Here is a 72,089-nt window from a genome sequence, read left to right as displayed (position 1 = left end):
TTTCCATCCATGCTAGTCTTTGGCTCTTTTTCCCTCAGTCCCAATCTTCCAGAACATCTTCTCTTGGTGACTGTTAAGCACAGCTCCATTTACCCTTTCAGATTTCACTCTGATATGATTGTTTTCTTTTTTCTCATTGAAAAAAAAAAAAAAAACCAACACCCAAGTTAGAGAAAGTTATGCTCAATTTCTCTTGTGGGGCTAGACAAAAGAATACAATAGGAGTCTTATATCCTGGAGGAATGCAAGGAATCCCGAAGATGGGCACAGTCTGCCTGAGCTAAGAGTGCTTTTTATAACAGAAAACACAAGAGCAATGAGAGAGTGGATTGTGTCTACTTGGTGCAAACAGGATAAATAGATCCTGAGACCTAGGAGGCCCCTGAAGTCATGAAGTTTCTGTAAAAAAAGAACAGATGAAAATATTTTAATTCCACTAACATGTCAACTTTGTAAACTTATAAAAATAACAAAAATATGAAAAATGTGAAACATACAAACAGTAAAATGATTAATATAATGAACACCCATAGCATTTTGCCACATTTACTTTCTTATATTTTCATATGTATTTAATATTTGCTCTAATATATATTTATGTAGCTTTGTATGTGTATATATATGTATGTATGTATTGCTGAGGCATTTTAAAGAAAATTACAGACACCTGGACACTTTATTTCTAAATACTTGAGCTCTTATTTTCAAAAAATAAGGACATTTTGTGACAACAGCAATAACATTATTACATTTAAAATTAACAATAATTTCATAATATCATGTAGCACCCTGGTGTCTAGTTAATTGCCCCAGTCATACTAAAAATGTGTTTTATAGTTGGTTTCTTCAAAATAAGATTCACTCACAGCAAGCCGATTGTCTGGCTGACGACAACATTTTGCATCTATCTCATTATGTCCTCTTGGTGTCATTGAACCTCCCTCTCCCCTGTTTTTCTTTATCTTGATGGCTAGAACTAAAGGCTTTATTAGATTCAGGCTCAAGATTTTTTGTAAGAGCTGTTCATAGGTGATGCTATATAGTTCTTATTGCAACATGTTAGGAGGATCGTAACATCTGTTTACACTATGAGAGATGCTAAATTTGATCCCCTGGTAAAGCACAGTCAGTTCTGCTGTATGTAATGCCATGTATACATTCTTAAAAATCACTGTTCTAAGAATTATATTAAGTGAAACGAGTCAGGCACAGAAAGAGAAATACCACATATTCTCACTTATTGGTGGGAGCTAAAAATTAATATATAAATTCACACACACACACACAAAAAAAAAAAAAACGGGGGGGGAAGAAAATATAACAACCACAATTCCTTGAAGTTGATACGACAAGCAAACAGAAAGGACATTGTTGGGGGGGAGGGAGGAGAGGGAGGAAGGAGGGAGGTTTTGGTAAGGAGCAACAATAATCAACCACAATGTATATCAACAAAATAAAATAAAAATAAAAATAAAAATAAAAAAATCACTGTTCTATGCAAAATTGCATGGTAAAAACCATAAAGCTTATGGGGAAAATGGGGTTGGATGTACAACATTCAAAAACTTTGTCAGTGACATGTAAAAAAAAGATAGGTACCTATTAAAAAACAGCACAGTTTTACATATGTGAAATGATTAAGAAATACATAAATACTACAACAAATACAGACCTAAAGTTTGCTTGTGGAAGTGGACAGCAGAAGGGTTGCAGCTTGTGAGTTGTTGTGAAGTGATGGATGGAGGGTCACCTGAAATTGGATGCGAAGTTCCAGCACCAGATGTGGATGGGTGTGGCTCATCACACACCTGGTGAAATGGGGCGGCTGGTACATGTGTGCACTTAGCATATTCCTACGTGGCTTGGTTCAGCTGTGCACAAAATCATTTGCAAAAGCGCATTATGCTCACAGCGTTCCCTAGTATATCAACTGCATCAGAAAGAATTTACATTTCAAAACAAATATCAGAACTGACTGATTTGGTAATTTACATCTTCTCTCTTTTTTTCTTGATCAGTCTAGCTTGAATATATATCAATTTTGTTGATCTTGTCAACAAGAACAGGCTGTTAATTCCAATGAATTTTTCTATTATTTTGTTTTCTGGTTCATTTATTGTACTCTTTATTTTCTTCTTTCTAATTACTTTGAGTTTAATATGCTCTTCTTTTTCTATCTTTATAAGGTAGAGATTTAGATTACCAACTACAGATCACTTTTTCATTTTGAAGTTTATATATATGTATATTAATATATATAAATATATATACATATATTTATAATTTTATAAATATACACACATATATGTATATTTCTAAGTACTGCATTAGCTGTGTCTCACAAATCCTGATAGGTTATGTTTTCACCAGCATTGAGCTCTGGACTAGTCCATTTTCTGTTACTTATAACAGGATACCTGAAACTGGGTAATTTATAAAGAAATGAAATTTATTTCTTATGGTTTTGGAGGCCAGGAAGTCCAAGGTCCATGGGGTGCATCTGGTGAGGGCCTTCTTGGTGGAGACTGTACAGAGTCCTGTGGCAATGCAGGGTATCACATTATGAGGATAAGGAGGAGCACTTGTTAATGTGCTCATTTGCTCTTCTAAAGCTACAAGTCCACACCCATGATAACCCATTATGCCATGAACAAATTAATCCATTCACAAGAGCATAGTCCTCACAATCCAATCTCCTCTTAAAGTCCCTACCTTTCAACACTGCCACACTGGGGATCAATCTTCCACATGTGCTTTGGAGAGAACAAACATTCAACCCATATCATGTTCAAAATATTTTCTAATATTTCCACACCTGCAAAGATTCAGTAAACATATTTTTTTCTATTCTTTCTGTTAAACACAGCTAAAATTTCTGGACATTATATTTAAAAGAAATGCAAGAAGACGATGGGGGTGAAAGTTTTGAGGGGAAGAATGATGTGCTCAAACCTGTGATTTAAGACAGATCAATGTGGGGGTTTAAAAAAAGGAAGGACTGGTTAGGAGAAAGGTAAGGGACAAGGACTGCAATTAGGAGGCTCTTGTAGAAATGGGGCAGATATGATGAGGAGGGAACCCACAACAGGCAGTGAGCAGCAGAGATAAGAGACTCAGGAAACATTGAAAGGCAGGTGTTTTCATTACAAATCACTACAAATAACTTCTTTCCAAGTTATTGAGTATAATTCTTAATAGGGTTAATTCCTATAAACTGCAAGTTCTTTTTTAACAAAGGAAGCGACTGGATTTTGCGCTCCATTCCTACTAGCTTGGTTACCCATGCCTGGGAGGCGAGCCTGCTAAGCTTTCCAGGGGCCACTTGGTGGCAGTTTGCAGAATTACAGGCACAGATTCAAGTATTATAATCAGCCCTTGAAGTAATGACAAATGCCACACTGAGGTTTCATTACACTTTTTCAGAGGGGATAGAAAATGTTCTTTCTTGGGATATAGGGATGAATATTTAAAAGGTGGCTTGCTTCAGTTAGCAAAACGAGATGCTGCCATTCTAGGTATAGGAGCAGAAGGGGTGGGAGAGGAAGAGAGGACGCTAAGGGTATGGGCAGGTCCCTTGCCACTTGTGTTACATCCTGCAGTTCATCCAAACCTGATAAACAGACTGTGCCAAGCACAGAGCAGGAAGAAAACCTCCACTCTACAGTACTGTTATTTGAAATCAGAGATCTTCACGGTTAAAGACAGCACAAACCACAGCTGTCTGGCACCAGGCTTCATGTCAGCAGTACAAAAGAGTGTGAAATAGATGAATAGTTAGGACTCCGTCTAGGAACCAAATGAGACTCCAGATTTGGCAACTTTTTCTCTCACATCGTTCATATAATCCATTCGTTGAAAATCCTGGCAACTCTACCTTTAAAATCTTTCAAATACAGCCTCATTTGACCACTATGTGCCACCTCACTACTGCCACCATGGTCCAACCATCGTACCTCTTATCTGATTCTGCAGTAGCCTCTGGCTGGTCAATTTTCTTCCATGTTGACCACCCCTAACAGTAAGTCATAGTCAGCGGGATTTTCTTTTCATAGAGTAAATTAGATCAAGTCGCTCCCCGGCTCAGTGTTCCAATGGCTTCCCATTACACTGAGAAGAAGATCCCACTCCTCACCAGACCTACCAGGCCCTCCCTTATCCACCCCTGCTACTTCTTCCACCTCATCTCCCACCACTCCCTCACTCCCCTGCTCCAACCCGTTTGGCTTCTTTGCAATCCCTGGAACATGCCAGGCACTCTCCTGCTTTGCGGTCCGTGCACTTGCTGAACCCTCTGTCTAGAAAGCTCTGTGGCACATACCTAAAATTGCACCCTCACGCCCACCCCCTTACTATGCTTTATTTTTTAATAGGATTTTCCCTATTTCATGATACATTTGTTTATTTAATTGTCTTCCTCTCTGAAATGTAAGCTCCACGAAGTCAAGAAATTAACGTTTTGTTTAACTGCTGTGTCCCAGGACCTAGAATAATGCCAGGCACATAGTAGTTCTCAATTATTTATTAAACGCATGAAAGACTGAACAAATGAGTGAATGAAACATTATCCTCATTTCCTATCTCAGACTCATCTCCCTCCAGTCCTGAAATAACACTCACCTTTGCCCTTACAACATCCTAGGCCACCCTGACTAAGTGATTTCCCACAAAGTGAGGGAATGGAATGGGGTTTGGAGCAGGTGTAAAGTTAGTGCATTTTCAAAACAGCGGATTATGTTCTTCAGATCACTTCAGCTACTCTTAAGAACTGAACAGCTGCACCCACTCTGCCTAAGGAGGGGAATTTAAAGTGTGCATCATTTTAGCAATAAACTTCAGAAGATTAGGTGAAGGTATGCCATAACTCTGAATGACCTCAATATATTCCATGGATGCATTTATACAAACAAAATCTAACTTTAAATAAATAATGCATATAAAGTAGTCAAAATCATAGAAATGGGAAGGAGAAAGGTGGTTATCAAGGGCTGGGGGAGGGGGAATTAGCATCTAATGAGTATAGAGCTTCAGTGTTGCAAGATGAAAAAGTTTCAGAGACCCACAAATCTACATTAACAGTGTGAACATACTCAGCATGATTGAACTATACACTTAAAATGATTAAGATGTTAAATTTAATTTTATGTTTTTTACCATAATAAAAATAATTTATAAATAAATAAATAAATAAATAAATAATGCATGATTCTGCTTTTTGATTAAGAAACTTAAAACCAGTGCTTCTTTAGGGGAAAATAAAAATACAGGCAGGCTTCATGCTACAGTAATCAAACTACCTTCAAAGGGTATCCTAGCCAAAGGTCAGAGTGCCCTCTACTGGCGATTAGTATAGCTAAGAAAACCACAGAGAAAACATCACAAAGAGGAAGTAGCTTTATATTCAAATCCATTAATGGAATTATTAAAAAATATTTCAGTCCCTTCAAAGAAAATGAGCTGTGGCTATAATAGGGAAAAAGACTCAGCCCTAGTTTTTAAGGGGGTTGAAGATTAGCATAAGGAACAGAAATTTGGAATTACACTAGAGTAGATAAATGATGCAATCTAGGACACAGAGTGTGGGGTGATGCCTGAGCTGAGGTTTGAAAAAGGGGTGTACATGTGGAGTGACATTCCAGATGATGGATCCACAGACACAGGCATGGAGGTGACAGAAAACATGACGGTTACTTTTGGTTGCCTATTCTCCAACCATTCCCTGACCTGTGTTTTCTTTTTGGTCTGCTTCTAACTTGGTGGCTGAAAGCACCAGGTACTAAATTTCCCAGATGTTTTATGGCTAGAGATGGCTGTGTGACCCAAACCTGGTCAATGAGATGTATGGGGACATTTGCTAGTGATGGCTGAGATATAATTTCTTTGATGATAAAAGAGGATACACCCATGAAGAGAGCCCAACACTTTCAACCTACTTGTCAAAGTTGTCATGTAAAGATGTGATCTTTGTTGCTGTTGCAGCCATCTGGCGACTATGAATGGAGACATCACCAACACGGTGAGGACAGCAGACCTCGACGACACTGCAGAGCTGATGAACCATCCCAGGACCACCTGCCTCTAGAGTTCTTGTTATGTTATGAGACAAAAAAAAAAATAACTTTATGGCTTAAGTCACTCTTGGTCACGTATTCTGTTATTTGTGGCCAAAGCATACTCATTGGTATGCTCCCATTCTATGACATGAGAACAAGTGGAAGGTTTTAAGAAAGCTGTAACACAATGAAATCTGTATTACAGAAAGATCAGGCTGAAAACAAGCAGAGAATGAATCGAAAGAGAGCAAGACAAGAGGCAAGAAGACCAAGTTGTAATGGTAAAAGTGGGGCTGGGGGATGGAGGTAGAGGTTAGAGTCTGACCTATGAGCTGCTAAGAATGAAACAGAACGGAGAGATATAAAAAAATTTACAAAGTAAAATGGACAGGATTTGGTCATTGATGGGGGAGATGGAAGATGAGATGAAGCAAGGAGTCAAGAATGAATGCCAAGTTTGAGGCTTGGATAATAAGGTAGGTGGATGGGTCACTTCTTGATATACAAAATTTAGGAGAAAGAGCAGATCAAGGATGGGATGGGAAAGATTAATTCTGTTTCCATAACGGGGTTTGGGCAGCCAACTGGAAATGTCCAGTGGGCCGTCAAATTTTATATATAGATCTCAGAAAATATGGACTTAAGATAAAGATTTTCCATTAACATGTACTTGGTAATTGAAGTTATAGAAGTGGATCTGGTCCCTCTTTTGGGGACATATAGAGAGAGACTAAAGAGAAGAGGGTCAGGGGAGAGCCCTCACAATGACTGACACTCACAGACAGGAAGAAAAGCCACGGGGAGACTGAAATAGCAAAGGGAGAAAGCGAAGGGAATGAAGTGTCCCCAATGGAAAAGAAACGTCGTTTCCAGAAGGCAACTTCCTACTTCAGAGGAGAAAAGTGAAATAGGGTCAGAAAAGGATACCTTAGTGACCTTCACCAGGCCGGTTCTGTGGAGCGCTGAGTATAGAAGGCAGAGTCAGTTAAGTTAAAGAGATGAAATGGATATGACCAAAGTAGACTCTTCTTTTAAGATGCCTAAGAAAAGAAGTAAGACTGAAGGTTAGAAAATGCAAGGGGCCCAAGGAAGGGTATCTCTCCAAGATGTGGGAGGTCTGAATGTATTTACATATTGAGAGACAGAACAAGCAGAGGAGGTGGGTCTGAGAGAGGGAACAGGTGATGACAGTTAGGGTGAGACCCCTGAACTTTCAGGGGGAGTTGTAGGCATGGACCTTGCAAACAAATTCAGATCCGAGTTCCTTCTAAAGCGACTTAAATCCAACTCTTTGGTGAAATACACAATCCCAGTCAATATTGGGGCTCTTCCACCTCCCAAGGATCATGTAAGGGTCCTAGCAAAACATCAACACATCTGGATGGACAATCCAGTTGTTAACCATAGTGGTTACCACAGAGATGCTCACTCTTCAAGCCTGCATGGTCAGATCTGCCATGGGGGAGACTGGGAACTCCTAGGCCTGGGGGCTCAGCACGTTAGATTTATCATATAGACAACGCAGCATTCCGCAGGAATTCCCCCTCCTCTCCAGCTCCAGTCTCCTCCTAACGCACGGAAATCATTCCACTCCTATCATTTTCTGACCCAAATAAGCTCCCTCTCCTCCATAAAAGGGGAAAGGTAAAAGAAGAAGGTGAGGAGAAAGTGAAAGAAAGCTCTGTGCTCCCCAGAAATAAAATCATGGAGCCATTCTCCTCAATAAAAATATCACAGGGATATGCTTTCTCATGCTTGTGCTAGCTTGAAGACTAAAACATGGCATTGGCACCACTTAAGATTTGCAGTGCTTTAATGTTAGCTGAAAAATTATAAAATGTCACATTATCTCAGGGTCTGACCGTCAAGTGGATTTAGTGACTCCACATCCTTAGTCTTATCTGGCCATAGCCCCCAACATTCAACTGTAATTTGATGTTCTCACCCAGAAGCCAATCAGCTCTGAGTCAGACATTCCTTCTGAAGAGTCCACTGCCCATCTTCAGGTCGGAAGAATGAAGTGAATCAGTTCTGGAAAGCAAAGTCGACAACCCTCTTCAGATGTGTGGACAGGGGCCACTCACAGTCTTCATGCACTTAAGCAAACGCTCAGTGCAAAGCCTAGAATTCCCCCAGCCAAAGATTCCAGGACCTTCTAGTCGACCCACATCATAAAGTGCATTTAATACTATATTTTTAAAGAGAAAATGAGAGGTGGTGGCATTAAGTCATTTATATAGAGGAGTCTTGATCTTCATACAACGTGAACGTCTCTAGCAATGTGGAGGCAAGGGGGAGCTCGACTAGCGGAAAGGTGCATTTCAGACCTCCTGGTGGGAATGCCCCCACGGTGGAAATAATCACATCAGGCTATCAGAACACCATGGAGCTGAACATTGCAATTAACAACTAGTAGAACACAGATTAAACACATTGAGATTAAAATGTAGCTCTGCACAGAGGACCTCCACAAACAGGATGCAGACTGGATATGGCCTTTTCAGTCTAGGTGATAGTTTTCCCACCAGCTGGCATCCCACATTGCTCGGGTGAATGTTTAACTATCCTTAAGTAAATAAATCCCTGCTGCTAGTCCTCCTGAGGCCTATTACACAGGGATGCCCATGTGAGAAACAGCTTGTTCACACTCATCAGTGCCTGAAATGTGAAGCATCTGTCCCAGTGACTTCAATTTTAGGCTTATATTTGAAAGCACCGCTTGACTTCTCTGTTCATTTAGCATATTTCACATGACCAGCAGTCCCAAAGGCCTCTCATCAGACCTCAGCTCCAGCTCCTCGGGAGGATAACAGCCTATATCTTTGAGAAGCTCCCAAGGTCCTTCCAAAGACAATTGGGGAGCATTCCACAAAACTATTTAAACATACCGATATTGTCAAACATACTTTGCAAATTTTCTGAAAGTTTATAGAGTCTTTTTATGGAATTAATAACAGAACTTAAATATTACTTATATATACTGTGAACTTAATAATTTAGCATTTTTGTTAATTTAGAAAATAAAATAACCCCTTAGCACTTAAGCTGTGGTCTTAAGATTCTATCTCCTACTCAAAGGAACCACGACTCCTTGAAGAAATAGCCAATCCCAGTTCAGGGACAAGAAATGTACCAGAGGAGCCTGGTACCTCTCACCTCACCAGCAAGCAAAGAAACTAGGAGAGACACCTAGGGTTGTATCCAAAGGACCAGAATTCAACTTGAACAGATTCACACTGGCCAAAATAGAGGCAATTTGAGTATCAATAAGACTAACTCTCAAACATATTAAGTATGTTTAGATCCATGAGTTCATAATGATAATTCTAAAAAAACCGTATTGGTCACCATTGAAGATGCTGGTGAATTAACTCATTATTTTGAAAACAGGAAAATAGAAGAAAAAAATCAAGATTTTATCATGTCTTTCCTATATAGACTCTACTACTGAGAAAGAAATTGCTGGGAAAATATAGGAAAATGGTCTGGGCCCCTCATATGTTCAGAGTCTTGCCAAGCATTTGATGTAAACATGCACATGCGCCCAGGTGTTCCTTCGTTATTGTCTAATGTAATTGTGCATGTGCACCCAGGTGTTCCTGGGTTATGGACTTAAGTATAAAGGACAAGTGGCTCTGATCCACAGTGCCCCCCATCCCCGGGATGTCCCAGGGAGGCCCACGGGGAGGCTGCTACTGCTTCTTGAGGCTGCTGCCAGGGCCCCCTAGGACCCTCCAGGAGGCCACCACTACTGCTGCTGGAGGCTGCTGTAAGCTGTTATTGCTGCTGCTGCTGCTGTTTCTGCTGCTGAGGACTGAGCTCATGTCATCTGCTAACGGCTACCAGAATCTCCCAATTACCTAGCTTGTGGACCTGTATGTGAGGGGTATGTGACCCAGTTTGTACAACAGGTTTGAAGGGTCTGTGGGCCTTAATCCCTAGCCCAGACAATACAAATGCTTTAGTTATGAATTGCCTAGCCATACAATTGGTGTAGCTATTGCTGTAACCCTACAATTGGTGTAGTCACTTAGCAATATAATAGTCGTGTAACTTTACAACCCTAAATTACGCTACAACCCTGATGTCACACGTAATCTCTGGTTCTAAAAAGCTCAAGGAATTGGAAAGGTGAAACTGGTACTAGAAATAATCTGGGTCTTTAGGACTGGCCAAAGAAGTTAATCTTACTCAAGGTGGTTGTTCAAAGCAGAAAGTGGTAGGGCACATTTGAGCCACAACCCTTGAGGTGCAGCAAAGAGTCAAGAATCAAATCAAATATAAACATTAAATCTAAGGGCATAAGATAATAAAAGATAAATAAAACCAAGAGCCAGAAACCAGTTGGGACTTAGACTGAAGGGGAAAGAGGAAGACAACAATTGAGACGGTCTGCGATTGGATGCAAAGGGCAGGGTGGATATCAATTGATTTTTTGTTTGTCCAGCATTCCCCTTTCAATTTGGGAGCTGCTCCTTCTCCAACCCAAAGCCTTGACCCTGCTATTCCACAAGGGAGGGCAATGACCAAGGCTGGGACTATCATGGGGCCTTATCCAGCCAACCACAGTGATTGAACCATAGTGACTGATCCAAGGATGGGGTAAAGCTAGGCAATTGTAGGCTTACAGTAATCCATAACTAAAGCCAAAATGTTTTTCATTATTTTAGCTAAGTTTTCCATTTGTATTGTCCAGGATAAGGGTTAGAGCCCACAGACCATGCACACTGATTATACAGATTGGGTAACCAGACCCCTCACGTGCTAGGCTGGGTCACCAGCCCTCTCACATGCAGGTCCACGCTAGATAATTGGGAAAGATCCCGTGAGCCATGGGCAGACAACATGAGCTCAGTCTTCAGCAGTAGCAGTAGCAGCAGCAGCTTAAAGTAGCCTCCAGTAGCAGTGGCAATGGCCTCCTGGAGGGTCCCGGGGGCCCTGGCAGCAACAGTTTGCAGCAACAGCCTCCAACAGAAGTCGTGGCCTCTGTGTGCCCCTCCCCAGGGCATCCTGGGGGTGGAAGGCACTGTGGATCAGAGCCACACATCCTTTATACTTAAGTCCATAACCCAGGACACTTGGGTGCACATGCACAACTACATTAGACTATAACTAAGGAACACTTGGGTGCACATGCATATTTACATCAAATGCTGGGCAAGATTCTGAACACCTGTGGGGTCTTGACCATTTTCCTTTACTTTCCCTACAGAGGACACAGATCTAAGCAGGGCCAATTGGAGTTCTTTATGAGATTTTTCTATTTGGATATTGAAGAGAAAGGACCCCTCTTCCTGTAAGGATGAAGACTTGCATCTGTCAGCAATCATGTTTCCCATCACATGCAGAAGTCTGTGTTAGGAGGGAATTAAGCCAACACATTAAGAAGACTGGAAACAAGCACAGCTGAGAAATTTTAAAAAGAGAGCAATCAGCTCCAGTTACATTGCTTGAGCCCCTAGATCGAGTCTTTCCTGAAGTCAGTTCCATCCTTGAGCTCACCAATTACATGTACCAACTCATTCCTTTTTTGTTTTTGTGTCCGTTAAGTTACTGTCACTTGCAACCCAGATTTTCACTATAATGCATAGGACAGAGGAGTTATTTCCATTCCAAAGCCTCAGAGGGGATGGCTGGTCCTGCTTGCTCAGCCTCCATTTATTTGGTCTCCCCAACTGGACACTTCCATTCGTTAGAGCTCCATTGGCTCCAACCTTGTGAGCTCCTGCTCTCTTCCTGGCATGAAGAATAAATGGTCTCTTAGTGAATGAATTTCAATTATTATACTGGATGCAGTCCTCAGATAACCAAGGCCACAAACTGCCACTGCTCAATGTTATGTTTTCTGAAAAGAGGTGCCTAAAGAGTATTTTGGGGAATGCAACTCATTTTCCCATTGACTTAAATTACTATTTGAGAAATGTTTCATAGAGGAAGTTTTTGGAGCAAGAGTCAGAAGAACTGATTCCAGAATCTGTAAACCTTGGTTTTATTAAACAAGATGGCATGCCTATTCTGTGTCTTACACTATTTTAAACACTTCACATATATTAACTTATTTAATCCTCAACAACATACCATAACAATTAAGTATCACTACATCTCCATTTTATAATTAAAGAAACTGAGGCACAGAGAGTTTAAATAATCTACCCAACATAACAGAGCTAGTAAATAGTGGGGAGGAGGAGATGGTCACATGTTTTGGATTTGGGGGACTTGTGTTCCTCATCCACAAAACAAAGTTATTTGAAATGCTGTGTGCTATGGTCCCTCCTCCTGTGAAGCAAATGGGATTAAAAGATGGACTACTCACAGAGGCTTGGCTCTGTGTGCAAACAAACCTCTGTGTCCACAGTCATCACCAATGCAGCCACGCTGGCTTTGGGGTCAGGATTGTGAAGACAGTTGAAACATCCTGCCTTCAGCAGGGGGCTACAATCAACAAAGTTAGTATCTGAATAGTGTTTGGCCTTGTGTGGGTAGGAACACAGGAGAAGGCGTCTCTCACTCATGGACCCAACACTTTCATCTTCTTGTGATGAAAACAATCAGGGTAGCAAACCACGGCAGTGTGAGACAGAAATTTCCCAGTTCTCCTCCAGGATGTCATACAAAACAAGATTCACAGAAACAAAATCAGTAGGGGTAATGCCATTTCGAGCAAAGCTAGGAGAGAGATTTAATCCTCAGACTCACAAAACATCTAAAGGCTGTCCAAAGTAGCCAAATCAGGAGCAGATGCTAAATAGGAAGCTGTGCAGAGGGAATGCTGAGTGAGCTGGCTCAGGGGCTCAGAAGGTGCCAGCAGGAATACACTTTCTTTAGGCAAGGGGCATCCCCTAATGTGACAGATAAATATCCTTGAATATAACAAGAGTTGCAAAACCTGGGGAGAAAAGGTCAGAAATGGACTGAGCAGAAACTGCATGGCTGGGGGGTGGGGTGTAAAGCATGCATCACTTCAAAATCCCCTTGGCCCTACTTCTTACTCCTGCCAAAGCTGCAGCATCCACTTCCGTGTAAGCTCTGATGGGCTTGCACAGTGGCAGGTAGACAGTGCCTTGCCTTGGGTTGGGACTAACTACCTCACTTCCTGGGAATCCACTCTTGTGTCAGCTATGAGAAACCCAAAAGTGTGGGGGATATGAGCCTTTCATTCCCCAAGTGAATATTTCTCCTCAGTAGATTCCAGTGGGATCAAGCACTAAGTTGTCAAAGCAGGAGGACACCTTAATAATGTACCTTTGTATGAGTTGTTTCTGCTTCTCTATGCCAATCATTTGCTTCCTGGGATCACAGTCTCAAAAAAATCTACTCACATGTACGCCTTTGTCTCAGGATCTGCCTGTGGGGGTACCAGGTAGGGAAATTAGTACCAGCAATGGCACTAGAAAGCAAACTCTCAGAATGGAATTTTGGAGCTAATGATCTACCAGTCAGACACAGAACACCATTTATGGTGGTCACTGAGGAACACATCATCACAATTACTAACTTTTACCAGTGGGGTTAGGAGTACATACAGGTGGAAGGTGAAGAGTTAGACATGGGACTTGAACACTATAGGACAATGGTAATTGTAAGGATTGTGGCATTGAGTGGCTTTGGTAATTGTTTTGAACATCTTTAAAAAAGAAAATAATAGCTATAGGTCAGCCAACCATAAATTGTGAAAACCAGAGGGCCTCTAGGGAAGCATTAGGAGGCCCTTATTTCCAGCAGTGGCAGGGTGGACTATACCAGAAATCAAGCTCAGAATCTGTCAAGGAAGCAAATCTATTTTTTTAAAAAAAGGAATATACAGTCTTGGCATTTCTCAAGTCAAAGTCAGAAAGAGTGGGCCCCCAAAAACTGTGATGGAGCTATCTAGGAGGACAAGGCTCACAGTATTCAACTCTTGGATTTTCCTGAGTCATCCCATCTGACAGAAGCAAATCCTCCCTCCACTTTGCTAAAGGTTAGCAGCCTCCCCTTGCTGGAGACCCTGCAAAGCCTTCACCTGAGGCTGGTGCTTTGCAAGCTCCACCCCTGCTGCCTCTTTTGGCCTCTTGGCTGGTGAAGTGTCATAGCTTAGTACACCCAGAACAGAGAATAGTCTCTGCTCTGGGAGAAAGAGTCGAAGGGAAAGTAGGCTAATTTGTACTGGCAGGAACTAGGGGAAGATGCGTGGGAGTAGATTTCAAGTGTTGAACTGGAGATGGGTGTGAGAAATATAAGGCGGAATTGGGGAAGATTTATTGATATGGGAGTGACTCACCATTCAATACCAGGAATCAGTCCTAATGTGTTGCTGAGACAACTCCTTGGAGCTCGGATACGGTAAACACGGCAGGGACACTGGAGCTACTTTGCATAGTGTTAAGGAAGTGAGAAGATTCACAAGGTGAACATGTTAGATGGAATATTTTTCTAGATGAATAGTGTATACCAATTATGCCAGTACTATTTATCAACTAAACCTTTATATTTTCCACGTAAGTAAAATGTCTCAATATTTATACTTTAAAACAACATTTCTCGCAGATTAGTGGTTGCCCTGAAAATGAAGGTAAAACAAGGAACTGCAAATGGACACAAATGATTTTTTGGTGTGACGGAAATGTTCTAAAACTGAATTTCAGTGATGGTCATACAATTCTATAAATTCACTGAAAATCATTAAACTGTACATTTCAAATAGGTGAACTTTATGGTATGTAAATTGTAATGAGGCTGCTTTAAAAATTCTTCCTTCCAACAATACTGGTAATACTTTGTAACTTTTATTCTTGTCTCTGGACATGGCATTTCTTGAAGGCTGCTGTACCATGATCCAGAAGCTCTTTTCAGCTTAGTTTTAGAAAGCTGAGGTGAGACCGTAGTGATATAAAGCATCAGGCAGTTCAGAGTTTGGGTAATTCCTACACTACAAACATGCAGCCATTGTAAATTGCCAGTCTCTTGTGTCTTAAATGGATAACTATGCCAACTGATCCACAATCACGCTTTTTTATTGGAAGAGCAGAAACTTGGTTCTCTTCCTGACCACATATTATTTCACTGGATATCAATTTGACACCCAGATCCACTAAAAATGACTGATTAAAGGAGCAACAGCTTAAGCAGCATGCCATGGGGAAAAGGAAGATCTTAACCTTGTTTACATACGATAAAATCTGTTTATACAAATAAAAATTTGTCAGATTTTTATCTGATTAAAACATATTGTTTTGGGCCAGCAGAGGGCAATCTAAGTCCCATGAAACTACTTCAGGGAAATAGAATAAAAAGGGGGAAAAGAACATAGAAGACAATACATAAGAAGATGGCACCAAAATTTTGGTGACTGGGTATGTTAAGTCAGTCGGTCCCGGTTCTCTTGGACTCATGAACCACTTTCTTCCTTTCCATTCTCCACCTTCCTCCTTCCATCCTTATTTCCTACATAATAAATTCAGGTCTTTTCAAGAAAAATCAAGAGAAAAGACTGTTATTGGTAATGTCAGGGATGAACCTGGGCATTCAGCAACACTTTTAGCTGCCTGTTTTCATGGGAAGCATGTGCATTGCAAGGTGAGAGAAAGCGGGTTCCTCCTTTCCCATCTTTGGTTGCCAACCCACATCTATTAATTGATCCTCTACCATGGTACTCACAATTCAAAGAATTCCCAAGATTAAAGCAGAATTCCTCAAAGTATGGCCTTGGAGAATGCCTGCATAAGAATTATGGGGTGGGAAGGATGCTTGCTAAACATGCAGATCCCAGCCCTTCCCTAGACAACTGAATCAGAATCTCTGGTGTCAGGACCCAATCTGCATTTTAGCATGTGCCTCTCATGATTCTGATATGAAATAAAGTGTGTGACACATTGATCTAAAGAAGAAAAGCAAGAGCTCTGACAGTAGCCCCTTTGTAGGAGCGTGGATCTAACGGTAGGCACACACCTCTCTCTGCTTCCCTCAAGACATGAGGTGAGCAGCAAAGCATGCAGGAATGACCGGGAAGAAGGTAGACACTCCAAGTCAGTACAGACTCAGATCTGGAATGTCTTTTCTGTCATCAGCAAAGCTGGGAAAAACCCCAGATGTCCTTGATTTGCAAGATCATTCTGAGCAAGGGTGGAAATTCACCCATTAGATGTTTGTTACTGAATCAATCAATAAATGTGAATGTCTTAAACAATCAAAGCAAAAAAGAGTAAACAAGAAAAAGTTAGTGAACAGTTGACTGCTTATTTAAAACATTTTTATACAGACTAGTGGTTCCCAAACTTGCCTGAATTGTGAGTTGCTTGGGAAGCATGCTAAAAATAGTGACTCAGATTTGCCAGTGCTTATTTAAGCAGGCACCAGAGCACAAATGATGCGGGACTTCTCAGGTATGCAAAAAAATGCCTGAATTTCCCCAAGCCATCATTCTCCATAGAAAGTTCTGCTCAGTGTGTGAGCATACAAAGAACAATTTAGTAGGGGAAAATAACTGAATAATACGTCCATGTTTTCTCATTCTCAACACCAAAGGCAAGGCCACAATATCAGAAATCAGCTGGCTCTTCCTGAGAAGTTCATCCAGTAGAGCATGTGTGGTCTGGGAATTAGCAACATCACTATGGAGACTGTTAGAAATGCCAGTTCTTAGGCCCTACCATAGACCTACTGAATGAGAATATCTGGGGGTGGGACACAGGCATTTGTTTTAGCAAGACCCGGGTGATTCTAATGCATGTCAGAGCTTTAGATGCACTGTAGTCGATTGTTTCCTAAACCTTTCTGATGGTAAATACAACTTCCTAGGCCCTTCTATGGGCAATTCTGATGGAATAGCTGAAATGAGAACTTGTAAATTCAACTTGTATAATAATCTTCAGGAGACTCTTATCATCGGATAAGTTTAGGAGACTCTAGGTGACTTCCTTATTTCTTATTTGCATGAGTCTTGATGGAGATAGACGCTTTGATAAGAGACACACGTTAAGAATCACATAAGAATCATGGGTGAAGCTTTTAAAAAATGGATTCTCTGGCCTTTCCCAAACTCCAGTGAGTCACGGTATTTCCCTTCCTTTTTGAAAAAATGGTATTGAGATACTGTTCTCCATTCTTTTGCTTCTAAAGCTGACAACCACCTCCACTCCTATCAAGAGTCAGTTCTCTCCTGCCATAGTGGAATGCCGCCATCACTGAGGCATGCGGGATAACTGATAGACATTCAGTGCCTGACCTGTCAGTGGTGAGCATTCACCGGGCCTTTAAAAAAAATCTTTGTTCTTTTCCTTGACAGCTCCTTTAACCTAAGGGCTCATAACAAGACCCAAATGCTAGGCCTACAAATGGCTGTATGGCCTTTAGCACTGTAGGTCTTCACCACCCACCACCCAGAGTTCCTATCGGAGGCTTGCTGTATCTCCTCACCAGCCCCATGGGATGAAAGGCAGTCTGTATGTTAAGCATTAGTTCCTAATCTCGCTAATGAAGCATGGGTATTAAAAGTGCCCTCGTGGTTCCATCCAGAACACTACAAGCCGTCTTGAAAATGCAGCCTTGGAATAGTCCTGATTTCCTAAGCAATGTATGCAGAATAGGACTCGGCACATTCTGGGATATATGTTTTAGAGCATACACAGTCCAGTGAAATTTCTATTCTTGATCACTTCATTCTTATTGCGTATTTATTTATAGCAAAGAGAAACTAAGAGAAAATAACGATTTTCCCAGAGTTTTCTCTTTAAGACCTATCAAACCTATCAGAGAAATAAAGACAAACAATTGCCCCACTAAATTTACTACTTCAGTTCAGTTTTATTTAGTTCTGCTTCTGTTTCTTCTTCAGTTTGATGTGCGGTCACATTTAGAAGAAAAAGTGTTTTGGGTAAGTTCAAACTTCAGTAGTGGTCCACACAGTTGCTCCTTCTTTTCTATATTTAAGGTTTTGTAAAAAAGGTATTTACTATACTTTAATAAAAATAAAGACATTAAACAGTTCTGAATCTGGTAAGTGTATTAGCAATGGTCTCCAAAAGATTCCTTAAACAAAGATTAAGTTCTTCTTGGAATGTGTGGTCATGGCACTTTTATTTTACATTGACTCATAATGGGATTGCTCTATTTGGTGCAGAGTCTTGCTGTTAGTTTGCCTTTGGGGTTATAAAACTAATATTAAACAGCTAGAGTTGATATAAATGTATCACATTAATGATAATGGAAAGCTTTATTGGTTCAAATATGATTGAATGTATATATGTCATTCTCCAGACTATTCTGTACACATCATCTATTCTCCTATTGTTGCCTCAATACTATACTATCTTAATTACTATAACTTTGTAATGTTTTATATCCAGCAAGAGTAAGTCCTCTTTGCTTCTGCTCTTTGAAAAAATATCCCTTTGATTTTCCATATAAATTTATACTAGCCTTGAAAATTGAACTTGTCAATTTTCAAACACACAGAAACAAAATTCCTGAGATTTTGGGTGAAATGGCACTGAATCTATAGGTAAAGTTCGGGAGAAATGATGCGTTCACAAGACTGAATTTTCCTATCCATAAACATAGAATATCTCTTCACTTACTAAGATCTTTATATTTTCTCAGACATATTTCATAATTTTCTATGTGCAGATATTGTACAATCTTGCTGGATTAATACCTGTGGGTTTCATTTTTTGATACCTTTGTAAGTAATTTGTTTTAATTTTATTTTTCTAATTGTTATTGGTATATCAAAATGAAATTGATTTTTGTATATTTACCTTATATCCAGTAACCCTATTAAATTCACTTATTGTTCCTAATAGTTTATCTTTAGATTCTTCTGAATTTTCTACATTAACAATAATGTCATTAATAATTTTAATTTTTTTAAAGAATTGATCTGTAATATTACAGAACTCATGAAATAAAAATATTGTTAAACTAGTTCACATATAGAACTTAGTATATTAGATTAAAACTATCTGTGTTAGATTAGAAAATCTGGAATACTGGCTTTAGCATAAAAGAATACAAAGGACAGCAAATATGAGGAGTCTTCAAAAAGTTCATGGAAGGATTTGTATTACCTTTTAATTCCATTTTTCCATGAACTTTTTGAAGTACCCTTGTACATAAAGAACATGTTTTTTCTTTTGGGAGCTCAGGAAATAGATATTCTGTGTGCACTGCTCCCCTATTCCCACCCACCTAGCCCTGCTCCACACATATACACCAAAAGAAAAAAATGCTGGCTTTTGACCAAACTATATTTCCATGTCTATTTCTTTCTCTTCAGGCATGCAAGAAAATAAGAGGCTAGTTGAAATGATATATTTTATTTGCTCCTGCTAACATATTCTTCTGATGATATCACTGTTGATGACATATCACTTAACTTCTAGAAGACCTCCTCTCCCCACTTTCTTATCCTCTCCCCCAAATTCTCCTCCTTACTGGGGTTACAAAGAAGTTACCAGTGTCTGAGCTAGCTCACTCCTTGCTACTGGAATCCTCCCTACTTACAGGGAGGTAGATATGAGGTTGGAACCAGGTCTGGTTTGGTTGCATCAGAAGGCAATGTAGACAGAAATGAACCCTAATCCACCCATTGTTGGACCCAAAAAACTGACACAAAATGAAGGAGCAGAGACTTTGGTTCTGTCTTTAGCAATATTTATTGGAAACAGCAATGTTTCCCATGGTGAGAGTTTACACATTAAGCAGTAAGATTTGCCTTTCACTCCACATGATCCACTACTGCAGGTGGCACATCGGAAGCAGCACATTAAACCTCTGAAAGAGTCTGTACAGCTAGATAAATAGAACTCTGGATACCTCACAGGACTTTCAGGACTGACACACACACAAACACCCCCCTCCCCCCAAAAAAGAAGAAGAAAAAGCAGCACTGGTAAGCTTACACACAGCACTGTACACACAAAATGAAGATGGGACAGAAGGGGCAATAATAAAAGTAAATGAATTGGAAAAGAGTTTTGCATATGCAGCCACATACCTTAAACTGCTAAGCACAAAAATCATCATTATTTGGTCCTCATTGAGGGCAGAATATGCACAATGATGTTCAAAGAACACAAGGTAAAAGTGGAAAGGAAAGATATTTACTGTTCCTTGGTCGATGAACTAATGGGAAAATGGTTACTAGTGTTTTTCTCCTTGTGTCTCTGTGCCAAATAGATTCATGAAACATGGAATTCATAAATAAAACTGAAGTAAAGATATTTGTTCCCCCTACCCTATACCATTCAGAAGCGGCCTAAATATACACATGGTTTTTTGTACAGCAAGAAATTTAAACTTGGAAACCAGATCTTTTCCCAATTCTTCTTAATGGAGCAGTTCCTCTTTTTAGCCCCTCCCACACAATATGCTGATTGCCAACTATGTTACTTAGACATAAATGGGAATCCCCGCTCTGGTTTTAATAGCAGTGAGGAAAGAAAACCGATTGCACCTCAGAAATATGCATATGTGGGGGGAACAAAGGTGACTGTTTCAGAGAATGCTTTGAACCCACAACTGACACTTTTCTACTGATAGCATCAAGAGACTAACTCATTCAGACCATAAGACAATTTGCTGGTGAGGGGGGCTTTCACAGTTCTGTGACTCACATATTTGGGAAGGGACAATGGGAAAGCAAAGACTTTCTCCTCTTTAAATGAGGAACCCGAGACCTTGAGATGGCCCTTGGGTGATAAGACGATATCTTCGGTAGGATTGTTTTTCTGTGATGTGGCTCGTGGTCATAGCCTAAGAAACGAGAGCCTCCTGCGAACTGTGTAAACAGCAGTTCTGTGACTACTGGCTGATCTCAGATGGTGTTTAAAAAGCACATGCCATGCCCAGAAGGCTAAGAAGATACCATTCATCACCATGACTTCTGTAGGAGCACACAAGTCAGCCAAAGACACTTGGTGGGGCTTGATGACTTGGACCACTGCAGCCTGCACTCGGGATGTGTTGTAAGCAGCATTACCAAAGCAGTGGTTAAACTGAACTATCTGGGGCTGGCCAGAATAACATCCTAATGGGGCAGGGCAACCAGAATTTCCACATAATTGATGGGGAAGAAGCCTGACTGGCCGTGAAGCATCCCCTCATACCAGTTCTCATCAATCTGGTTAGTGAGTGTGATGATATCGCCCTCTTTAAAACCCAACTCCCCTTCATTTTCAGGTTCAAAGTCATACAGAGCTCGGCAGCAGGGCTGGTCCATTGCAACACCTGGGGGTAAGAGCAGGAGAGAAGAACACAGAAGGACAAGGGGTATTTAACTCATGGTATCTACCACCTGCTGCACCCACCCACCTGGCTTGCTGTTCCCCTTCTTTCCTCCCTCATTCCTCTTCCTGTGGAAGCTTCCTCTTGCTACTAGATCCCAGTATCCGCTGCCTGGGCATCTTGCCCTCTACCAGTCTTTAGCTTTCTCACATCTTTGGAAGCTGCTGGGTACTCCTGTTTCTGTTTCCAGGGTGAAAAATGGTCACATCTGCTCTTGCAATATGTACAGCAGAGTTCACTGAGGTTTGACTTCCTGATAATGCCCAGAGATGGAAGACCCATAACTTAAGGAGTTTATAATGAGATTTAGGTTAATAACAGGATGGCCAGAATTCTCTCATGTTAGCACTTTAAAATCTCAGCACATTTGAAATAGTACAATTAATTACAGGACAATGATTTGCAACCTCAGAATAATAGTTCAGCTTTCATTCTTAAAATAATAATTTCAGCCTCTGGAAAACTGCTGTAATGTGGTGAAAACAAAATAATATAAAATACCGGGTTCAAGTTCTTCCTCTGTGTAACCTTACACAAGGCATTTCACTCTTAGTTTTTCTGTTTAAAACCGGATATAACAGTAGAACTTACTTCACATCACTATTGTGGCTATTCAATGAAATTATGTAAAATATATATATATAATTTATACTTGGTAAACTGTTGCATTTATAAGTATGAGCAGTGCATTGAAGCTATGGCATATAAAAAATAATGTGCTCTACCTTGAGTAAAATAACGAAGGATGGAATCATCCTTAAAATTTATCTTAAAAGGGACATGTTTTAAATGACCTAATATATTAATGTAGCATACATACACCCGTGTATTGACTCAGACAAGTGCACATAGCTCCCATACCATTTAGGTGGCTTGGAAGGGAAATAATGTATTTTTTGATTTGGATAAAGCAGCAAATTAATGAGTCTCCAAAGGATGAAAAGTGAAATATACGGTTATTTCTGGTCAGGGAGAAGCACAGTTCAAAATAATTTAAATGACTAGTACTGGTAACCAGCTAACTTCAGGGAGTCACTGCTGTTTACACCACACACTGGGGGCTCTGAACAGTGGAGGTGAGAACAAAGGACAGAGAGCTCCACCTACTGGCTCACTTTTTTCATTCATAGTCTCCTGATGGTATCTTTTTAAAAGAATTCTACTGTTGACCATCAAGCACTAGGCATACAAGGAAAATAGGAGAGAGCTGCATATCTTTAAAATCCATACCCAGTATAATACAGTTCCCACATCTTCAACCAAGCAAATATTAAAGTTGAAAATGTCTCAAGCACAGGCTTTTGTCTAATTTGTGTGTAGGGGGTGGAAAGCGATAGTAACAACAAGAAGAAAGCATTATTGGGCATGCATCAATATTCCTGAGAGAAAATAAAATTTAGCTTGTATTATACCAACTTTAGTACCACATCACGATGAATTGGTCAGGGGTTGGGGGGTAGGAAAGGAAATCTAGCAGATCAGATTCAAAATACATTCTTCTGCAAATATATTCAAACACATGCCCCTGTGACTCAGGAAATCCAGCTCAACACATTCCCGGAGCTGCTGTCTATGGTCACATGTGGATGTACATGGGTACGCCTGCCCAGGGGCAGCATTCCCATGCGTGCTAGATTCACAGAAGAGGAAAGGCAGGAAAAAAAGTGAGACCCCCAGCTCTAAACAGGCAAGTTAAGGTGATCACAAAGGAGGGCCAAAATCAAATGTGTTACTTAGGAAGTTAGCAAGTGCTGATGACTGAGAATGAGGAAAAAGCGACATAACAAAGAAAGTTCTACTGAAAGAAAGGAAAATGAGGGACAGAAAAGTCAATGAGAAAGGAAAAAGGGATTCCTATCACAGAGTTTCTACTGAAAAACCATCCTGTAAAAAATTTTATTACTGTATATTTCTTATGCAGCCAGATTGGACTGCTCCTAGAATTTCTGGGAAAGTGTCAAGAGATGCACCCAAAATCTATGTAATGGGATGTGCAGGTCTAAGCTTCTTACCTGCAGGTTTGGGAGTGCCCATGTGGGAGAGACCCCCGTTGGGCTGAGTACTGTCTCCAGTTGGAAATTCCAGGCTCATTCGTGGTTTAGGCTGATATTCCCTTTTAGGCTGAGATGAAGCTTGTCTAATTCTGCATTGAAAAGGAGGAGGAAAAAAAGATTATGCAGTCAAGTAAGAATTGAAAATAAGAGCAATAATAAAATTCAGGAAATACTAGATGGATTTTCTAGCATTGGTGGGTGACCCAATTTACTCAATGGTCACAAACTAATCTACCACAGTAGTGTGGGAAATCTGACATCTGTGCTTTTGTTGATGTCCCTCCATGGTCATATTCTGTCTTCATTCTTTCCATCCCTCACTTCCTCCCGCATTTATTCAGAGCTCTTTATGCAAATATGTACTGTGCTAGGTGCCAGGAACACAAAGATGAATAAGACACAGTCCTTGCCCTCAAGCAGCTTATGGTCCTTAGGGGAGACAGAACGTAAACAACCGATTACCATAAATCATAGTAAGTGCTGTTATAAAGATATCTGCAAATTGCTGCAGGAACACAGGGGTGGGGGGGGGGGGCGCTGGTAAAGGAGGAGTCCACCTTTCCACGGGGAAGCTGAAGAAGGTTTAAAGAAGAGGCGAAAGATATGTAGGAGTTGTTTCCAGATGAACATGTGGAAGAAAGCTATTCCATATAGAGTATGAGAAAGTCTGGAGAGAGGAAAGGAGGAAATACTGCATGCTCTGTGAAAAGTGAACAGTTTGAAATATGAGGAGGGGAAAAAGAACAAGGGGAGACAGAAGGAAAGTGGAAAGGTATGGCCAATATGTATTCTAAATACCCCTAAATGTTTTCAAGTTTCAGGCATTCAGTAAGCAAAGTATGTAATAGATTTGCAAGGGTGGGGAGGGTTAGGGTATGGTGATCACAGAATGATACTAACTTTGAACATATTTCAGAGGAAAAAAAGGAAAGTGACGACTTCATGCTTAACACATGTCACGAAGACACATAATATTTCTTTAATATTTTGAAGTGTACAGTTTTAAACCTTTCTGGAGGCTTCAGTGTCATTCATATGTCCACTGAAGTAAGATGCACTATCAAAGCACTAAAAAGAAAATATAGGAAGAAGGGGAGATCGGCCAGATGGAAACAGCGGAAATAGGTGACACTTCCAATAATAGTGCAGCATAATATGACTGGAGTCTTCATTATGCATGTAGCCATGTGATCAGCTAGGAGAGTCTAACCTGGTCATGATCTGAGAATAAAGTCTCCTGAGGTGATCATTTCAGGTATATATGTTTAGCAAAACCATCCTGCTTAATCTGGCTAAATAAAACAGCATATATTACAGTATATATATGCAGGGCTACTGCATAAAGCTGTGCAGGTTGTGCCCCACAACTCCAGGAAGCCCCATTCACAGCCCTGCTGTGAGGTGCAGCTGAGGAGGCAGAACAAGCTGATGAAAGCAGCTCTCTGATGGCGGAGGACTTGACTGCCATTCAAAGAGACACAAGAAGTGAAAAGGCACAGGCTTTCAAAAAACAGGCTATGGTTGACTGGGAGCTCCAGCTGCACCACCGAGTGACCGTGGGCTAGTAGTTCACATCCCTGAGCCTCAGTTCGCTCATCTGTTAGTTGAGGCAGAAAGTACTCAGTTTACAGGGCTGTTCTAAGATTGATGATGGTATGCATTCAGTACCCACATGGAATATCTGCTCAGCTGATCACATCTAGTAGCATCAGTAGTATCCTGGTCAACATTTGTGGCAGCCAAAACAGGATCCAATAATCTCATAAACACAAGATTAGATTCAATGGAATGAGGTAAAACAAAGCTCAGGACAAAATAAAATGTAAACAAACAATCCACATGGTGCCAGTGTCGGATCAGCAGCCATTTTGGTAGAAGTCTGTCTCCAAATGTATTCTATTATTTCCATTTCTTTACACATCATTTTATAGCAAGAAAATGCAAATGTGAAATTCAGGGAACTGAAATACCTTTCCTCCAGTCTGACGGTGACTTGTTGCAGGATCTGGACTGCCTGTTTGTGGTACTCCAGCTGGGCTTGCACGAGCGCAGAGAGCTGGCTCACCTGTTCAATCTGCAGATTGACGGGGAAATCACTCCTTAGTTACCAGGTTGTTTTCCTTAAGCAGCTACTACTACCCTATACATACAACAGAGCTGGCCAGCCATATAGCCCAGTGCTGGGTGATGCTGATGACTGCGTGGTGAGCCAGGCTAAGACAGATGGTTCTGCAGGTTCCAAATTGATTAAGGTTAAGAAAGCATCCTTACGCTTGGAACCATGCATATCAGTACCATAAGAAGAAGCAACATTAATAAGAATGCTCATGAAGACTATATAACTCTCATTAAATAGTCTCACTCTTAGCTACAACCTTGTTATTAGGATTTGGCTTCTTTTATTGATGTCCTATAGGAAAAAGATGCATTGATCAATGGACTCTTTGCTCCCTATAATTTTCACACTAAGTTAATGTTAGTGCTGTTAATAAAAATGTGAATACTGGTTTCTCATATCAGGCATCATGGGAGGCAGTATAGTATAATGGAAAATCTTTTGTCCTCTCTGAGCCTCATCTGTAATGTAAAGGGGTTGGATCAGGTGACATGCTGAGCTCATTCCAGCTCTAATATTCTAAACACCCTTGTTACTCTTCATTTTGTGTCTTGTGTTGTGATTAGCTGAGTAATAGCCTCCAAGTCAACAGAGGCAATGTTGTCTCATGAGTTTGGATGTGGGGTGGCCCCAGGGAAGGAGCAGTGTGATTCAGGTCATCTCTCATGCACACAGTATTTCTCAAGTAGTTAGGTAAACACAAGTTGTTTTACATAAACACAAACCTACACTGTCTCTGGGTGGTGGGAAAGTCTGGCTATGTTCAACATGCCTCCCCTAACACAGTCAAGAGTAAGGCAATTAAGTAATATGATGGTTAATTTTAGGTGTCAATTTGACTGAGTTAAGGGATACTCAGATATCTGGTAAACCATTATTTCTAGGTAAATCTAATAGGCATTTCCAGAAGAGATTGGCATTTGAATCAGTAGACTTAGTAAGGAAGGTCTCCCCTTATCCAATGTGGGTGGGCATGACCCAATTGGCCAAGAGCCCAGATAGAACAGAAAGAGAGAGGAAAGACGAATTCACTCTATCTTTCTTCTGGGGCTAGGACACCCATCTTCTCCTGCCCTTGGACATCAAAGCTCCAGGCTCTCCAGCCTTTGAACTCTGGGACTTGCACCAGTGGCTCACCCTCAACCCTCACCACTGGGTGCTCAGGCCTCCAGCCTCAGCTCCCCTGGTTCTCAGGCCTTTGAACTTAGACTAAGTCCTGGCACCGGCTTCCCTGGTTCTTCAGCCTACAGATGGCTTATTGTAGGACTTCTCAATATCCATAATCATGTGAGCCCATTCCTGGAATAAATCCCCTCTCATAATCTATATTTATATCCTATTAGTTTTGTTTCTCTGGAGAACCCTGACTAATACAGTAATAAGTACATAATGGCTCTATAAACATCTTGGAAGAAGTTGATCAGCAACTGATGGGTACTAGTTGGGGATGAACAAGGACAGGAAAGCTGGTTTAACAGGTCTTATTACATGAGTGGTTAAAGGAGGGATTGCCTTCATAGCTTCAAAGTTAAAAGAACTAAACAGAATGTAACCTGCAAAGCCATGAATAATAATTTAATACTCTGGAAGTATGAAAGCAGCTTTTAAACTATCTCATCTATGCCCTAAATGTAGTAACTATGCTACAATTATCAATCTCAATAAAAATTAATTTTTCAAAGAAAATGTCAAATTTACTTCAAAATACAGAAAAAACAGAGCATTTTAATCTTTGCTGAGCACTCAGTTCTGAATGTACAAGTTCATGGAAAGGCTCATATTATCTTTTAATTCTATTTTTCTACAAACTTTTTGAAGCACTCTTGTATTTTAGTTGATATTCTTTCATAATATGAAGTCAGTCTGCCCTATATTTCAACAAAGTATGTTTTTTAAGCTATGTGATTTATACACAGATCATCAGAAACATTCTTTATCTTCCCACTATTGGTAGTACTTTAAGATTCACTAATAGACAAAAATCTGGTTAAATCAAACTACTGGAATACAGAAAGAACTTTACCATTTCTCAGTCTATTTTATCATTTAAAATTATTTAAAAGAAATAAATTTCTACTAAGTTCTTATCACTTTTAATGACATACCCCTTAACAGAAGAATCTTGTGCCTCAAAGATAGGATTAAATTAAAGACCACAGGAGAATCACTTACATCCATCTCCAAGAGATTGAACATACTTGACTCTGCAATTTCTTTAGACTCATCAAACTTCTCCAGAGCTTGACGGAGTTCCTCATCTGGAATCTTGCCTTGCCGTTTCTTCTTATAATCGAAGTCCAGGCGTCGACCCTCCAACTTCTTTAGATGATGCTGAGAAAGTCAAGGACAAGAATACATTTTGAAAGGAGTTATGGAAAAAGCCTACTTGCAGCTAACTTCCCTGTCATGCCAATTAGCCTCCAAAATAAGATAGGCTAAGCTTTAAAATATCACATCACCAGAGAAGTAAAGAAACATGCGTCACTAGGGAAGGCAAATGCTTCCAAAGGCTAACTATGGGGAAATATCTTTTAAAACAATTAAGAAAAAGAAGCAAACTGTGGGAAACATCAGTACCCTTTATCTTCTGGCCTTGCCAGGCCAAAGCCAAGCTGGACCATGCCTTTCCATCCCATAACAGGAGCAGGGAATGCATGTACACACCATAAACACACTGAAAGGACACATTTGTAGGGCCCACAAGGGGTCCCCATCTTTAAGAGAAATGGTATCTCAACAGAAGACAGAGGAAAAACACTTTCCTTGAAATAAAGTGAGAAAAGAATGATGTTCTTGCTTTTTGAGTCATCTAGTCTGTTACAATCACCTAAGTTGCTTATTAAAAATTTCAATACCTGATCACCTGAAACAGGATATCCAGGGCTGGGGCATAGGAATCTGTATCTTAACACTTGCCCCAGTTGGCTCTTGTAGCTTTCAGGGAACTATTGATTTAGCTTACGCCTCCCACTTGACAGATGATGAAACAATCACAAAACCTAACTTGGAAGGGACTTTCGATGAGATTTCATTGAATGCTCCACACTGAGCTTCAATCCCTCCTTGCATCATTCTCAGTGAGTGGCTGCCCAGCCTCTGCCCAACATCTTTAATGACCAGGTAGGAAAGTAGTTTTCCAAAGCTAAAATGTATAAGAAGGTACTTCAAAAAGTTTGTAGAAAAATTGGAATAAAAAATATAAATCCTTCCATGAATTTCTGAGGATTCCTTGTATTTTTTTCAATACCTGCAGTCTTTCACTACTAACATGTGGGAGAAAATGCTGGATTTCCCTTTGTTCTTGGGTATCTGTAGAATGGAAGGGAAGGAGATGAACAGATTTGGGGGTGACAAAGAAAGGAGAAGGAAAGGAGGAAGAATAATCCTAGACCTTCCCTCTCACAGCATCCCTACCCCCAAATACACACGCTGGTCCAAACTAAATGTTTCTCCCTTCGGGAGGAACATTTTTAAAAAATATCTGCACTTAACAGTCAGCTGTAGGGTAGAGCATTGGAGTCAGAGTTATGTTTTGGACTTAGGGTGAATCTACTACTTACTAACAGTGTGATCTTGGGCGATGGTAGGGCTGAAGGATATTTAAGCTAGAATAAGGAAAACTAGAAGACCTCACTTCAAGTTATGGCAGTCCATTTTATAGTCAACGAAATTAAGATTCAGACAGGTTTAACAAATGTCTGTTGAAAGAATGAATGAGCAAACATTACACCCCCCGTTAGAGACAAAGCCAGTTGAACTTTACTACAAATAGCTCAACTGTTCTACATACTTTAAAAGAGAATAGTTGGGTATTATTCCTCAATCCAACAATCACTATGAGAATATAAAGACATGTTTATAGAGTGATAGAATAACTACTTAAGCTAACAACCAGTATGACCAGCATTCCAGGAGGTGAAATCATCCCAACAAACCATACAGTAATTAATAAAATTGTATATTCTCAGGGGAAAGATACTATCCTACTGGAGGAAAAAAAGCTGGCTAAAAATATGCAGTATGAAAATTGAATAGAGAGAGTCAAATATACTACTCATGAGTAGCACAGTCACAATAGTGGGCTGAAGGGTATTACATTTCTGGTTTCTCTCAATTTGTCTTGCTGGATTGTTTTGCAATTCACGTGCCCAGCTCTGACAACATGCAGGGGTAAGCTAAGAAATATTTTCTGAAGGAAAACAGTATCTGCATCTGTGTGATTTCATCTGCCCACTTCCCAGAGGACTAGCTGCACATACTTGAATCTCCCTCAGATCTTTGTCATGAAGATTTTGAAGGGGGTCAATGAAGTTCTGCTTCACTTCCATGTCCAAAGAGTCTTTTACCTCTGACAGCTCCCGCATGGCCTCCCCCACCTCACCAAGCGCTGGGCCTGAAAGGGGAGAATGAAGCTCTTTTATGTTAAAGAATAAAGATGAAATAAATGCATTTGTAGTAAGAGGACCCTTTGCAGATAAAAAACCCAGGGATTACCACCTGTCTTCTGAAGACAATACAGACAAGAGAGAATATAGAATGATCTCCAGAGAACAGTGTCTTTTTCTACCTACAGCAGTTTATTCCTGGCAATGGACTCAGTGCTCCCTAAGGGGGTATTATCTCTTATTATCCAGGAATGAAACATTTTGCTTTTCCTTTAAAAAGCAAGTTAGGACGCCCATTGCCTTCTCTGTAAGTACCAGCTTTGCCTAATATGGGATTGGTTTAAGGCCAATGCATTTAGCAGAAGCAAATACCAGCACTAGAAAGCAGGGTCCATCCAGGAAGGACAGTCATTTGCTGAGACTCCACATCAAGAGGAGGTGAAAACAGAAGGTGTTCAGTGTGGTATCTGAGTGTCAGAGGAGAGGGGTTGAAGGAATAAGCCATGTCTCACCTGGGGCAGTGGAATTAGTTACCATATACAAATGAGCAAAGATCTAAGAGAAAGCCCACGTGGCAGGGCACTGAATTATGCTGACTGTGACTGCTCACTCTGTCTCAATACTCAGTTACTGCCAGGCACACCTAATAGAATGTGCCAAGGCATCTAGATATGTCAAGCAAACCTGTTGTAAAGATTGGGGTCTCATTGGGGAAGAAGGAAAAGTAAAATTCCTGTGACAAATCACCTAAAAAATGATGAAACAATTCTGAAAACAAATTCTTGGTCCATGTGTACCAGATCTAAAACTGAGAATCAAAATATAAAATGATTTGGCTAACTTCCTACAGAATTTCTTACCGGCACTAAAATCCCCATGGACAAACAAAAGAATTACAACGTGAGAAAGCACTCGTTACCAAAGTTGCAATCATCTCCAAGCTCTCTTCCAAATTTGAGCATGGCCTCTGCCAGCAGCGCCTCCGCCTGGGGATAGCCTGGCCCCTTCTCCTGGCCACGGATTTTTGACATGGTGTTGATCATGCTGAGCTTAGCTCTGGAAGCTGAAGGCAGAGAGAGAACAGGCTTTCAAAGTAGGCAATGTGATATAGTAGAAACAAGGCTGGAGGGAGAACTGGGCCTCAAGCCAGCCTATAAACCAGATCAACAAATGAGAACTACCTTCGCTTGCCAGGCTTCAGTGTCCTAACCTATAGTATGGGGAGCATATATGTGTGTGTATGTGTATGTGTGTGTATGTGTATGTGTGTGTGTGTGCATGAGAGGGTATTTCAAAAAAGTTCATGGAAAGATTTCTATTATCTTTTAATTCTATTTTTCCATGAACTTTCTGAAGTACCCTTGTGTGTGTGTATATGGGTCTATATACTGTATTAGTCCATTTCTACTGCTTATAACAGAATATCTAAAATTGGGCAATTTGTAAAGAAACAGTATTTACTGCTGACAGTTTCAGAGGCTGGGAAATCCAAAGTCCAGGGAACACATCTAATGAGGGCCTTTGGTGGTGGCTCTACAGCGATTCAGGGTATCAAATGGTAAATGTCTTGAGCAAGAGAGAGCTAAGCTTCTCATGTGCTCTCCTTGTAACACCCATTACTCAATGAATAAATCAAGCCATTTACAAGGTAAAGTCCTCAAAATCTAGTCACCTCTTCAAGACACCACCTTTCTATTACCATAATAGGTCTTCCCACCCTCTTAACAGTTATAGTTGGGATCAAGCTTCAATGAGTTTTGGGGGGACATTCAGTCTACAGTGCATATATACATACACACACACACACATATTTCAAAAGCACTAAACTCTCCCTTTCCCTTAAAATTTTATGAGAAATTAAATAGAATATGTAAAACTATTCTGGGTGAAGCAGAACCAGGGGCTCAGATCCCATCCCCGTGCCCTTCCCTGTCATCTCTTCACTGTGGTGGCCCCAGCTATGACTCTGTGGAGCTGAGTGGCTCCACACATTTTGGAAACTCCTGGATCATGTGATGATTGCTAAGTTTTACCTTAGTTTTATATTTCAATTCCAGGAGTCTATGAGTTAACATAAGGAATTGATGGTAAATTCATGCAGTGTGGACCTTATGTCATGTTTCACTTATACCATGTATAAACTAGAATTATTTTCAAAATCACTTCTCAACTAAGCCTCTGACAGTAAACAGACCCATGAAGAACAAAAATATTGTGTGTATTAAAGACTTAATCACTTCTCTAGCACATAACTGCATCTGAAAATTTGTTTTGTGCCTCAAAGATAGCATTTCAATTTTTATTAAAATAAAAGATGTCTAGAAAGCAATTTCAATTTTAGTGGAAGACACAGTTTATTAACAAATTGTTAAAGCCTACGATTTAATTGATGCCAGGATACCTGGGTTTCTCAGATTCATTATTAGAGTTAGGATTTCTCATTAACCTAGGACTGGGCCCAGGATCCCATCTGAATGTAGCCCTGGTGGAATCACAGCAAAAGGTACTTCCAGCATTCAGTAGCTGACAGCTAATCTTGAACATCTATTTCATACATGCTTTTACTTAAACTTTGGGCCTCAAAGGCGTAGACTGGAGATGAGGACAGTTATCAAGAGAGAGCTGCCCCTAGCCTTGCCCCAGGGATTTTACACTAAAGTTTGTAATGAACTGAGGGTAGAGTCTACTTTAAAAGGCAATCAGGTACAGAAGTCTCAGCAGAACCATGGCCGAACACTCCTATGTGAAGTCCACCAGACTCATACTCGAACCAAGGCTAAGAGTAAGAAGAAAAAAGGCAAAGATAAGAAGAGGAAAATAGGAGAGGATGAGAACACCCAACTTCATGTTGTTGGAATCTGGTGGACAGCAACAAACTTCGGTGAAATTTCAGGACCCACAGCCATTGAAACAGATAAATGAACCCACATACATGCATTTGACAATGGTCTTTTTACTCTGGGAGCTCCACATAAAGAAGCTGATGAGGGCCCTAGTCCTCGAGAGCAGTTTACTGCTGTCAAACTGTCTGATTCCAGAATTGCCCTGAAATCTGGCTATGGAAAATGTCTTGGTATAAATTCAGATGGACTTGTTGTTGGGTGCTCAGATGCAATTGGACCAAAGGAACAGTGGGAACCAGTTTTCCAAGATGGGAAAATGGCTTTCTTGGCCTCAAACAGCTGCTTTATTAGATGCAATGAAGCAGGCAATATAGAAACATAAAGTAAAACAGCAGGAGAAGAAGAAATGATAAAGATTAGGTCCTGTGCTGAAAGAAAAACCAAGCAAAAAGATGACATAACAGAGGAGGACAAAGGAAATGTAAAACAGTGTGAAATCAATTATGTAAAGAAATTTCAGAGCTTCCAAGACCATGAACTTAACATAAGTAAAGAAGACAGTAAAATTCTTAAAAAGGCTCAGAAAGATGGGTTTTTGCATGAGACACTTTTGGACAGGAGAGCCAAATTGAAAGCTGATAGATACTGCAAATGACTAGGAGGCTGGTTTCTGTCTTATCCTTTTGTTTTTTTGGGTGTGCTGCCAGTATGAATCTGGCCCTCACATCTTGGGCACAAGGGGTGACAATCAGCTTTATCTCATGAATATTCACAACCAATGAAAAAAGGAAATTAAAAAAATATATAAGAATAAAATATTCAGTGGAAGTGCTTTTACAGGAAAAAAAATTTTTAAAAATTAAAAAAAGCAATTAGACTGAAGTGTATATACTAAGTGCCATGAAGGGGGATTGCAGCAAGTCACAAAAATATGGCACTATCCTAGTCTGTGGTGGTAGGGGTTGCAAAGAAGCGCTCCTGAAAGGAAGTATATTTAAGATTTGAACCTTATAGCGTGTAGTAGTTAGGCAAACAGCATGTGCAAAGCCTGGTAGTGACCAGAAAAACATAAAATTCACCTTTTACTTACTTTTTTATAGAAAAGTATATCATATATGTTAGATTTCAAAAACTAATAATGCCTCAACCATTTCTGAGGGGACAATATGATCAGAGTATATTTGCAAAGCCTTTTCTGCGGTAAGCCGCATCCTATAGAGCTGGGAAAGACACAGTCCCTGTCCTCCAGGTTCTCACAGTGTGTTGAGGAGTCAAACAGAGAGATAGTGGCAACAAATATGATACTAGTATAATGGCTAATATGCACAAAGTACTAGAAGAACACAGAGAAAAAGGAGTAATAGCACAAATAAAATAAGCAAACACCAGACAATAAAAAGTACAAAATGAATTGAAGGAAAGAAGATAAATGAAGGTCAAAGAAATAGAGTAGCGAAAGCACACAAGGTGGTTAATACTTCAAATCCTGTTTTGATCATTTTACGTTCTAAAGATGTATTCCTTTTATGAAAGCTGATAGTGATTTGTACTTATATCTTGGTTCTGTTAAGAGTTGTCTTCTGGAAAGTCATTTTAAACAGTTTACTATATTGTGGCTGATTTTCAAATTAATCATTTGAAATGTTTTCAGTTATGAAAAGCCTTATTCTTTTACTAATTACTTAAGAACATCTTGGATATATGCTACATTTTCATAAGACAGAAGAAAGCCATATTCTATTAGTTTATCTATTCACAATCTAAAAAAACCTATTAATCTACATATTTGAAGAGATTGGTTTTTAAATTAATTTACAAAATCATTAAATTTTTATTAAGAATCTTGGATTAGTAAAACTGTTCTTGAGAAATATCATCAGATGAATTTAACCATCTTTAAACTAGCATAATTGTTTTAAAATAATTTTTTAAAGTGGTCCTTTAAGAAACTGAGAGTGAGCCTGGAAAATACAAATTTAAGACACTCAATTCCTATAACAGGATCTTAGCCTGGATTGTTTCACCAAGTTGTATATGCCCATAGAGACCTAACCCCTTCTCTTCTAAGGAAATGTAACTCCTCTCCTTCACACTTTTTCCCCCCTAGCTTTACTCTTTCTTACAAATAGGTATAACCTCTCTGAATATGCTGCCTTCTTTACTTTCCCACTATCACTATCCAATTCAAGTTGCCCCCATGTGGTCTACCACACAGACAGCTTCCTCAGAGCACTCTCTCCCCTGGTGCATGAGAGCGGGACGCAGCAGGTTGATCTGTCCATCTCTCAGCAAGAGTAAGCGGAAAGCTGTGCATCCAGTAGATGTTTAACACGTGTCTGCAGAAGGTGTCAAGAAATGAATGAGAAGGTATCCCAAAAACCCATAGCAGTGGTTTCACAGCAGACTCTGCGCACATGCTTTGCTCATGTGAAGAGCCTTCTGAAGCATAACAGAGAATGGTAACTAGAATACCTGTTTCTTTTGTTGCAAAACGATGTGGCAACTCAGTAGATTTTTTTTTTTTTTTAAGAGAGAACAGAAAACACCTCACTCTACTAAGGGTGAGATTCCATTAGTCACCATGAGACACTTGTCAGCCTATGTCTCCCAGACAACTGGCAGCAGGTTTGTACCCTCTGGACATTGGACTGGGAGACTCTTCTCTTTAGTGCTAGAGAAGAGAGCCGAGGACACTCACGACTGGGTGCACACAATACTACATCCCCAGGCTGATCACCCTACACCCCCACACAGCTTTACTGTCCTCCGTGTAAATGGAAAGGGGTAACCACTATCACCAGATTTTGAAGAAAGCATCTAACATGAGAGAAACCAATTACAGGAAACAAAACATCAGGGAGGAAAAAATAACAATCATTAATATTTTCAGGTATCTAAGATATTTTATCCATGGAATACTGAAACAGAGAAGAACTCTTAGAAATTAAAATATAATTTAAATAAAACATAAAATTTAAAAACAAACAGAACCATACATGATAAAAGTGAGGCAAATACCCCAAAAAGTAGAACAAAAAACCAAAAAGATGGAAAATAGGAAAAAAACATGAAATCATCATCAGTCAGGAAGTCCAACAGCTTAATAATGGAAGTTTCAGAAAGAAAGAATATTTTTTTTATAAATTCAAAAAAATTCCCAGAACTAAAGAACATGTGTTTCCAGAATGAAAGAGTCCACTGAATGCCCAGAACAATGGATAGAAATGTCCACAGCGAGGACCATCAATATGAAATTTCAGAACACTGAGGACAAAGAGAAGTTCTTACAAACTTTCAGAGAGGAAAAGATAGGTTACATACAAAGTAGCAAGAATTAGAAGGTCACTGAACATGAGAAAAGCATGAGCTACATGAGAAATCTGCTTAAAAATAAAAAAAAAATGTTTTTCAGTTTTAAAAAAAAGTTTGATTTTTTAACCATGATGAAGAGAGCTCCTCTACTATCAATCTGAAAGAGATGTTCTTTGCTTCAGAACTGTTATTCTTTTTCCTTGTTCTTTATTTTTATTGTAACATAGTTGCTTGTAAATTTCTCTGGGGTACAGAGTTGAATATCATTACCTTTATATAATATGTGATGCTCAAATCAGGATTAGTGTATTCAACATTACATACTGTAGAGAAAATAATTTACAAGTCTGTATTCGAATTATCAATGAAGTATGAAGATAGAATAATGACATTTTCAAACACACACAAATTTTTTTTTTTCTTCTCAAGCTAATGGAAGAAGCATTCTAGTAAAATGAAGGTATGAATCAAGAAAAGAGGATAGGTGTGAGATCTAGAAATTAGGGATCCAGCGTAAAGAAACAGGCGCCAGATGCATGCCGCTCAGGGAGCCATGAGCTATAGGGGAGATCTATGCTCCTCCTTGCTTCATGAGATAATTCCAAAGTATGTATGGCTCCCCATGTTCCCCAGGGGGATCAGATAACAGTTGCCCACCACTGTACCTTGTTTTATAATGCTCCCTTTATTGGCTTCCTCTCTTTCCCTACTCGCCTAACAGGGATTCCTAGAACCACCTCCCAAGTCAACCACTGTGATCAAATTCTTGCCTAATTGTCTGCTTCTGGGTGAACCTACACTAAGAGAGCAACCAATCCACAGTGCAGCAACAGATATCTCAAATATGACAAACACCTGGCATGTTGCAAAATACAGTCTTCTTGATATCCACAGGGGACTGGTTCCAGGACCCCCCGAGCCCCACCCCAGCAACCCTGCAGATACCAAAATCCATGGATGTTGAAGTCCCTGATATAAAATGGTGCATTAAGTCGGCTCTCCTTAACCACAGTTGTGCATTTGCAGATCCAACCAACCATGGACAGACAATGACTACTGAGGGACAATTTTATTGAGAAGAAATTCATATATGTGGCAGAGGGTTTGGGAAAGAGTTAGTGAAAGGCACACAAAAAATTAAGAAAAATGAGATGAAGATTAACTCCAGGAAAAATAAAAGGAAATATAATTATATTATTCTACATGTCTCAGCTTTGTACAAAGTTTTCCAAGGTCATAAAATTTAAATACTAAAAACTGGTCTAACAAAAATTATGCTATTAACATACTGGCAAAATGAGAGAAGTGAAACATGTGGAAGAATGGCGAGATGGGAAAAGAGCAAACAATTCCCATCTTCCAAACTGGGAATCAAACAGAAAACACCTAAAACTAGAAAATCAAGAAAAGGAGCAACATAAGCATGTTGTTTCAAGACTGGAAGTAAGAACCAAAGAAACAGCCAAAAGAGTCTTAAAAGTGTTGCTTCTGGGAAGTAGAAATGAGGAAGGGATGCGCTTTGCGGGGGGACTGCTGTTCCTTGTAAGACACTTTTAAAAACTCCTTTTCTATAATATGTTTAGGTGTCACATCCATTATAAAAACTAAATTTAAAATGTTTCCAACTTATTTTTCCCTCAGGAGAAAAGAAAGTTTAAAATAAGACCTAACCTAGTGACAGAAGTGGATAAACAATACTCATAGTGTCTTGACAATCTGGGCACTCCTCTGACCTAGAGGGTCTTTCAACGGAGAAGTTTTACTTAAAAATGTGTTCACTGGTATAAAGACAAGTGGCAGGGAAGAGAAAAGTTAATAAGGGTTAACAAGTGAAATACTGTCAGATAATGCCATCAAAGGGAAGGGCTTGGTAAATCCACACCTAGGTGATTTCTGGAAGGAAATGTATCAGGTAAACTGAAAGCAGGAAGTGAAATCAGGATGACCATAAAAAGGTTGACTTATTCCCAAAAGGACCCCTACTGTTTTGTCCTTAGCTAAAAAGAGCAGTTTCTTTTCTGACCTCAAAATGTGTGCTATCTTTTAAAAAGACAAATGACGGGCAGCTAAGGCTCAGCCTTAATCAGCTCCCAACTCTAAAGCATAATCTGTAGCATCCCTAACGAGCTTTCTAATTCTGGGAAGTCAAAGCTCTGCTGAGAACTAAACAGAAGCTCTGCTCGCCCTGCCTGAGTTATTTTCCTCTGACCTAAAAGCAGTGTTCATGTGACTCACTGCTCAGTCTCTCTCCTAAGGCTGCTTATCTAGTATGGTAACTAGCTGGGAATGCTGGAAACCCACTACTTCAGCTAAGTCTTAGGTTTTAAATGTTTTATTTTTTAATCCAAATGAACAAAGAGGAAAACAAGCCATTAGGTCTTGCCTTTCATGGAAAGCAGCAGAGTGCACTAAAGTTAAACATTAGCTTTGAGCTCATACCGACATAGGTAAAAATGCAGGCTATACATCTTGCTAGCTGTGTATCCCTGAAAACGATCTCACTCATCAGGCTGTTGATAAAGAGCAATTCAATGATATCAGCTCAACAACTGAAAACTCCCTTCACTTGCCAGGCTTCAGTGTCCTCACCTATAGTATGGGGGCATATATGTGTGTATGTGTGTCTGTTTTACACAACACCCCGCTGTTTATTCAATGATAAAGAGCAAAAAGAGTAATCAGCACAGACAGCACGACACACACTAGACACAGGGAAAGCACTCCTCCTTTCCCTTGGAGGCTCTCTTTCTCTGAGGGTGTGTTCTGGAGCTCTCTACCGACAACTTGGTTGTGCAGGGAACTACATTTCCCAGAGTTCCTTCCCTGCAAGTTTCCATGGATCAGGTGAGAATTGGTCCAAAGCGAGGTTGTGCAGGATTTGGGAGGCAAAGATGAAACACCAACCATAACACTCTGAAGGCTGTCACTAGTTAGGGGCGCTGAGAGACAGTCACTAAGGTGCCAATGGGCTCCACTGTGTCCCAGCTCTTCCCCACTGTGGGCTGAATCGTTTCACTTAAAAATTTTTCTTTTATAAAATTCTTCCATATATATCATTTTTTCTAATCCTCAGAAAAGCCTTCCCTCTTCAAAAGCACCATACTGTACTCTGAAATGGAGCTAGAGGCTATTGGTAAAATCTGATCACACCACCAACTTTGTGGCCCCACAGGAGGGTTTGAGAGGGTGGGTCACGCAGTTGGCAGCCTGGCCTGGTTTTCTCTTACACAAATGAGATGTTAAGGATTCCAAGGCTACTGGGCCTTTTCATTTCTCCTGACTCCATTTCCTAAGGTGCAGAAGGGAGTAGTCCCACTTCTCAGGTAACATTAGGGGCCATGATTTGCCACTCATTCACTCTAATCTTCCCTGAGAAATGTGGTTCTTTGGAAGCACTCCATCTTTAAATTATGCCATAAAAATCTGCTTTATGTGAAAACAACAAAAACTGACCAGGCAAATCTCCCAGAATTAGGAAAACAGGCTCTCATTTCCCCAAGCAAGAAAGGGTTCCTAAGCTAAATTAAAAGTCCTAGCTAAGGAGATAAAAGATCAAAATAATTAAAATCAGTTAAGTAGGCTACACTGGAGACAAATATGTATCCCCATACAGAAAAAGTCTGAGGCTGCACTCACTGCCTGATTTGTTATTTACCAAAAACCTGTTTTTAAAAAGCTTTCTTTATGATAAATTAACAAGTATTTATTAAGCATCTACTATGTGAAAGGGACTATGGTAGGGCAACTCTGAGAGAAGAAAGGCCCAGCCTCTGGTCTCAGGGAGCTTACTGTCCAGCTGGAGCACTCCATTCACTGATGCCAGGCAGGAGGCGGGCCATATTGTGGGTAAGGTCATATGTTTTGCATCACAGAAAAGACAGCATGAATTCTACCTAGAGGCATGAGGCTGGGAAGGCTAACGAAAAAGGTAGCACCTGAGCTGGCTTTTCTGCAAAAGTAAAATGTGGAGGCAGGGAGTTGGGAAAGGCATCTGAAGAATATGAACAGAGGCACATGAAATAGAAACATATCAAGTATTCAGGGGATGCAGAACAGCCAGAACTCTCAAATACTCCTGGTGGGAGGACAATCTTATAGAGCATTTGGTCTGCAATTTGGCAGTATTTACTAAAGCTGAGTAGACATATATCCTTTTACCTAATAATTACACATCTAGGTATACATCCATCAGAAATGTGTACATGTACAGACATATATAAAATGCACTACTCAAAATAACTGGAAAATGGAAACACCTAAATGTTTATGGGTAAGAAATGGACAAATGCATTGTGCTATATTCTCACAAGGGAATGCTATACAGTAACAAGAAGAAAAGAAGCACAACTGCACACAATAACAAATAGAAAGCTGAACAGAAAAAAGCCACATCAAACGAGTACATGCTCTATGATATTACTTAAGTAAAGTTCTAAAACAGACAAAAGTGTATGGAGTTAGAAGTCAGGGCAGCTTATGTCTGGAGAGGGGCTGATCATGTTCAGTTTCGTGAACTAGGTACCCGTACACAGGAGTATCAGTGTGTAGTAATTCACTGAGCAATATGCTTATGATTTATGCACAACACTTATAAAAAATTATGAAAAAAATACTGATAACTGCGTACCACTCCCAGAGATTTTGATGTAATTGGTTTGGCTGGTGGTCTCGATATTGACAGTTCTGAAGTCCCCTTGGTGATTCTCACGTGCAGATGAGTTGAGAACTAGTGCCTTAGGATCTCTAGACTGAATACCTGGGAGGTGATAATACAAATCTGGGATGAAGAATACAGGAGGAAGAGAAGATTTTGGAGAAGTGTGTGAGTACTTCAAATTCAGCCAATACAAAGTCTCACAGAATATCCATATGGTTGTACAGCAAACAACTACACAGATGAGTCTTGAGCTCAAAAGAGGGTGGAACGAGTAAAAGAAGTAGCTTATCTGACAACAACTGGAATCTAGAAGGCTAGGCCATTAGATAATAGAAAGAAGGGGAAGAAAAACCCACCCCCCAATCAAGATGAAACAAAATTGTGGAACAGTTTTCTTTTTCATCAGGTGGTTTTATATTCGACAGGAGAGATTAGCCTTTAACTAACATCTACCATAACCCAGGAGCTTTACATAAACAATTCAACTTAATCATCACAACAACTCTATGGGTCTGATCGAAGTATTCCTTTTTGTAGAAAAAGGGATGGGCTGCATTCATGAAGTGACGATATGGAAGCTTAGAGAAGCTGGAAACCCTATCTAAGTTATCATCAGTTACCCAAAGGCAAAGACTCATGTCTGAGCTACTGCAAAGCCCATTCTCTTTCCTACTCCATCAAATTTCCTATGGGACTGAAAGCTGCAGGTAGAAACCTCCAAGTCTGTACAAGGCTCAAAGAAAAATTTAAAAATCCTTGTCTAAAGACTTTTATCAGTGACTGTCAACCTGTTATATATCAGAATTACAGAGAAAACTTTAAAAAAACATAGATTTTAGGACCTCGTGTGCATTATTCTATTTCTGTATTGCTATGACAGAATACCTGCAACTGGGTAATTTATAAAGAAAAGAAGTTTATTTGGCTTATGATTCAGGGACAGCTGCATCTGGTGCAGGCCTCGGGCTGTTTTTACTCGTGGAAAATGGGAGGGCAGCTGCAGTGGGTACAAGGAAGTCACATGGTGAAAGAAAGAGAGAGGGAAAGAGACAGGAGAGGGGGAGAGGGGGACGGGGGAGAGGGGGAGGGGGAGGGGGAGGGGGAGAGGGGGAGGGGGAGAGGGGGAGGGGGAGAGAGAGAGAGAGGTTGCCAGGCTATTTTTAACAACCAGCTCTCCCAGTAACTAGTAGAGTAAGAACTCACTCATCCACCTCCAGGGAAGGCAGTAATCCATTCATGAGGAATCTGCCCCCATCACCCAAACACCTCCCAACACAGCCACATTGGGGATCAGATTTCAACATGGGCTTTTGGGGGACAAGCATATCCAAACTATATCACCATCTCTGTCTTTCAGATTTAGAATAGCCAGTGGGTGAGCAAGCAAGCCTGGGTGCTGGAGTCCCACTTCTTCCTGGCTCTGGCCAATCACTTAGCATCCTTGAGCTGGTAAGCTGATCATTCTCAAATATCTCTCTGCAGCCCAGACCTTTCCACTGTGTTATAGTCTCTACTCTAATACTTACTTGACTGCACTAGGATGTTTAAGCATCTCAAACTTAATGTGTTCAAACTAAACTCCAGATTTCCCACCATCATCCCATACCTGCTCTTTCTACAGCACTCTCAGTATTCGTATTAATGAACACAACTCAATTCATTCTTCTACTTGCTCAGGCCCTAAACTTTATAGTCATCTCTGATGCCTCTTTTTGTCTCACACCACATATCCAATTAACAAATTCTGTCAGCTCTGCATTCAAAACACATCCAAAATCAGATGACTTCTCACTCTGATCTAAGTCACTGTCACCTCCAGTCCGGATTATTAAAATAATTTCCTAATGGCCTCCCTGCTTCCACTCTTGCCCCCTATAATCCGTTTTTCATATAAGAGTCAGGGTGGTCCTATTCAGTGTAAGTCAGATCATGTCACTCTTTTCCTCAAAACCCTTCAATGTGTTCCCATGTTATTCAGAGGAGAAGCCAGAGTCCTAAAAATGGTGACAAGGTCTAGTGTGCTCTGACCTCCTCTTGCCACCATAGCTCTTTACCTTTCCCTGAACACACCAAGCACACCATCTTCCTGGATCTGGTTACTCTCTAGCTCCTTTCCTCTTCATATTTCTTTACTGCATTGATGACCACCTGACATTAGGTATTTATTCTCCATCAGTCTCTTCCCACTAGAGTGTAGGCTCCATGAGAGCTGAGGCTTTGTCTGCTTCATTCACTAATATATATGTCTAGGGCTTACAACACTGCCTTAGGATAAATGTGGCAGATAATTGAAAAAAAAAAAAAAATGAATGGGTTTCCTCATCTACAGAATGGAGAAAATCAAAGCTACCTTGCTGGGTTATTGCGAGGTTTAGAAATGATGTTTGTAGAGTACCTGGCATTATACTTGGCACTTACAGAAATATTCAGTAAAATGGAGACTATGACCAATATGATAAATTCTTTGCTATATGTTAGTAGGTTATCCAAGAGGTACACTGAAATGAATAATATGGCATCCCTAGACTATCGTGAAGAAGAAGAAAATTGTTAGAGTCAGTGAGTTTAGATATAAATATCTAATGCTGCCTCTAGTATAACACTAACAACAGGGACAAGGGAGCCCCATCTAGGCCAAAGGAATACAGTTGCTAAGAGAAAAATGTAAAAAAGGTAAGAAGGATGCTATGGGATTGAACTGTGCACTCCTCGAAATCCATATGTTGAAGCCCTAACCTCCAACGTGACAGTATTTGGAAACAGGAGTTTTAGGAGGTAATTAAGGTTAAATGAGGTCATACAGTTGAGGTCCTAATCTGATAGGACTGGTGGCCTTATAAGAGGAGGAAGAGAGAGAACAAGCTCTCTCCTCCTGCGCACATGCACCAAGAAAAGACTACGTGAGGCAGAATGGGAAGGTGGCCATCTGCAAGCCAGGACAAGACTGGATGGCACCTTGGTCTTGGATTTCCCATTCTCCAGAACTGTGAGAAATTAAATTTGTGTTGCTTAAGCCACTCACTCTATGGTATTTTGTTATGGCATCCTGAGCTAACTAAGGTCACATTTTGAGGTTTTATGGAACATGAATTTTGGGGAGAAACTATTCAACATACTATGTTGTCTTTTTATATCTAATTATTTTAACAAATTTTATATCAAAGTAATTTTTACAAACTAGCTGGATTCCTACATATATGAGCAAATCATTTATTAAATAATTTTCATCTCATAAATTTCTGAAGCTCTATCTTTATAAAGATTTCGCCTGGGTTTCTTCTTCTTAAATAAGGCTACCTAAAAAACAACTTTGAAAGAAGCCTCATTTAAATATAAAATTCCTTGATTGAATGATTTATTGAGTCCTTGGGTGATATTTTATTGATGAAGTGTTTTATTTCCCTAAGCACATAAACATGAAGTTAACTAACGATTGTGTAATCTAAGATTTTCATAAATAACAAAAGAGGCAGGTCCCTAACATCCTGTATTCTGTGAAGGTCTCCCTATCCACCTGTGTGAGCTACCCTTCTTTGGCAGTTTCACCCAGTAAGGGTCACAGGAGCCAACTGTGAGCTTCTTTTTTCCAGTCTACGCTCACTGATGTCCGGTTGATAGCTTGAAAATGACCGTGAGAGACTTTGCAACATAGAAGCTGGCAAATGATACAAATCAAGGTTTTCCTTTCAGAGAGATGGCTGCTAAACATTTAGCAGCACACAACTGGTTAACCCTCCAGCTATGGGAAATTTCATTGCACTCTAATTCTCTTCTGTGGTGACTACTATTACACTTCTTTGCTTAAAAAAAATTTTTTTTCAAACATATGAAGAAGTATAGAGAATAATGTAACACATTCATCTATACACCATAAAGACTTATCACTGTTAAATACAATGTTCCTGACAACCTCTGAACAGGTACTTCTGTACTAGCATCTCCGTCCCTCGTGTTTCCAAAACTGTGATACAACACACTCACAAACGTGGATGTTGAGGTTCTGACAGACATTTGTAGGAAAACCCCTGAGATTCATTTTCTAGGAAGGTTCTATGAAATGTCAGGACCTGTGACTCTTAAGCCCCTGAGGACTAGGCAAAAGTGGTTTGCCTAGTTCTCAGACACTAAAAGGGTTTGGTCACAAGGACAATGATGGCAGAAAATGGAGTGCTCCTTTTCCTAAGGAGCAAACAGGAGTTCTAATGTCATCTTTTTTTTTTTAAAGTTTCATTCACTATAATTCAAAATCAAGGTTTATAATAAATGGGATTTCCATAGCTCTGGAAACCAGTGGTCATTGTGGAACAGGAGGCTGGAATGGAGAGGTCCAGGACTAATCTGAGAACAAAGTGGGGCATGGAAGGGCACAGCGGTGGTGAAAAGGAATGTTCACTGCTGGAGCGGCAGGGATGAGGGCTGAGTCTTCCCTGCTGCACCCCATCTTCTTCCCGCAAATGATTATGACAAGAATGTTTGGGCAGAGGCCTTTTGTAAATAAAGAAATAAAATGCAACCTGCTTTAAACTGTATTACGGTCTCAAGAGTGGCTTCCTTCCCTCTTCAACTGTGAAATCTCAAATAAAAAAATATATTGACAGGGCATCTGTCTGTCACAACAGGGAAGAAGAAAATCCAACCCCCCACCCTCAGCTAGTGTTAAAGAATACCGTTGACACACTCCTGTTGAAGAGGTGGCCAAGTATTCCAAGTCACATCCTTGTATTCTGTCTGTTAGCACCCATCAGGGAAGACCAAAGACATGGAACAAGTTTTCTGGAAGCCTTTCACTGTTTTTAGGAAGTCAATTTCCTTGCCATATCTATCTACTTTATAGTAGCCAAAACTCATTGCCCAAAAGAGCAGAGATCTATAGCAGGACAATTACTGAATGATTTGTAATAGTGTTCATAAATGCTTCTATCTGGTCTGAAAACAGAACTTTGAAATATCTTTGAAAAACTGAAGATCAGGGCTACATTTCATCCTGTAGCTATCATTTCAGAAGTACCAACTATGTGTAATTCACATACATCACCTCTTTAATACTTGCAATAACACAAGAGACAGGTTTTGTTTCTCTAGTTAACAGATAAGAAAAAAGAAGCACAGAAAAATGATGTAACTTGCCCAAGGACATGTAACATTAAGAAATGGAGCCAGAATTTGAATCACAGTTGTTTCTCAAAATCCAATTCTCTTCCCAGAATGCTATACCTGCTTTCACTGCTTTATTACATCTTCATTAAGACAGGTCAAATTAGGACTCGTCAGCAGCAAAATGTAAACCTTTAGCTATATTTACACTCACTAGGTGATTAAAAACTCAGAGGTGAGGAAGTGTGATGAGTCAGGAAGCAGGATAAGCAATATGCCATGAGCGAGGAGCCTGGAGGTCAATCCATCTGCGTGACCTTGGGCAAGGTGCCTAATCTCTCTGACTGCTGCATCTTCACTCAACAGAAGACTGGCTTACCTGATTACTGTAATGCCTTTCGAATCTAAAAATCTCTGATACATGCTTTAGAATTCACCAGGACAAGTGTACTAGATCATTTGTAAATAAGTAGATGGTATCTATTTCAGGGTACACAGAATTTTGATGTAAATTTTCAAAATCAAAGAAACTCACTCCTTTCAAAAACTATTACTGAGATCAAAACCAATAGGTCTTACTTTGGACCTCTCCATTCCAGCCTCCTGTTCCCCAGTGACTGCTGGTTTCTAGAGCTATGGAAATCCCATTTGTTATAAACCTTGATTTTGAATTATAGTGAATGAAACTTTAAAGAAAAAAAAAAAGATGACATTAGAACTCCTGTTTTTTCCTTAGGGGAAAAAACTCCAATGAAAAGACTTTAACTTTATTATTTTTAATCCCTCCATTTATTTTAATTTCTACAAGAATGTATACTACAGCCAGAACATTTCCTAATGTTCTAGTTTTGGTGTATGGGTCAGTGCAAAAAAAAAATTATTATTTTTCAAAAGATCAAATAGACAGTTCAAGGAAAACAAAAAGGTAACTTTTTCTCCCTTCTTGTAGAAAACTATCATATTTCTTTCTTTCTTTTTTTTTTTTTTTTTTTTTTGGCAGTTGGCCAGTATGAGGTTCTGTAAAACTGTTAAATTTCATCTGGTATAATTAATTCCTAAACACAACTAACATTATAAGCAAGCACTGTTAAAATTTAGAGAACCAAAGTGACATTAAAATTTGAAAATACAATCTCTTTTTGAAAATAAAAGAATTAAAACTACATTCTCCTGTGACAGAATCTGTTATAATTTCCTACTGATTAATGCAAGAGTATATGCTATCAAAAGAGTAACACAGGACAGGGTTCAAAATGTTGTGATGATGAAATGAGATGATGTGCACAATCAAAGTGGGCACTAAACAAATGTTAGTTTTTTCTATTCTTTTCCCTTTTGGGCTGGAGAAAACTGTAGTTGATAGCCATTTCATTGAAATGGCCACTGACAGCTAAAAACCTACTTACCTCCTTAACACCTAACAAGGCTCAATGATGTCTTTAGTTGAGGGAAAGAATTAAAAGTCAGTTCTTGGAGAAGAGCAAAATTGACAAATGTTTAGCCAGATGGACTAAGAAAAAAAGAAAGAAGTCTCAAATCAGAAATGAAATTGGGGACATTACTACCAATTTTACAGAAATAAAAAAGATTAAGTGAACAACTGTATACCAACAAATTGGAAAACCCAGATGAAATGGAATAACTCTTAGAAACACAAAACCTACTAAGACTAACTCATGAAGTAACAAAAAAATATAAAGAGATCTACAACAAGTAAGGAGACTGAATCAGTAATCAAAAATCTCCCAACAAAGACAAGCCCTGGACCAGATGGCTTCATTAGTGGATTATACCAAACATTTAAAGAAGAATTAATACTTCTCAAATGTTTTTTAAAAATTCAAGAGGAAGGAACACTTTCTAATTAATTCTATGGGAACAGCATTACTCTGATATCAAAGCCAGACAAAGACACTACAAGTAAACTACAGACGAATATCCATTATGAAAACGGATGTAAAAATTCTCAACAAATTACCAGCAAACCAAACTCAGCAGCATGTTAAAAGGATTATACACCATAACCAAGTGAGATTTATTCCTGGAATACAAGGATGTTTCAACATATTAAAATTGTTCAATGCAATACACATTAACAAAATAAAGTTAAACACATCATGTGCAATTGATGCAGATATAGCACATGACAAAATCAAACACCTTTTCATGATAAAAACAATAAACTAGGAATAAAAGAAAACTACCTCAACATAATAAAAGCTATATATAAAAACACCACAGCAAACATCATACTCAGTGGTAAAAGACTGGAAGTTTTTCCTATAAGATCAGAAACAAGGCAAAGGTGACAACTTTTACCACTTCTATTTAACACAGTAGCAATTTCTGGTGAGGGTCTATAGTCTGAATGTTTATCCCCTCTGAAGCTCATGTGGTAGCTTGATCCCCAGTGTGGCAGTGTTGAGAGGTGGGGCCTTTGGAAGGTGATGGGATTGTGAGGGCTCTGCCCTCGTAAATCGATTAATCCACATATGGTTTAATGGGTTAATGGATGAGTGAGTTATCAAAGGAGTGGCATTAACAAGTGCTCTCCCCCACTCAACATGTGGTACCCTGTGCCACCTCAGGACTCTTCAGAAAGTCCCCACCAAGAAGATGACCCTCACCAAATGCACCCCCTGGACCTTGGACCTTCCAGCTTCCAAAACTGTAAGAAATAAATTCCATCTTCTTATAAATTACCTAGTTTCAGGTATTCTGTTACAAGCAACAAAAAATGGACTAACACATCAGGGCAATTAGCAAGAAAAAGGAATTCAAATTGAAAATGAAAAAGTAAAATTATCTCTGTTCACAGATTATATGATCTTATATAGAGAAAACCCTAAATATTCAGGTTAGAACTAGTAACTGAATTCAGCAAAGTAGCAGGATATAGTCAACACACAAAAATCAATTGCATTTCTATACACTGACAATGAACAACCTGAAAAGGAAATTAATAAAAGAATTCCATTTAAAATAGCATTGATGGAGTCTGGATGTATTGTCCTCCCAGAATTCATGGAAATCTGATCCCTAGTGTGGCAGTTTGAGCCACGGGGGTAGATCCCTCATGAAAGGATTAATGTTCTCCCTGGGGGGTTGGGGTCCTGAGTGAGTTCTCACTCTATTAGTTCCCGTGAGAGCTGGTTGTTTAAAAGACCCTGGCACCTTTTCTCTCTCTCTCTTTTGCTTCTTCTCGTCATGTGATCTGCTTGTACTGCCGGCTGCCTGCCGCTTTCCACCATGAGTAGAAGCAGCCTGAGGCCCATGCCAGATGCAGCTGTCCCAGAATCATAAGCCAAATAAAGCTCCATTCTTTATAAATTATCCAGTTTCAGGTATTCTGTTGTAGCAACACAAAATGGACTAATATAAGCATCAAAAAGAATAAAATACTTAGGAATTAACTTAGTCAAGGAGATGAAAGACTTGTACAGTTAAATCTACAAAACACTGTTGAAAGAAATTAAAGACAACATAAATAATTGTAAATACGCCACGTTTATGAATTGAAAGACTTATTAAGATGTCAATACTACCAAAAGCAATCTACAAATTCAATACAATACCTGTTAATCTCAATGATGTTCTTTGCAGAAATAGAAAAATCCATCCTAACATTTATATGGAATCTCAAGGGACCCAAATAGCAAAAACAATCTTAAAAAAGAACAAAGCTGGAGGATTCATCCTTCCTGACTTCAAAACTTACTGTAAAGCTACAGCATCAAAACAGTGTGTTACTGGCATAAAGGAGGAGTCATACACCATCAAAATAGAATACAGAGTCCAGAAATAAACCCTTGCATACATGGTCAAATAACAAGAGCACCAAGACCATTCAAGGGAAAGAACAGTCTTTTAAATAAACGGTGCTGGGAAAACGAGATGTCTACATGCAGAAGAATACTTTTGGACCCTTTTCTAACCCTATATATAAAAATTAACTCCAAATGAATCAGAGAGCTAAATATAAGGCCTAAAACTATGAAACTCTTAGAAGAAAACACAGGCAAAAGTTTCATGACATTGGGTTTGGCAATGATTTCTTGGATACGACACCAAAGGCACAGGCAGCAAAAGAAAAAATGGGTAAATTGGACTTCATGAAAATGTTCAGATTTTGTGCATCAAAAGACACTATAAACAAAATGAAGTAAAAAGGCAACCAAAAGAAATGGAGAAAATATCTGCAAATCATACCTGATAAGGGATTAATATCCAGAATATATATATAAAACTCCGAAAACTCAGCAGAAAAAAACCACTTGATTAAAAAATGGGCAAAGGACTTGAATAGATGTTTCTTCAAAGAAGATATACAAATAGCTAATAAGCACATGAAAAGATGCTCAACATCACTAATCATTGGGGAAGTGCAAATGAAAACACACCACCACACACCCATTAGGATGGCTACCACCAAAAACCCAGAAAATAACAAGTGCGGGCAAAGATATAGAATCATGATAACCCTGGTGCACTGCTGGTGAGAATGTAAAATGGTATGGCTGCTGTCAAAAAGCATACAGTGGTTCCTCAAAAAACTTAAAAATAGAATTAATATATGATTCAGCAATTCCATTTCTCAGTATATACCCCAAGGAACTGAAAGCAGGGTCTCAAACAGATATCTGAACACTCATGTTCATGTTAGCATTACTCACAATGGCTAAAATGTGGAAGCAATTCAAGTGTCCATTGGATAGATGAATGGATATACAAAATGTAGTATATACATAAAATGGAATATTATTCATCCTTAAAAGGAAAGAGATTATGACATATGCTGCAACATGAATAAATCTTGAGGACATTATGCTAAGTGAAATAAGCTAGTCATAAATATACTGTATGATTCCACCTAGAGGCAGATTTTAGAATGGTGGTTGCCAGAGGCTGGGGCAGGGGAGAATGGGGATTTATAGTTTAATGGGAACAGTTTCACTTTTACAAGAGGAAAAGAGTTATGGAGATGAATGATTTGTGATAATTATACAACACTATGAATGTACTTATTACCACTAAAATGTACACTTAAAAATGGTTAGGATGGTAAATTTTATGTTATGTGTATTTCACCATACTAAAAAATAGGAAAAAAAATTAATTCTGAATTATTTTAACTAATTTTTAAAAATCTACTAGATTTTTATAAATTGGAATATAAAATTATATAAAATTGGAATATGAGCATAAATCCTCAGATCACACCAAATTAAAGTTGGGGTTTAATACTTGCAACAAAATGTATTTTATAAATACAAGTGTATTTCAAAAAGTTCACAGAAATATTTGTATTATCCTTCATTCTATTTTTCCCGCAAAATTTTTGAAGCAGCCTCATAGCATTTTAGTATGTATTTCATGTTGGCACCGTGTAATGATTGCATATAATGGTCTAATGGTCCTGAGTAACATCTTAGAACATCTACAAGTCTGAAGTGTGGCCCTCTGACACTCCATGCACTGCTCAATGTGTTCCTCTGTCTTGCACGCTAACAATTACTACAGGACACAAAGATGTATATAGTAATGAGGGCTTCGGTAAATTTCCTCGAACCTATGCAGTTTCTTTTGAAATTAAATGAGAAGGAACTGAGGAAAGGGAAGAGGAAGATTTGCCTGCTAAATTATACAAATAGGTAACTCTAGTGGTGGATCATGTTACTTTCAACCCAAATAATGGTATTTATGTATCAGCTTTCTCCAAGACGACAGAGCTCTCTTGTGCCCTGAATGGGAAGCAGTGGGGAGGTATTTTAAGATATTGCTGTGGTACACTATCAGCAGTTCTAAGAACTCATGACAGCAAACATCTCTGACCTCAGAATGGGGTCTTGCAGGGACCAACACAGGTCTCTCACCATGCCCTGGGAATCAGGCTACTGCACCACAGGGGCATAAAACAGTTGGTGCAATTTGAAAAATACACAACCCTCAGTGTACTAACTTCATGATTCTTTGCTTCTTTAGGTTTTCAGAGCAGACACAGGGTGGCACTTGACACTATGACATCGTTGTGGGGAGGGTCCTGCAGTGGGACTTTTCCCTAGAGGCATTGCCTGCAGAGGAATTTCTGGGTAGGTACCTGAGATCCCCTCAGGTAGAGCTGCAGGCCCCTGGGAAGGGAGCCCCTACTAAGTGTCAGGCTCTATGCCAAGTGCTTTTTGCTATCATGTTCCAAAACACAAAGATATCTCCAGTCTCTGTATGGACAGTCCTACCACTCCCTAGGGGGCTCAGGACACTTCATCTTAAGCTGATAGTGGCAGGTGTTCCCAATCTACCTCCTGCTTCAGCATAAGGTATTCAGGGAGCCAAAAGCAACAGGGTCAAACAGCCTCATAGCCCCACCAGACACTGATATGCTTGAAATAGGAGCTCTGGTTGTGGAACAAACAGCCATTGTATTAGTTTTCTATGCTTCATAACAAAGTACCATACACTAAGTGGCTTCAAAGAACACACATTCATTATCTCAGTTTCTGCAGATTAGAAGTCCAAGCATGACTTAACTGTGTCCTCTGGGCAGGGTCTCATAAGGCTGCAAACAAGGTGTCCACCAGGCTGCCTTATCATCTGGAAACTTGAGTGGGGAAGAATCTGCTTCCAGGCTCACTCAAGTTGACAAAATTCACCTCCTTGTGGTAGTATGATGGAGGGCCCTAGCTGCTTCTGGCTGCAGTTAGTGGCCACTCTTAGGTTGAGACCACTCCAAAGTCCCCAACCTGGGGCCCTCTCCTGAGGCAGTCACGAGATGGCAGTTTGCTTCTTTTAGGCCAGCAGGAGAATCTCTCACCCCAGTCTGCCAAGGCAGTTTTACACATAATGTAACATGATCATGGGAATGTCATCCATCAACTTTGCCACATAATGCAACCTAATCAAGGAGTGGTGAGTGGCTGATCCAATGACCTTTGTCATATTTATTGGTTAGAAGCAAGTCACAGGCTTCACTCACACTCAAGGAGAAGGGATTATAGAGGGTGTGCATCATTAGGGGTCCTCCTACAGTCTATTTGCCACACATACCAGGACTGAAAGTGTCTTCATATTTTGTAGCATATGACAGTGAAAACAAAATGGACTTTGGAGACAGACATATCTCGATACAAATTCGGGATCTTCTGTTGCGTAACTTTGGGCAAATTATTCAATCTATCTTGCTGCTTCAGTTTTCTCATCTGAAAACAGGAACAACTGTTATCTAGGTCTGTAAATATGAATGTTTTGTCAATAGCTTCAGCCCAATCATCTTATGCATGAGAGTATGCTCATTCACACTTCTTCCAAAGCAATTGCAAAATATATTAATTGTGCATGACACTAAGCACAGATCACACAGACAAAGTAACAGGTCTGATAGTGGTCTGTGCAAGTGTGTAGACCACAACTCTACCTGAAAGATTAGCTACTTCTATAAGGTAGAGCTTAAATATGCTCCACATGATCTAATTCATTCATTCAGCAAATTAAACGACTGGTGAGCACCAAACACTGTGCTAGGCAATGGCTCTACATAAATGAATATAACAAAGTCCGTATCTTTGACACAGTGGGAGAGAAAACAGCATTCACACAATAAATATTTATTGAGGGCACTGTTTAAACTAGGGATAGTAAACAAGACAGACAAGTCTCTAACCTTGCGGAGCTTACATTCTAGATGAGAAATGGGAGTGATGGGCAGACAATTTTTAAAAAGATAAAATAAAAGATAATTTCAAATGGTGACAGAAAATAATAGAAGGTGATATGACAGGGATGGGGAGAGGCTACTTTAAATAGGGTGGCTAGGAAAGAACTGTACAAGGAGAAGGCGTCTGATTGGGTGGAGTGGTGGGAAGCAGCAGCGGTAGTGAGAGCTGGGAGAAGACTGTTCCAGGCAGAGGAACTTCCTGTGCAAAGACCATGAGGCAGGAACAAGGCAGAGGATGTACTTTCAGTCTATTCTAAGTTTAATGAAGAAGGCACTGGAGAGTTACAAGCAGAGGAGGGACAAGATATGATTTACATCTTTTATGGACAGGACTGGCTATGTGGAGAATGTGAAATAGGAGAGTAAGAGTGAAGGCAGTATATTGAACAAATAAAACAATAATAAAGTAAATTATTATGAAGAATACAATAAAAGAATTGGGCTCTTTGCGGTGTACAAACCACGATCCCGCACTCAGGCCACTTGCATTACGGTGGCAGAGACAAGCAACACTTTAGCAAGTAAACATACAGTAAAAGTTTAAGTGGTGGTTAAGTGCTATGAAGAAAAATAAAACAGGGAAAGGGCTTAGGGAGTGATACGCATTGATGTTTTAAACAAGATGTCAGGGAAGCTGCACAAATTGGGTAATGTTTGCGCAGAGACCTGAGTGAAGACTTTCAGAAGCACTGCAGAGGAAGTGATTGAGGTAGAAGGACTGGCAGGGCCCAGGTGCTTGAGCATGCTTGTGTGCTTGAGATGGCTGGCCAGACCGGTGCAGAGGGGGCAAGATGGACATTGCTGGAAATGTAGGAAATAAAGTCAGATCTTCAGGACCACAGTAAGTACTTACAATTTTACTCTAACTGGGGAACAACTACAGAGATTTGTGGAGGAGATGCATGTGATGTGAACGTGTCACAGGAATGCAAAATTGGAGTGGACGTGATTTAGGCTGGGGCCTCAGGAGAGGCCTTTCAGAGGAGATGATATTTAAGAGGAGACAGGAAGGATGAGTAAGAAGACAAAAGTCAAAAAGGGGCAGGAGGGGCATGCCAGGGAGAAAGAACAGACACTACAAAGTCCTAACACTGGAAGGAACTAGGAGCACTGGAGAAACTAAAAGGCCAGTAAGGCTGCAGTATGGTCAACATGAGGGAGAACAAACCTGTGCAAAAAAGAGAGAGCACAGGGGCCAACCCACACTGGATCTTAATGGTCATGCTGAGGATTTATACTCCGTAGCATATTAGCGCTTCAATACTACTAAAGTTAGATCCATTGGCTTCATTTTATACACACACACATTTTAAATGTATAGTATAATATTTATTTATTATTTTTTTTTTTAAATTTTATTTTGTCGATATACATTGTAGCTGATTATTGCTCCCCATCACCAAAACCTCCCTCCCTTCTCCCTCCCCCCCTCCCCCCAACAATGTCCTTTCTGTTTGCTTGTTGTATCAACTTCAAATAATTGTGGTTGTTATATCTTCTTCCCCCCCCCCCCGGTTTGTGTGTATGTGTGTGTGTGAATTTATATATTAATTTTTAGCTCCCTCCAATAAGTGAGAACATGTGGTATTTCTCTTTCTGTGCCTGACTTGTTTCACTTAATATAATTCTCTCAAGGTCCATCCATGTTGTTGCAAATGGCAGTATTTCATTCGTTTTTATAGCTGAGTAGTATTCCATTGTGTAGATGTACCACATTTTCCGTATCCACTCATCTGATGATGGGCATTTGGGCTGGTTCCAACTCTTGGCTATTGTAAAGAGTGCTGCGATGAACATTGGGGAACAGGTATACCTTCGACTTGATGATTTCCATTCCTCTGGGTATATTCCCAACAGTGGGATGGCTGGGTCGTATGGTAGATCTATTTGCAATTGTTTAAGGAACCTCCATACCATTTTCCATAGAGGCTGCACCATTTTGCAGTCCCACCAACAATGTATGAGAGTTCCTTTTTCTCCGCAGCCTCGCCAGCATTTATCGTTCATAGTCTTTTGGATTTTAGCCATCCTACCCAAAGTGATATACAAATTCAATGCAATCCCCATCAAAATTCCAAAGACATTTTTCTCAGAAATGGAAAAAACTATTCAGACATTTATATGGAACAATAAAAGACCACGAATAGCCAAAGCAATGCTCAGCAAAAAAAATAAAGCTGGAGGCATAACACTACCTGACTTTAAGCTATACTACAAAGCTATAATAACCAAAACAGTATGGTACTGGCATAAAAACAGACACACTGACCAATGGAATAGAATAGAGAATCCAGAAATCAACCCACACACTTACTGCCATCTGATCTTTGACAAAGGCACCAAGCCTATTCACTGGGGAAGGGACTGCCTCTTCAGCAAGTGGTGCTGGGATAACTGGATATCGATATGCAGGAGAATGAAACTAGATCCATACCTCTCACCGTATACTAGAATCAACTCAAAATGGATTAAGGATTTAAATATACACCCTGAGACAATAAAACTTCTTAAAGAAAACATAGGAGAAACACTTCAGGAAATAGGACTGGGCACAGACTTCATGAATACGACCCCAAAAGCACGGGCAACCAAAGGAAAAATAAACAAATGGGATTATATCAAACTAAAAAGCTTCTGCACAGCAAAAGAAACAATTAAAAGAGTTAAAAGACAACCAACAGAGTGGGAGAAAATATTTGCAAAATATACATCTGACAAAGGATTAATATCCAGAATATATAAGGAACTCAAACAACTTTACAAGAAGAAAACAAGCAACCCAATTAAAAAATGGGCAAAAGAGCTAAGTAGGCATTTCTCTAAGGAAGATATACAAATGGCCAACAGACATATGAAAAAATGCTCAACATCACTCAGCATCCGGGAAATGCAAATCAAAACCACATTGAGATACCATCTAACCCCAGTTAGGATGGCTAAAATCCAAAAGACTATGAACGATAGTATAATATTTATTATGATTAATAATATTTTAAATAAGGTCTGGCTTTAGCATTCTTTAGCAGTCTTTAGAGACACAGGAAATGGGTATCTTAATCTACCAGTTCCAGCTGACTTTAAAACTGGTGTTTTACTTAAGGTGTCTCAAATATATTAGGAACCTATTTTCAATATTTTCCCCAAAGATGTAGTAAAAATAGGAAAACCCTCCAGCCTTTTCAATACATAGTGTATGAATTATACAACCTAGTGCATGACTTACCTTTTCCTCTAAAAACTCTTCAGCTTTTTCAATATATAGTATATGAATTATATCACCTATCACCTTACATTTCCTTCTTTAATATGTTTATCTTTCAAAGACCCTATTCCTTTAAAGTTTAACATTTTATTCACAACTGCTTTTGTAATCTGTCCTTTCCACATTTTGATTATTTTTCAGTGTTAGGGTTTAGAAAAGTAAAAGCTCTGGCTCCTAGACTCAGTGCACATCCCTTATTCTTTAAGGGAAGGATGTATATATTCATCCCACACCTATTCAGTAGACACAGAGAGGGCAAACAGTGTTTCAGGTACAATGCTAAGAGCCCTGAAAGACACAAAAATGCATGCAACTCACGTTCTGCTCCCCAGGAAATACAGCAAACACAGTGGGTTGTGGAACCAAAGATTTGGGTACATGAATGCCAAATAACGCACATACCGATTTTCAGTTCCACTACCAAATATCTTATAATCTTTGTATTTATTCATCTTTGGATAATTAAGAGGGCACCTTGTGGGAAGAAATATAAAAATTCTGAAGTAATATCTTTCCAGGGACTAGTGAACATTTTAAAATTAATACAGCTAACTTTTATGTCCACAGGCAATATTCCACAAATGAAATTTAAAATTATTATTAAAAAATTCTAAATAGATTTTTAATGATCCCAATTTAATAACCTAATCTCAGACACGCTGGAAAAAGTTAGACCACGTAGGCATTCAAATGAAAAGCATTTCTATAGAGGACCAAACCCATACTGTGCACAGTATTTTTCATGTTCAAACTGCTTTTTATCTAAGCAGCTTGGAAGTGTGTATTAGATTATGACATCAGGGTCAGAAGAACTTCTCAGTTCAAACTGAAAAAGTCTCTGTCATAACAAGTACGCTAAGGCTGGAAAGATACACAATCTAATCTGGCTCTGTCTATTAAACTATTTGAGGAGAAAATCTTCACTGTAGTGTCATGAAGTAGATTTTCAGAAGATAAAACAAAACAGAAAAAGCCTTAAAGATATCCTGATCATAAATCAAGAGTCCATTTCTCTATTTGAAAAAAACCCACTAATATACATAAACCAAGGAGCTAAACATTAAACATACATGAAACTATAATAAATAGATTGAATGACCAACTACCTAGTGCTATGCTGTTCACTATGGGAACCACTGGCTCCCTGGGTCTGTGGAGCACTTAAATGTGGCTAGTAAAAAATGAGATGTGCTGTAAGTGTAAAATACACATGGACTTTCAAAGATTCTGTCTGAGGGAAAAAAAGAATACAAAATATCTCAATAATGTTTAATATTAGTTAATATTTTGGATATGCTGGGTTAAGCAAGACGTTATTAAAATCAATTTCATCTTTCATTTAACCTTTTTAAAGTGGCTCCCAAGAAACTCGAAATTACATTATGTTGTGGCTTGCATCATATTTCTATTAGACAACACTGATTTACTGCCTTTTTCTTCTCCACAAGGCATAAGAATTCTTAAATAAGAAAACTGATTTGTATCTTCTTCAATGATCTTTGCTCTTAGATACCATGAAAATAGGGGCTTACAACCAGTAAAATGGAATTTGTGCAAAGTACTTTTCATGTTCAAATTATTTCTTATCTAAGCAGCTTGGAAATCTGTACAGGTTTACACTGTTCCTGCCAGAATAATTTCACAGTCCAAGCTGGAAGACTTCACAGCCCTGTGTTCCATTTTCTCACAGCGCAGACCTTCAGGCCTGTGACTCCATTCACCTTCCCCACCTCATCAGTTAGCTGGAGTTGGGTTCTGAGTAACCAGCATTCTTTACCAGCCACCTTCCAAGAGCTCTGTGGCCAGTGTCTGCTCTCAGGCCAAGAAATTCAGGGAGGGACTAAATCGTATTTGTCATAAACAATTAAATACAGATTGTCTAAATTCTGTGCAATGGTTAAATGAAATTGTTTCATTCTGGACTCTTTTGGGTAACACATTTTTTTAATATATGTATGTGGCCACCCATATAAAACTGCTTTCTGAAACCAACCTGAGATTTCTTGGTGATGGCCTTAATTGTTCTCTTTGGTGGCAGATGTCCATTCAATTCTCAAGTAGTCATAAAACCATTATATTGACAGCTAATTAGCACATTCAGTATTCTATAAAAAAAGTCATTTCTAAAAATTCAAATCTTCCCAATTACCTCCTCCTTTCATCATTTTTATTAAAATAAAAATGTTTGAACTTCACAATTTGTTTCCTTTTTAAATTTCTATTGTACCCACTCTGCAAGTGAAGGACCTTTTACACTTAAATGAAATTGAACCCATTCTTCTCAGAGAAAGAATCACAAAACAGAAGGAGCCATGGACTTAGGAAGCAGTTATACCTGGGTTCTAATCCTGGCTTCACCCCTTCCTAGGTGTGCAGATGGAAAGTTTCTTAAATTCTCTGGCCCGTGTCTTTCTTGCATAAAATGAGTCTGGCCTACTATATTAGTTTTCAAGGACTGCCATTTCAAGTTAACACAAAGCAGATGGCTTAAAACAACAGAATTTATTCTGTCCCAGCTCAGGAAAGCCAGAAGTCTGAAATCAAGGTGTCAGCAAAGTTCCTTCCAGAGGCTCCATAGGAAAAATCCTTCCTTGCCTCTTTCAGCTTGGCGTGGTGGCTCCTGGTGTTCCTTGGCTTGTGACAGCATAACTCCAACTTCTGCTCATTTTCCACGTGGTCCTCTTCCTTGTGTCTCTCTGTGTCCTCTCCTCTTCTCATAAGGAAAGCAGTCACTGGATTTAAGGCCACCCTAAATCCAGGATGAGATCATCTCAAGATCCTTAACTAATTACATTTGCAAAGACCCTAATTCCAAATAAGGTCACATTCTGAGATTCTAGGTGGACCAGAATTGGGATGGGCAGACTATTCTACTCACTACACCTACCTACAACACAGCACAATGCCATTACAGCCAGGAAAACTAATGGGTCCCCAACGAGAATCTGCATTACAATGAATTTTTATTCTACTTTTTATACTATGAATTGTTCAATTGTGTTTTGTTTTTATATTAAGAAAAAAACTTTACTTTTAGAGATGAGACAATGTATATAACTAGCACTGTACTGAAAATGGATTTGTGTTTGATAAATACTATATTTCTCCTCCCATTCCCTACACTTAGCTTGGCATCAGTGAGTTACAAGCACAATTCACATGTAAATCCCAGGAAATCACAGAGTACTTCAAGGTTCTATGCAAAGATAAAGACAAAAATTTCTTGCTCCTACACAATGATTTCTTGTGGCGAAGCAGGGTGCGCAGTCTCTTTTCAGAACTTGATCTATTAAATACAGTTGTTTAAATAGTATGGAATAAATGTGCATCTAAGAGGTCTTTGCACCTCTGTGGAATATAAAGGTTACGAAGGCGGCTCTGGGTGGAAATTAGATACTTGATGTTTGCTATTCTTTGTCTAATTTTCTAACCATTTGAAAACTTACCTGGTCCACTCAGTTAAATTCCTGGTTCCTACAGCTTACCATATTTTCTTCAATATTTTCCTCCCTCACATAATCTCATCTCTAGTATGTTTCAAGAAGGGAAAAAAAAAATCCAGAATGTTATTCCCACATAGTTTGTTCATCTTCAAAATAGCAGCTGTGCTGTCATAGGTAAACAAAGTTGAATGCGAGCAGCAGCCAACAGTAGGAGGCAGGAGAGAGCTAGCCAGCACTACTGCACCTGCCTGCTTCCTCTTCTTCCGTCCCCTCCCCCTTTCTTATCTCTTGCCCAGGAATGCTCAGCATTCAGACACACTGGAGCTGACCATCTTCCCCAGAACCACCAAAGACATGGAATCCCAACCTGAAACTCCCCAAGGAACTAGTCTCAGGAGTAAGTTTTCCAATATCCATACATCTCACTTAAATACATTCAGCCTTGCTTCAAGTTTCTACACCCTGTGATTAGGAACTGATATACAGGAAGAGTACTGAGGAGGTCTATATTGTAGACTGCTTTGCTCTGCTAAACCTCGTGCCTATAGAGATTGCCCCAAGTCTACCTGGCTCCCTGTCCAAGGTATAGCTCCATTATCTCTATTACAACTCCTTTCTCTTAAAGTTTAACAGGTTAGTAGGAACAAATGCTGATCTGTGATGTGCTTGGAGAAGAATCAGAATCAAGACTTTAGTGTTGACGAATGAACAGAAATCCTCTGTATTTCACAAAAACTATTCACCTTCCTACTTTTTCATGCCTTCTGGGCATTATTATATCTTATCTTAAACTATTCCAATTTTCTTACCATCTCTTGAAAATTAAAGGTCAATTTCAATTGATAACAGCTTGTAGTTATTCTGATATTATGTATCACCCAAGCTGTCCGTACGTGCTGTTTGTTACATATGCTACAGTTGGATAATATACTACAGATCCTCCAGTTACTTCAGTGTGAGCTCTAAAAAGCCCCCCTCTCCAGTCAAAGTGCTATACACGAAGTCATTGAACCTCTAGAAAAGTGCATTGAGGAAATAGAAGTACACCAAACTTAAAATGTCTACCAAACAGAAATGAAAATTTATCTTGAAGGATACTCCGAACATATAAGATGATCCCTTACCTGGATTGGGTTGAAGGTATTCAATTGTTTTAGTCATTATTTCCATCACAGCCCTACTGGTGACATCCACTTTCTGAAATGAGAAAGTAAATATTCTTAATGACAAAAACATTAACCTTAGAACCTGAGCTTTCGCTTGAGTCTAGCACAACCAACCATCAGTGGCACAACAGAACAATGACAAGTTCCACAGCGTGGGAGAGACTCTCAGCAGCTAGTAGAAGTAATGACTTTGTATGCAGCTGTGCTCTAACTAGATCTAGAAAGCCTATTTATCCAAAGAAAAAGCTGGTTAATTTCCTAAAATTTCATTATCTTCTGGCAAAACTAAGGAGGAGATATGAATCGTATTTTACCCCAGAGGCATTTATCGGATGCCTAGAGTGGGCCAGGCATGGTGGCAGGTTTTGCTGCCCTAAAGAAAGAATAATGCAGTATCAACACTGCTCATTCAAGTAAGAGAAGGAAAGTTTTTACTTAACTTCTGAGAACATCTGAGGGTATGAAACAAGTCAGGCACAGAAAGAGAAATACCACATGTTCTCACTTATTGGTGGGAGCTAAAAATTAATATATAAATTCACACACACACACACACACACACACACACACACAACCGGGGGGGGGGGGAGAAGATATAACAACCACAATTACTTGAAGTTGATACGACAAGCAAACAGAAAGGACATTGTTGGGGGGGAGGGAGAAGGGAGGGAGGTTTTGGTGATGGGGAGCAATAATCAGCCAAAATGTATATCGACAAAATAAAATTTAAAAAAAATAAAAATTAAAAAAATTTTAAAAAAAATAAACATCTCGAGCTAACATTTCTAGTCAGTCCTTGAACTTTTTGATAATTCTAAACAAAAATCTTGGTGCTAGAGTCTATCCTCACAAAACTTTGAATGGTCAGTGTTTGCCTGCAACAGTTCACCACGCCCCCTTTGCCAGGCCCCTCGCCCCACAAGGAGAGGTCGTAGAAACTGCTCAGAGCAGTTAGGTCCTCTCTGCTTCCCCCGCTGAAATCCTTTTCTTATTGATATGAGTGGACCATACATTCACTCCACAGGGCAAATGACTAATGAGAATAAATGCATCTTCTTATGCAAGGTATGTGCATGTAATATAAAACACAGGTATGAGTGAAAGACATTAATTTTTAATGGTGGAAAATCAGATATCAATTAAGTCCATGGGAAAGTTATTTGTTTGTTTTACTACTGGAATTAGAGGGCTCCTGCCTCAAATGTAAAAAACTTTTCCATAACCTACTGCACCTGCATATAAAATCACCCTTGTATGGAGTAAACTTCCTTCTCTTCAATAATCCACCCAGTAGAAGATTTTATCTTTCAGTTTAGTTTTGCAACACTTAATATTTGCAACACTTTCCATTATTAAATAATTAATAAAATCCATTGTACGTGTGACAGGAAGACAAACACATTATCTCCTGCTGACCATATGACAGGAATTAAGGAATTAGAGAAGGAAAGGGGGGGGTCACACAACTAGTTTTGTTATTATGGGGAAAAAAAGTAGTTCCCAAGGTCATGGATCAGAGAGTTTCTAAGAAAGAGTGCCAAAGGAAATGAATTGTCCAATGTCGGTTTGATATTCTGAAGTCCAGTAGGAGGCTGACAAATTTCTAACTTCTCTCCCTCTCTGTCCTCAATAATAATGTCCAAGACTTTTTTTGCTACTATACTGTGTCAGCCATAGACAAGCCGAGGGCCCTATCCCTATGAGAATCCTGAATGTGTCTTTTTAGGCACTTGCTAGGAAAGCTATTATATACCTGAACTCACAATGTCCAAGTCAAGTATTCTCTTGTTAATAACAGGCCTAATAATATTAGCATGAAAAAGATTTCCACTTAATTTATTATAACTGGCAAGAGCTTATTCCCATTTGAGAATAGCATGGTTTAACTCTGAACTTACAACATGTAGCCGTTGATTTCCTCAATCATTTTACTCAATGCTCAAAGTATTCTCAGTTACTTGAAAATAAGTTTTGATGCATCCTAAATTACAACTACTCCCATTTTTGCGAACTCCTGAGCCTCCATCTTTAACTAACCTTGCTTGGGATTGGGGTGGGGAGCCATTAGGGAAGCCTGTTATAATATTTGTGTATATTTACAGTTGTAAATATACACAAATACAGGCATGTTTTTAGGAAATAAAAACTTCTATGTGAAATAAGGTTTTTGCTGAAGGCAAAACTGTAGGTATGTATTTCTTCTGGGTTTTTTTCCTTCAATTTTCTCAACAATGAAACTTTATCAACTCTCAATATTTCAGAGTCAGGAGGTTCTTTCTTCACTATTAAGTCATATGATTTACAACTTTGGGTAGGGAGAAAAATAGCTCTCTCAGCTTTCTTTATTCACTGTAACATTTTTCTTCTTGATGCTAAGTCGAGGGTTGGCAAACTACTGTCAGTGGGTCAAATCTGGGCCACTATCTGTTTTTACAATTTTTGAATGGTTGGAAAACTCAAAATAAGAATACTATTTCATTGCACATAATTATACAAAACTACAATTTCCATGTCCTTAGATAAAGTTTTATTGAAATACAGCCATGCTCATTCATTTAAGCACTGTCAACGGTTGCTTTTGTGCTTTAACACAAACAGAGACTTTAGAGGCCTTCTGACCCAAAAGCCTAAAATACTGACAAAGAAATTTGCCAATCCCCATGCTAAGTGCTAGTTTCACTAAGGTAGAGAACTGAAAAGCACTGACTTGAATAGAATGGAGTTATTGTTCCAGAGGATCTGAATGTTACCTTTCTCCCCTGGAGAAAATATAAGTCAGTGTTTCCTGAACTTAGGTGGAAGCACACATGAACAATACATGTGGAGCAATGAAAGGACTGAAAGATATGATTACATACTGTCAGATACCACATTATACCAGATGCTGTCACAGGGAAGCAGAGGAAGAATTTAAGAAAAAATTAGATACTTTCAATGGAGCACAGATAGTTTGTGGGTTTAGCAGTCAATAATAGATGGATTAACACCCACTTGGACATGGGGCAACTCATGGTGGTTACATGAAAAAAAAAAGTTAAAATGTCATTTGAAATACTAAAATCTTTTCTAATTCTTGATTTTTCTATCATTAAAGTTAAAAAAATGCATCTGTTAAAAATGCGCACACACCCACTTAAAGCACTGAGAAACCCAAACAAGAACAGCTAAATAAACAAGTCACAAAGACAGGATGAAAACAGCACCCTGGAAAGTTTGTCTGGCGGTGAGATACGGCTGGTCTAAGCATGATGTTTTGCATAGCTCCCTACTGACTCAGAATGAGTTAATGTACCTGTCCCTAAACTGCCTTGCTTTAAAGTAGTTATCTTATGTATTCAGAAAGCTTGACAGTGTTTTGAAAAACAAAAACAAAGTTACAAACCTGAGATTGTCCCAGTGTGGGCTTTTGGGTTTTTTTTTTTCCTGCTAGTTTTCTTGGGCATTACCTTTAATGAATATACGCTTAAAAGCTTGTCTTCATGGAATTCAGGCTAAGTAGAAAGATGTTTTTAAAGTTCAGGCCTTTCTTACAACTCCACACCAGTGGGGAGTGTGTCAGCACCACAATCCACATCTCCTGCCTTACCAACACACCATGAAGACACCCCATGGGCATGGCAGATGCCCACAGTGCACTTGGGGATATGTGTTACTCTGAGCCTACTGGCTGCAACTTTACTCCTTTCTCTTCCAATTTGAGAGACATCACTGGAATCCAAGGCAGAGTGATATCATTAAAAAGTAATCTCATTAGTAACAAATTACTTGCCATGAAACGCAAGAGGTGATGAGTATGCTTCATAGGACAACTGGAACTGTGGGTTTAGCCTGCTTGAGCAAGGGCAGTGATAGGGACTTCAGTCACTCCTGAGGCCTTAAAACAAAACAAAACAAAAAACATCCAGAACCTATTCCCCATGGTTTCTACTCATTAATTCTAGTTCTACCACATGAGGTTGGATAGGATTGAACCCCTCTCCACCCAATGATAATAAAGAGTGTATGAAGATAATGACCATGGACATTTTCCTATAGGCCTTTTTCCACATCCTACTTTGTCAACGATCCTCTTTCCTATTCTTACATAGAATGGCATTCTTTCCATTCTCTCTCACGATGCTTTCATTAAAACTGAGGTGCTCCTTAAGAAGAATTCCATGTTCATTAAAAAGCCTGTAGTCATGTTTCCAATCCTAGGACCCCTTCTGATTTCAACATAAGGGATCTCCCAGAACACTTTTTGGACTGCAAAAAGGGATACTCTACTCCTTGACATGGAAATCTGCATTACCCATATATGCGTGAACAAGGGAATGTCTCAGGATTTAGCTCAGGCACCCTCTCCTCTAGGAAGCTTCCACTATCTAGCCCGGGTTAGGCATCTCTCCTCGGTCTTCCATGGGAATCCTCCCTATGATACCAAGCACCATGCCCTGTAAGCCACTGATTTATTTTTTCCATCATAACTGAAACTCCCATGAATCAAAGATGATTAAGGCGGGGACTGTGCCTTAATCATCTTTGTACGTGTGGTGCCCAGAACAATGCCTGGCACATGTTGGCATTTACAGATTTTCAAGTGAATTAATGAATGTGACTACACACCAAAAACCCACAGAATCATTGCAACAACTGATAAAAATCTGAGAAGGAACCAGAGCCTCCTCAAATTCCAGAACTTCCTCTTTTAAAAAATCCACTCAATGTCTGCACCATAGAAAGAAATTTAGCCTGTGTTTAATGAAGCAACAGTAGCACTTAGAACTAAATCAGAAACAATTCCATGGAAGGCACTAAAAGAGGAGTCATTACAGTCGGATTCCTACAGAGACAACACAGCCACAGGATTCCACCTGTGACGGCTAAGAGACTCTTGGAGATTTTACTCTATCTCAGCAGAAGAATGGCTGGGGCGGTTGAACTGAGAAACAACCTCTAGGAATAAATAACCACTTCTCTCTGTCAGTAGTGCTGCTTGATGCAAACCTCTAATTTATTTCATTTTCCTGTGTAATTGCACCTCTGAGAATACAGCCGAACAAAGGTCCCTCTACCCCAAATGCCTGATGAACAGAAAACCAACTATGAAAAGGCAATTCTTCTGTAGGCTTGGAAACACTGAACTAAAATATATTTATGAGTAATAAACAGATTAACAGGAGAGAAAAGATTTGAGATTTTAAATCCAAAGCAAGTGTTTTTCGATTATCATAGAAATCTTATGCCTTTAAATATAAATTTAGCATAGGTAGAGAGTACACAATATGCAACAGAACCATAGATAAGACAAAAAATGTGTGGCATAAAATGGAATAAAACAATTTCCACACTGTATTGAAATCTAAATAATCAACACAAACACAGAAACATGGGCATGTTCTTGAAACGATTAGAAGTTAATTTTACTGCAGGAATATCTAGATTTTGAAATAAAAGCTTCAGAAACTCTTCTTATAAGAAATAGGAGAAATAAACCTTTGTACTTCGCCTTCAGGCTGAGAGATGTCCATGGGTATTTACCTGAAATACAATACCTGCAAAATTCTCTTTTATTTCAATTAGTTTACATGACTGGCTTGAATTTCATAACAAAATAAGTCTGAAAGAGTCTAATTAGTTGCTCAGTGATAAACTCTAGTCTGTTCTCCAAAATTCCTACTCTTTTTATTCTCTTTAAGAAAGAAATTAAGCTTGTCTTAGCTCAGACAGTGAGCTATCTCGCTTATTACCTTTAATCCTGGCAGATGCTTAAAAGCAAGATTCAAATTCTAACTCCTGGTACTTCCTAAATATCTGCCTAATCTGTCATTAACAACATAGCACTTGCCACATGGCATACTATAAATGCCCTCCTGGAGAGGGGGGGAGGAGAAGCATCAATAGATAAGGGGGATCAATCAAGACCAGTGTAGACAGCAGCTGGTGCAAATTAGCAGACTGTTCATAATGAGAGGTGAGGAACTCCAATATTACAGGGAATGGAAGAGTCAAAGTCAAGTCACGTTGGGAACCTTTATCAGTGTCTCAGGTACTGTAGAAGGAAGATGGGTAGAATACTATGTCCAGAACTATGAAAATCAGTGGCTACCAGCACTGATAGAAGATCAGGTGGTATTTAGAACCATCCAGAGATGAGAAAGAGGGACCAATGCAGACGTCAATCCAGTTGAGGCAAGTTGCTAACAGGTTTTAGGTTTAAGAGGCTGGCTTCTCAGACTAGTGACGGGGACTCAGGACTCTATTATAAAACCTCCTCACCAGTGGGTACCCATAAGCAAGGCCAATCTCAAGAACTTTGCCAGCATGAACAGGTAGGTCAACACTACTTAGTCTCATTTCACAAGACCCCTGCCGTTTGGCTACTCACCTTTTTCCCAGGAATTCATTTGTTCTCTCTTTCCTGCTTGCATGCTGTTTTCTTTACCAGAAACACGCTAAGCTCTGCTCTTACTCATCCTCCACATCTTCACTTAAATACCAGGAAGGTCTTCCCTGACCATCACCCCTATGTGGGTGAGTCTCCTCTATTCTAGGCTTCTCTAGCACAGTGTTCTGTTAGCCTTGCCACACTGGTCATTTGTCCAGTATCTGTCTTCCCCACTAGACTATGAACTTCATACACCCAGGGAACCTTGTCTATATCCCATGCCTGGTTCATAGGAGGCACATAGCAAATATTTGTTGAATTCATTGATAAACTCATCAGGAGAGAACTGAAAAAGACAAGGCAGAAAGCACCTAGAAATTTGCTTTGCTTGACTTTTCATGCAAACATAGCAGAAATAGTAAAATGAAGGCAGCCTCCTGAAACTGATGTGGACCAAGAAAAAATATATCAGACCCCTAAGAAACTTTTGGTAGAATAAAAATCAGAAAATTAAGAAGAAAATCGCTTTGTGTATTAGTTTCTGTTGCTTTTAACAAAATACCTGGAACTGGGTATTTGTAAAAAACCAAAATTTATTGCTTACAGTTTCTGAGGATGGGAAGTCCAAAGGCTAGGGACAACATCTGGTGAAGGCCTTCCTTGGTGGTGGCTTCAGAGACATAGAGTGTCACATTTTGAGATGGCGGAAGTAGAGAGAGAGAGACTTTCACATGCTCTCCTCTTAAAGCCCTCAGAACCAAGCCATGACCACCATTATTAATCCATTTATTAGGGCATGGTCCAGAATCTAAACACCTCTTCAAGGTCCCACCTTTCAACTACCATAATAGGATTTCCCACCCTCTTAACAGTCACAGTGGAGATCAAGTTTCTAATACATTAAGTTAATAATAAACTTGGGGGACACAATTCAATCCATATCACTTTGTTACAATAATGTTCAAAAGCAATACTCTTAATAATGCTTAAATGTGGTAGTGGCTTGCAACATGCTCTTCTGTTCAAGTACAGGATTCATACTTCCATATCCATTACCCACGAGCAAGCAGCCTAACACCTAAAATATTTCTTCACACAATTCAAAACTTACTCTTAATCATAAGCCTAAAATCACTTGCTATGAACAGCCTCAAAGTGAAAGAAAAGCGGTAGAGAAAATATGGCTTATGTTCCAAGAGAAATGAAATGAGATATTTTGTTCGCCACCTATCTCCACCCCTCACGTGCTGAGAATCTGGTATCTTTTAGGCAGAACACTAAAATGATTCACATTATTTTTAATCCTTAATAAAAATCCCCCAAGTGGATATGAGTATTCTCACTTTAACTTTATTAAAAAATAGAGGCTCTGAGCAATAAATGGACTTTTGCAATCAGCGGTAGAAGTGGAGGTGGGGCCAAGGTCGGACAGACTCCAAGACCTCACTCTCTCTATTATCCCCTGCTGCCTCTGGCTAGCACTGTCCTGTCAGGAAAGTCCACAAAAGCCAGAAAAGTGACTCCAACTCTCCCATAAACACTTGGAACATCATCCTCCACCTTCTCTGCTCTTCTTTCCACCTTACGCTAATTCAGACACCAGCTCCACATTGTCCTCATTTGTAAAAGTGAAAATAAAATTTAAAAAGTACACTATGACATTTCACCATCACTGAGATTTTATTTTCAGGATAGTACAAAGGGAAGGCAGGATACTTTACAGTTTCTGTTTTAAAATATACACTAAAAAAGAGCATTTTCTTACATAACAAATGTATTATTGTAAGATAGCAGTGGAGCTTCCCCTTCCCTTCTCTCTTCTCTTATCATGGTGGACGAATCCATGGCAAAGACAGCTCTAAGTGCTGAAGACTTACCCTCTCCATCTCTTTGAAGTCATCGTCTAGCTTGGTTCCTTCGGCTCCTCCAACCTTCTCACTCACTTTCTGTAGAAAATAACCACAAAACAGAATTACTGTAAATAGTTTCTTGTAAAAAGATGCATTAAAAGTTATAAGCACTTTCACAAACATCATCAAATGTAATCTTACATCCATTCTCTGACATAGGGGAGAGTCCCATTTTCACAGGAGGAAACTGTGTCTTTGAAGGTTTAAGTGACTTACTACAGGCCATGTACCTGCTGGGTACTAAAGTAGGAATTCAAACTTGTATCTTCTGATTTCAACCTCAGTGTTCTTTCTATTGGATATTGTATGAATCATTGCATGACTACCTAAGCACTAACATTTTCCTTATGAAAGTTCTAAGGGACAACAGCATCACACAATAATCATTTCCCTCTGGTAATGGATCTAAAATACTATCTAAGCAGAAAATTGCTACTTGTTCAACCTATTCCTCAATGGGTTATTGAGCTGATAATCACAAGCATCTATCAAACCTGTAAGGAAAGAAAAAAAACAACAGCTGATCTTCGGATCAAAGGACTTGAGTTGTAAGTAGTCTTATAAGGCTTCCTGAACCTGTCTCCATCCTTATGTATGAATAAGACCAACTACATGGAAAGATGTTGAAGGCATTTGTTTGCTATCCAATCATCTCCCTTTATCACACATTTTATATTTATCAATTAACAAATGTGAAGGGTCATTTTCCATGTGTGAAATACATGTTCATAAAATTAGATACTCTATTCTGAAATAATGATTCAAATTAAGTCTAATAAAAATGTATGAAGGGATCACATGAATAATACTTTGGTTTCATCAAAGACAGGAATACTAAATGCTAATGCCACAGGCTTTCATTCCCTTTAACATACCCTAATTGTACAGTTAGATGCTTTTCCATAAAATGTCACTGTATTACATATAGTTATAACACAGATATTGAAATATGATTTTTAATTTCCTTCAATAGCTGCTGGGTTGTGGGTCTTTGCAGGGGATCCCCACCACGGCCAATCTGCAGCAATCTCAGCAACACCCTGGGTCATCCCTCAAAAGGACTCCTGGATACGTGGCTCCATCTCCTGGCCATGGAAACTCTGATATCATCTTGTTGGAGCCTGAAGTGTCTTCCTTGCCCTCTCTTTCTCTGTATCCTTCACTCCCGCTTTCTGCCACAAGGGAAACCTTCAGAAGAGCTCACTCTTGGGAAAGCCAAGGGCCAGAATCCTATCAAAACTCTGGCCCTCCATACCAGATGCCACCCATTTTATTACACCAGTGGTAACAGAAGGACTATGGTGTGGTGGAAGAACATGGCATGGACTGATTCCTCTACTCTTCTCTAGGTACACAGAGTTGCTATGAAAATTATATGGCATAATAACTATAAGAACCTGTGTCTGAACCTACAAGGTGTGCAATAAATCCCATTTCTCTTCTCTCACCAACAAAGTATATATCTGTTTATAGTCTTAGTTTCTCCCATCAATTTATTTAATTGTTGTTCATACTTTAAGAAGCTAGAAAATTTTGTTAACATAACACAGTCTTACATAAAGATTAATGATTCAAAGTGAAAGGTTAATAAAAACAGTCTTAACATTTCTAATTTGTACCACCGACACATACTTTCATTTGTAATTTATCATTTAATATGTACCCTGAGAACTATGTAGAACAGTTATTATTGCTATGTTGCAGGTGAGAAAGCTGAATGTTGCATAAATTAAGTCACCTGTCCATAGTAGACACCTTCAGCAAGGAAGAGGTGGAACTAGGACCTGAACACAGTTTTTCCATGCAACTCCCAGACTTCACATCAGCACCACAGCTTTGAGGAGCTGTCCGTGGTTCTGGCCTCCTCTGCCTGAAATTCCATTAGATTCAGATGGCCGAGGTGGTTTCGCTGCCTTAACTCCTGATCTTTGACATCAGCCTTCTTACTTAACCTGTGCCCTGTGTGATGCTGACTGTCACCTATTTCATCAGTCTGCTCAGATCCAGTCTTTGTCTAGCATCAATACTGCCTAATCTAAAGCCTGTACCAGCTGTGATCTGGTCTAGCAGTCAGCTTTTTTGCCTGTGTTCTTTAGGACGTTTACCAAATCAGAAACTGGGGGTGGGAGGGGGGTGGTTAACTAGAATTCAGTTTAAAACCTCCTAGTGGAATTCCAAGTGCCACTGACTTGACCTGTATATTCAAGTTTAAGTTATAGCAAATCGGGAACAGAAGGGGCCTTAAAGATTATTAATACCAAATTTTCCTATCACCAAACAAATTTTTACTCTTTCACTCTGATTCCCTCCCTTTCAGTTTTCTCAATGACAGCAGTTTTATCTCATACTTCAGCCCCTCCTGCATGTTATTCTTGAAGTACATGGTTTACTCTGTTAAATTTGGGCTGGGAAATGCTTATCTAGTTGAACTCTCACACAACGAAGAAATATGTGCTAC

At 39.4% G+C, this 72,089-nt stretch overlaps 1 protein-coding gene and 1 pseudogene across 1 annotated transcript; one reads left to right on the top strand and one right to left on the bottom strand.

Moving 5' to 3' along the window:
* Window positions 1-21,054: 21,054 nt before the first annotated feature.
* SH3GL2 (SH3 domain containing GRB2 like 2, endophilin A1) lies at window positions 21,055-69,622 on the bottom strand. Its single transcript, XM_063081085.1, has 8 exons — window positions 69,599-69,622; window positions 61,310-61,382; window positions 30,786-30,929; window positions 29,741-29,874; window positions 27,654-27,812; window positions 25,336-25,439; window positions 23,324-23,454; window positions 21,055-21,254 (listed from the first exon to the last, which is right to left on the bottom strand). The coding sequence occupies exons 1-8, from the start codon at window positions 69,605-69,607 to the stop codon at window positions 21,055-21,057; spliced, it is 954 nt and encodes a 317-aa protein (XP_062937155.1). The 5' UTR covers window positions 69,608-69,622.
* Window positions 32,592-33,364, top strand: LOC134364344 (protein FRG1-like; annotated as a pseudogene).
* Window positions 69,623-72,089: the final 2,467 nt, after the last annotated feature.

The sequence above is a fragment of the Cynocephalus volans genome, chromosome 16, assembly GCF_027409185.1.
Source record: "Cynocephalus volans isolate mCynVol1 chromosome 16, mCynVol1.pri, whole genome shotgun sequence".
NCBI lineage: Eukaryota > Metazoa > Chordata > Mammalia > Dermoptera > Cynocephalidae > Cynocephalus > Cynocephalus volans.
This window is presented reverse-complemented; position numbering and strand designations above follow the sequence as displayed.

Bases quoted from the DNA above. Each gene is read 5' to 3' on its own strand.
- SH3GL2 (XM_063081085.1), bottom strand. The intron at 29,875-30,785 runs GTAACGAGTGCT...CTCCCCTTTCAG, and splicing joins TGGAGATGATTGCAACTTTG to GCCCAGCGCTTGGTGAGGTG. The intron at 21,255-23,323 runs GTAAGAAGCTTA...TCTTACCCCCAG, and splicing joins GGGCACTCCCAAACCTGCAG to GTGTTGCAATGGACCAGCCC.